Genomic DNA, 72089 nt, shown 5'->3' with positions numbered 1-72089 from the left:
GTATTTTAGCGACTTTTTTCACGTTTTTCATGTAGAGTGATTTTAGGTAAAAATGTTCCAATTTACTAATATTTTGGTACTACCTCATGTTGTCCCACTATATGTGATTAGGCCTACAAATCTCAGAATTTCACATAATATTGCGTTTTTAAGCAAGTTTTCTTGCATTGTGCCTTGTACATAAAATCATCGAATTTTGCAAAACTTTGAGGTTTTTCATCGTTGTTTCCTTTATGAAATTTCATCCAAATATCAACGATTTAGGCCATATTTGGTCGTTTTTCCACGTTTTCAAGCATTTTCGGTTTATTGTCATTAATTCATTAAATTTACGATAAATATGATGCAAACACGTAATGAATTGCAAATTACCCTTAAATATTTGATTTTCAATCAACTATTTGTACCTCGTTAAAATAGTGAGTAAGATATTGATTAGGAGAGATTTTCTCTTTTTATTGTATATTTCGACGTTTCAGCCGGATTAAAGCGGTTTTACGAGTACCTATTAAAACAGTAATATATACGGAAATTCAGGAACATTTTAGGTAATTCTAATGAAAACACATTGATTTTTATCATTTGAATTGGAAACAACGTTTTCATATGTCTTTTTAATGATTAAAATAATACGCAACCTCGTTTTTTGATTTGATGTAAAAATTTGGCTCCAAAATATACCTCAAGGGTCGAATTTGGGATGTTTGGGATATTTTGAAAACTGCAGGGAGGGTTTGGGCAAAATACGACCCGTCGCCGCTCTCTTTAAATTGGCATATTTTCAGTATAAAATGTCGTAATTTCAAACTGCGAATACTTGCAGAGATCGAGAATTTGGCTCCAAATTATGACTCAAGCGTCGAACTTGGGATGTTTTGGATATTTTGAAAATACAAGGAGGTTTTGGGCTAAATGTGATCCATCGCTGCATTCATTAATTGGCATATTTTCGGTATAAAAATCGTAATTTCATATTGCAAATACGTGCAGTGAGCCAGAATTTGGCACCTAAATATAGCTCCAGCCTCGAATTTGGGATGTTTGGGATATTTTGAACACTACAGGGAGGGTTTAGGCAAAATGTGATTCATCGCCGCTCTCAGTAATTGGCATATTTTCGGTATAAAATCGTAATTTCAAACTGTGAATACGTGCAGAGAGCCAGAATTTGGCTCCAAAATGAGGCTCAAAGGTCGAATTTGGGATGTTTAGGATATTTTGAGAACTGCAGGGGGGGCTTGGGCACAATGTGATCCATCGCCGCTTTCAGTAATTGGCATATTTTCGGTATAAAACGTCATAGTTTCAATCTGTGAATACATGCAGAGAGCCAGAATTTGGCTCCAAAATATGGCTCAAGGGTCAAATTTGGGATGTTTGGGATATTTTGAAAACCTTAGTGAGGGATTGGGCAAAATGTTGCCCATCGCCGTTCTCAGTAATTGGCGTATTTTCGGTATAAAAATTCGTAATTTCAAACTGCAAATACTAGCAGAGAGCTATAATTTGGCTCCAAAATATGTCTCAAGCGTCGAATTTGGGATGTTTGGGATATTTTAAAAACTGCAAGGGGGGTTTAGGCAAAATGTGACCCATCGCCGCTTTCAGTAATTGGCATATTTTTGGTATAAAAAATCGTAATATCAAACTGCGAATACCTGCAGAGAGCCAGAATTTGACTCCAAAATATGGCTCAAGGGTCGAATTTGGGATGTTTGGATATTTTGAAAGATACACAAGGGGTTTGGGCAAAATGTGACCCATCGCCGCTCTAAGTAATTGCTAGATTATAGGTATAAAAATCATAATTTCATACTGCGAATACGTGCAGAGAGCCAAAATTTGGCTCCAAAATATGGCTCAAGCGTCGAATTTGGGATGTTTGTGATATTTTGAACACTGCGGTTAGGGTTTGGGCAAAACGTGATCCATCGCTGTTCTCAGTAATTGGCATATTTTCGGTATAAAAAGTGGTAATTTCAAACTGCGAATACGGGCTGAAAGACAGAATTTAGCTTCAAAACATGGCTCAAGGGTCGAATTTGGGATGTTTGGGATAATTCGAAAACTGCAGGGAGGGTTTGGGAAAAATGTGACCCATCGCCGCTCCCAGTAATTGGCATATTTTCAGCATAAAAAGTCGTAATTTCAAACTGCGAATACGGGCAGAAAGCCAGAATTTAGCTTCAAAATATGGCTCAATGGTCGAATTTGGGATTTTTGGGATATTTTTAAAACTGCAAGGGGGGTTTGGGCAAAATGTTACTCATCTCTGCTCTTAGTGATTGGCATATTTTCAGTATAAAAAGTCGTTATTTAAAACTGTGAATACGACAAGAGAGCCAGAATTTGGCTCCAAAACATGGCTCAAGCGTCGAATTTGGGATGTTTCAGATATTTTTAAAACTGTAGGGAGGGTTTGGCCAAAATGTGACCCATCGCCGCTTACAGTAATTGGCATTATTTCGTTATAAAAAGTCGCAATTTCAAACTGCGAATACTTGCAGAAAGCAGAAATTTGGCTCCAAAATATGGCTCAAGGGTCGAGTTTGGGATGTTTGGGATATTTTGAAAACTGCAGGGAGGGTTTGGGCAAAATGTGATCTATCGCTGCTTACAGTAATTGGCACATTTTCAGTATATAAATTCGTAATTTCAAACTGCAAATACGTGCAGAGAGCCAGAGCCATAATGTGACCCATTGCCGCTCTCAGTAATTGGCATATTTTCGGTATAAAAAGTCGTAATTTGAAATTGCGAATACGTGCAGAGAGCCAGAATTTGCTCCAAAATATGGCTCAAGGGTCGAATTTGGGGTGTTTGGGAAATTTTGAAAACTGCAGAGGGGGTTTGGGCAAAATGTGACCCATCGCTGCTCTCAGTAATTAGCATATTTTCAGTATAAAAATCGTAATTTCAAACTGCGAATACAGGCAAAGAGCCAGAATTTGGCTCCAAAATATGGGTCAGGGATCGAATTTGGGATGTTTGGGATATTTTGAAAACTGCAGGGAGGGTTTGGGCAAAATGTGACCCATCGCTGTTCTTAGTAATTGGCGTATTTTCGGAATATTATGTCGTAATTTCAAACAGCGAGTACGTGCAGAGAGCCCGAATTTTGCTCCAAATTATGACTCAAGGGTCGAATTTGTGACTTTTGGGATATTTTGAAAGCTGCAGGGAGGGGTTGGGCAAAATGTGATTCATCGACGCTTTCAGTAGTTGGCATATTTTCGGAATAAAACTTCGAAATTTCAAACTGCGAATACGTGCAGCAAGTCAAAATATTAGCATATTTTCAGTATAAAAAGTAGTAATTTAAAACTGCGAATACGTGCAGAGAGCAAGAATTTGGCTACAAAATATGGCTCAAGGGTCGAATTTGGTATGTTTTGGATATTTTGAAAACTGCAGGGGGGGTTAGGGCAAAATGTGACCCATCGCCGTTGTCAGTAATTGGCGTATTTTGGTATAAAAATTCGTAATGTCAAACTGCGAATACGTGCTGAGCGCCAGAATTTGGCTCCCAAATTTGGCTCAAGCTTCGAATTTGGGATGTTTGGGATATTATGAAAACTGCAGGGAGGGTTTGGGCAAAATGTGATCCATCGCTGCTTACAGTAATTGGCATATTTCGGTATAAAAAGTAGTAATTTCAAACTGTGAATACGTGCAGAAAGCCAAATTTTGTCTCCAAAATATGGCTCAAGCGTCGAATTTGGGATGTTTAGGATATTTTGAAAACTGTGCGGGGGTTTGGGCAAATTGTGACCCATCGCCGCTCTCTGTAATTGGCATATTTTCTTTTTAAAAATCATAATTCCAAACTGCGAATACGTGCAGAGAGCAGAATTTGGCTCCAAAATATGGCTCAAGCGTCGAATTTGGGATGTTTGGGATATTATGAAAGCTGTGGGGAGGGTTTGGGCAAAATTTGATTCATCGACGCTTTCAGTAATTTGCATATTTTCGGTATAAAACGTCGTAATTTCAAAATTCGAATACGTGCAGAAAGCCAGAATTTGGCTCCAAAATATGGCTCAAGGGTCGAATTTGGGATGTTTGGGATATTTTGAAAACTGCAGGGAGGGTTTGGGCAAAATATAACCCATCGCCGCTCTCTTTAAATCGCATATTTTCAGTATAAAATATCGTAATTTCAAACTGCGAATTCTTGCAGAGAGCGAGAATTTGGCTCCAAAATATGATTCAAGCGTTGAATTTGGGATTTTTTGGATATTTTTAAAAATGCAAGGAGGGTTTGGGCTAAATGTGATCCATCGCTGCTTTCAGTAATTGGCATATTTTCGGTATAAAAATTCGTAATTTCCAACTGCGAATAAGTGCAAAAATCCAGAATTTGGCTCCTAAATATAGTTCAAGCGTCAGAATTGGGACGTTTGGGATATTTTGAAAACTGCAGAGGGGGTTCGGGCAAAATGTGACCCGTCGCTGCTCTTAGTAATTAGCATATTTTCAATATAAAACGTCGTAATTTCAAACTGCGAATACATGCAGAGAGCCAGAATTTGGCTCCAAAATAAGGGTCAAGGGTCGAATTTGGGATGTTTGAGATATTTAAAAACTGCAGGAGGGGTTTGAACAAAAGGTGACCTATCGCCGGTCTCAGTAATTGGCATATTTTCCGTATAAAAATTATAATTTCAAACTGCAAATTCGTGCAGATAGCCAAAATTTGGCTCCAAAATATGGCTCAAGGGTTGAATTTGGGATGTTTGAGATATTTTGAAAACTGCAGAGGGGGTTCGGGCAAAATGTGACCTATCACCGCTATCAGTAATTGACATGTTTTCGGTATAAAAAGTCGTAATTTCAAACAGCGGATATGTGCAGAGAGCTTGAATTTGGCCCCAAAATATGGCTCAAGCGTCCAATTTGGGATGTTTGGGATATTTTGAAAACTGCAAGGAGGGTTTAGGCAAAATATGATCCATCGCCGCTTTCAGTAATTGGCTTATTTCAGTATAAAAAGTCGTAATTTAAATCGGCGAATCCGTACAGAGAGCCAGAATTTGGCTCCAAACTATGACTCAAGCGTCGAGTTCGGATGTTTGGGATATTTTGAAAACTGCAGGGATGGTTTGGGCAAAATGTGATCTATCGCTGCTCTCAGTAATTGGCATATTTTCAAAAATTAATTGGAAAATATTGCCTAAATCGTTGATATTTGGTTTAAAATTCATAAAGGAAACAAGGATGAGAAACCACAAAAAATTGCTAAATTCGATGATATTAAGTACAAAGCACAATGCATAAAATCTTGTTTAAAAACGCAATATTATGCGAAATTCTGAGATTTGTAGGCTATATTACATATCGCGAGACAAGATGAAGTAGTATCAAAATATAAGTAAATTCGAACATTTTTACCTAAAATTACTCTACATGAAAAACGTGAAAAAGTCACTATAATACCAAATTCAACGATTTTTACATCAAATCAAAAAACGAGGTTGCGTATTATTTTGATCATTAAAAAGACATATGAAAACGTTGTTTCCAATTGAAATGATAAAAATCAATGTGTTTTCATTAGAATTACCTAAAATGTTCCTGAATTTCCGTATATATTACTGTAGGAAGAGGTACTCGTAAAGCCGCTTTAATCCGGCTGAAACGTAGAAATATGCAATAAAACAGAATTTCACTCCTAATCAATACCTAACTCACTATTTTAACGAGGTATAAATAGTTGATTGAAAATCTTGTATTTAAGGTTAATTTGCAACTATTTACGTGTTTGAATCATATATATCGTAAATTTATTGAATTAATGGCAAAAAAAAAGAAAATGATTGAAAACGCGGAAAAACGGCCAAATATTGTCAAAATCGTTGATATTTGGATGAAATCTTATAAAGGAAACAACGATGAAAAACCTCAAAGTATTGGTAAATTCGATGATTTTATATTCAAAGCACAATGCAAGAAAACTTGCTTAAAAACGCAATATTATGTGAAACTCTTATATTTGTAGTCCAAATCACAAATAGAGACAAAATAAAGTAGTATCAAACTATTAATAAATTCGAACATTTTGACCTATATTCACTCTACATGGAAACGTGAAAAAAGTCACTATAATACCAAATTTGAGGATTTTTACATCAAATCATAGAGCGAGGTTGCGAATTATTTTAATCATTAAAAAGGCATATGGAAACATTGTTTCCAATTCAAATGATAAAAATCAATGTGCTTTCTTTAGAATTACCTAAAATGTTCCTGAATTTCCGTTTATATTACCGAAAGAAGAGGTACTCGTAAAACCGCTTTAATCTGGCTGAAACGTCGAAATATACAATAAAAACAGAAAATCTCTCCTAATCAATATCATACTCACTATTTTAAAACACTTTGATGTAACCGGACCGTATATATATGGCCAACTCGGCCAACGGGTTCCGCGCCCGCGCCGTAAATAGCCGGCCGATCTAAAAAACAACATATAAAATCCAATTCTTATTCGATTGACTTGGGGTTAGTATGAAAATGTTTGCCAATAAATGTCCGTTTTCTCTAAAAGCACATGGGCCTGTTTGAGAAAACAGCATTGTATTGTAACTTAGAGGAGAGACTATTGAGTTGTTGACACAACGAGGGTAATCGCCCACTTCACACACTCTTGGTGTGGGGGGTTTGGGCAATTTGTGACTCTTCGCCGCTTTCAGTAATTGGCATATTTTCAGTATAAAATGACGTAATTTCAAACCGCGAATACGTGCAGAGAGCCCGAATTTGGCTCCAAAATATAGTGGGTCGAATTTGGGATGTTTGGGATATTGTGAAAACTGTAGGGAGGGGTTGGGCAAAATGTGATCCATCGCCGTTCACAGAAATTGGCGTATTTTCGGTATAAAAAGTCGTAATTTCACACTGCGATTACGTGCTGAGAGCCAGAATTTGCCTCCAAGATATGGCTCAAGGGTCGAATTGTGGAACAAAAACGTGGAAAAACGGCAAAATATTGTCTAATTCGATTATATTTTGTTTACATCACATAAAGGAAAAGGGGATGATAAAAGTCAAAACATTGCTAAATTCGATGTTTTTTAGTACGAAACAAAATGCAAGAAAACTTGCTTATAATGCGAAATTCTGATATTTGAAGGCCAAATCACGTATCGTGATACTACATGAAATAGTATCGAAATATTGGTAAAAACGAATATATTTACGTAAAATCACACTACATGGAAAACGTGAAAAAAGTCACTATATTTCCAAATTTGAGGATTTTAACTTCAAATCATAAAGCGAGGTTTCGTATTATTTAGATCCTAGAAAAGACATATGACAATGTTGTTTCCAATACAAATGATAAAAATCAATGTGTTTTCATAAAAACTAACTAAAATGTTCCTGATTTTCCGTTTATATTACCGATGGAAGATGTATTACCGATCGAATTTGTGATGTTTGGGATATTTTGAAAACTGCAGGGTGGGGGGGGGGGGTTTGGTCAAAATGTGACCCATCGCTGCTCTCAGTAATTGGCATATTATCGGTATAAATTTCGTAATTTCAAACTGCGAATTCGTACAGAGAGCCAGAATTTGGCTCCAAAATATGGCTCAAGCGTAAAATTTGGGATGTTTGGGATATTTTGAAAACTGCAGGGGTGTTTGGGCAAAATGTGACCCATCGCCGCTCTCAGTAATTGGCATATTTTCGGTATAAAAAGTCGTAATTTCAAACTGCGAATACGTGCAGAGAGCCAGAAATTGGCTCCAAAATATGGCTCAAGTGTCGAATTTGGGATGTTTGGAATATTTTGAAAACTGCAGGGAGGGGGTTTGGACAAAAAGTGACCCATCGCCGCTCTCTGTAATTGGCATATTTTCTATATAAAAAGTCGTAATTTCAAAATGCGAATACATGCAGAGAGCGAGAATTTGGTTCCAAAATATAGGCTCAAGCGTCGAATTTGGGATGTTAGGAATATTTTAAAAACTGCAGGGGGGTTTGGCCAAAATGTAACCCATCGCCGCTCTCAGTAATTGGCATATTTTCGGTATAAAATTTATAATTTCAAACTGCGAATATGTGCAAAGAGCCAGAATTTGGCTATAAAATATGTCTCAAGGGTCGAATTTGTGATGTTTGGGATATTTTGAAAACTGCAGGGGGTGTTTGATCAAAATGTGACCCATCGTTGCTCTCAGTAATTGGCATATTTTCGGTGTAAAAAGTTATAATTTCAAACTGCGAATACGTGCAGAGAGCCAGAATTTGGATCCAAAATCTGTCTCAAGCGTCGAATTTGGGATGTTTGGGATATTTTGAAAACTGCAGGGAGGGTTTGGGCAAAATGTGATTCTTCGACGCTTTCAGTAATTGGCATATTTTCGGTATAAAAATCTTAATTTCAAACTGCGAATAGGAGCAGAAGCCAGAATTTGGCTCCAAAATATGGCTCAAGCGTCGAATTTGGGATGTTTGGGATATTTTGAAAACTGCAAGGGGATTTGGTCAAAATGTGACTAATCTCCGCTCTCAGTAATTGGCGTATTTTCGGTATAAAAAGTCGTAATTTAAACCGGCGAATACGTGCAGAGAGCCAGAATTTGGCTCCACAATATGGCTCCAGCGTCGAATTTGGGAAGTTTGGGATATTTTGAAAACTGCAGAGAGGGGTTGGGTCAAAATGTGATCCATCGCCGCTCTCAGTAATTGGCATATTTTCGGTATAAAAATTCGTAATTTCAAACTGCGAATACGAGCAGAAAGCCAGAAATTGGCTCCAAAATGTCGCTTAAGGGTCGAATTTGGGATGTTTGGAATATTTTGAGAACTGCAGGGGGTTTGGGCAAAATGTGACCCATCGCCGCTTTTAGTAATTAGCATATTTTCCGTATAAAAAGTCGTAATTTCAAACTGCGAATACGTGCAGAGAACAAGAATTTGGCTACAAAATATGGCTCAAGGGTCGAATTTGGGATGTTTTGGATATTTCGAAAACTGCTGGAAGGGTTTGGGCAACATGTGATCCATCACCGCTCTAAGTAATTGGCATATTTTCGGTATAAAAATTCGAAATTTCAAACTGCGCATACGTGCAGAGAGCCAGAATTTGGTTCCAAAATATGGCTCAAGGGTCGAATTTGGGATGTTTAGGATATTTTGAAAACTGCAGGGGGGTTTGGGCAAAATGTGACCCATCGCCGCTCTCAATATACAATAAAAACAGAAAATCTCTCTTAATCAATATTTGACTCACTATTTTAACAAGGTACAAATAGTTGATAGAAAATAAAATATTTAAGGGTAATTTGCTATTCAATACGTGTTTGCATCATATTTATCGTAAATTTAATGAATTAATGGCAATAAACCGAAAAAGCTTGAAAACGTGGAAAAACGGCCAAATATTGCCTAAATCGTTTATATTTGGATGAAATCTCATAAAGGAAACAACGATGAAAAATCTCAAAATATTGCTAAATTCGATGATTTTATGTACAAATCACAATGCAAGAAAACTTGCTTAAAAACGCAATATTATGTGAAATTCTGAGATTTGCAGGCCAAATCACAAATAGTGAGACAACATGAAGTAGTATCAAAATATTAGAAAGTTCGAACATTTTTACCATAAATCACCTTACATGGAAAACGTGAAAAAAGTCACTATAATACCAAATTCGAGGATTTTTACTTAAAATCATAGAGCGAGGTTGCGTATTATTTTGATCATTAAAAAGGCATGTGAAAATGATGTTTTCAATTAAAATGATTAAAATCAATGCTTTTCTTTAGAATTACCTAAAATGTTCCTGAATTTTCATTTTTTTCTGAATTCGTAAAGCTGCTCTAATCTGGCTGAAACGTCGAAATATACAATAAAAACAGAACTTCTCTCCTAATCAATATCTTACACACCATTTTAACGAGGTACAAACAGTTGATTTAAAATGAAGTATTTAATTTTAATTTGCAATTAATTACGTGTTTGCATCATATTTATCGTAAATTTATTGAATTAATGGCAATACAACAGAAAAGGCTAGAAAACGGAGAAAAACGGCAAAATATTGCCTAAATCGTTGATATTTGGTTTAAATATCATACAGGAAACAAGGATGAAAAAGCTCAAAATATTGCTAAATTCGATGATATTAAGTACAAAGCACAATGCAAGAAAACTTGCTTAAAAACGCAATATCATATGAAATTCTGAAATTTGTAGGCTAAATCACAAATAGAGAGACAGAGAGAGTAGTATCAAAATATTAGAAAGTTCGAACATTTTTACCTAAAATCACCCTACATGAAAAACGTGAAAGAAATCACTATAATACCAAATTCGAGGATTTTTACTTCAAATCATAGAGCGAGGTTGCGAATTATTTTGATCAATAAAAAGGCATATGAAAACGATGTTTTCAATTCAAATGATAAAAATCAATGTGTTTACTTTAGAATTACCTAAAATGTTCCTGAATTTCCCTTTATTTCTGAATTCGTAAAACTGCTCTAATCTGGCTGAAACGTCGAAATATGCAATAAAAACAGAAATTCTCTCCTAATCAATATCTTACTCACTATTTTAACGAGGTAAAGACAGTTGATTTAAAATGAAGTATTTGATTTTAATTTGCAATTAATTTCGTGTTTGCATCATATTTAACGTAAATTTATTGAGTTAATGGCAATAAACCGAAAAAGCTTGAAAACGCGGAAAAAACAGCAAAATATTGCCTAAATCGTTGATATTTGGATGAAATTTTATAAAGGAAACAACGATGAAAAACCTCAAAGTTTTGCAAAATTCGATGATTTTATGTACAAGGCATAATGCAAGAAAACTTGCTTAAAAACGCAATATTATGTGAAATTCTGAGATTTGTAGGCCTAATCACATATAGTGGAACAACATGAGGTAGTACCAAAATATTAGTAAATTGGAACATTTTTACCTAAAATCACTCTACATGAAAAACGTGAAAAAAGTCACTAAAATACCAAATTCAAGGATTTTTACATAAATTCATAGAGGGAGGTTGCGTATTATTTTGATCATTAAAAAGGCATATGAAAACGTTGTTTCCAATTCATATGATAAAAATCAATGTGTTTTCTTTAGAATTACCTAAAATGTTCATGAATTTTCGTGTACTCGTAAAACCGCTTTAATTCGGCAGAAATGTCGAAATATGCAATAACAACAGAAAATCTCTCCTAATCAATATCATACTCACTATTTTAAAACACTTTGATGTAACCGGACCGTATATATATGGCCAACTCGGCCAACGGGTTCCGCGCCCGCGCCGTAAATAGCCGACCGAGCTAAAAAACAACATATAAAATCCAATTCTTATTCGATTGACTTGGGGTTAGTATGAAAATGTTTGCCAATAAATGTCCGTTTTCTCTAAAAGCACATGGGCCTGTTTGAGAAAACAGCATTGTATTGTAACTTAGAGGAGAGACTATTGAGTTGTTGACACAACGAGGGTAATCGCCCACTTCACACACTCTTGGTGTGGGGGGTTTGGGCAATTTGTGACTCTTCGCTGCTTTCAGTAATTGGCATATTTTCGGTATAAAATGACGTAATTTCAAACCGCGAATACGTGCAGAGAGCCCGAATTTGGCTCCAAAATATTGTGGGTCGAATTTGGGATGTTTGGGATATTGTGAAAACTGTAGGGAGGGGTTGGGCAAAATGTGATCCATCGCCGCTCTCAGTAATTGGCATATTTTCGGTATAAAAAGTCCTAATTTTAAACTGTGAATACGTGCAGAGAGCCATAATTTGGCTCCAAAATATGGCTCAAGCTTCGATTTTGGGATGTTTGGGATATTTTGAAAACTGCAGAGAGTGTTTGGGAAAAATATGATCCATCATTGCTTTCAGTAATTGGCATATTTTCGGTATAAAAAGTCGTAATTTCACACTGCGAATACGTGCAGAGAGCAAGAATTAGGCTCCAAAATATGGCTCTAGCGTCGAATTTGGGATTTTTGGGATATTTTGAAAACTGCAGTGGGGTTTAGGCAAAAATGTGAAACATCGCCGCTGTCAGTAATTGACATATATTCGGTATAAAAAGTCGTAATTTTAAACTGCGATTACGAGCTGAGAGCCAGAATTTGCCTCCAAGATATGGCTCAAGGGTCGAATTGTGGAACAAAAAAGTGGAAAAACGGCAAAATATTGTCTAATTCGATTATATTTTGTTTATATCACATAAAGGAAAAGGGGATGATAGAAGTCAAAATATTGCTAAATTCGATGTTTTTTAGTACGAAACAAAATGCAAGAAAACTTGCTTATAATGCAATATTATGCAAAATTCTGATATTTGAAGGCCAAATCACGTATCGTGATACTACATGAAATAGTATCGAAATATTGGTAAAAACGAATATATTTACGTAAAATCACACTACATGAAAAACGTGAAAAAAAGTCACTATATTTCCAAATTTGAGGATTTTAACTTCAAATCATAGAGCGAGGTTTCGTTTTATTTAGATCCAAGAAAAGACATATGTCAATGTTGTTTTCAATACAAATGCTAAAAATCAATGTGTTTTCATTAAAATAAACTAAAATGTTCCTGAGTTTCCGTTTATATTACCGATGGAAGATGTACACGTAAAACCGTTCTAATCCGACTGAAACGTCGATATATGCAATAAAAACAGAACTTTACCCCTTTTCAATATCTTACTCAGTATTTTAACGAGAAACAAATAGCTAATTGAAAATGAAGTATTTAATGTTAATTTCTAATCAATTATCTGTTCGCATCATTTTATCGTATATATAATGAATTAATAACAATAAACTGAAAATTCACAAAAACGTGGAAAAACGGCAAAATATTGCCTAATTCGATGATATTTTGTTTAAATCACATAAAGGAAAAGGGGTTGATAAATGTCAAAATATTGACGTTTAAATTGCATGATTTTTAGTACAAAACAAAAATGCAAGAAAACTTGCTTAAAAATGCAAAATTTGCGAAATTCTGTGATTTGAAGGCCAAATCACATATCGTGAGAAAACATGAAGTATTATCGAAATATTGGTATAAACGAATATATTTACGTAAAATCACACGACATGAAAAACGTGAAAAAAGTCGCTATTTTACCAAATTTTACGATTTTAACTTCAAATCATAAAGCGAGGTTTCGTATTATTTAGATCCTAGAAAAGACATATGACAATGTTGTTTCCAATACAAATGATAAAAATCAATGTGTTTTCATTAAAACTAACTAAAATGTTCCTGATTTTCCGTTTATATTACCGATGGAAGATGTATTACCGATCGAATTTGTGATGTTTGGGATATTTTGAAAACTGCAGGGTGGGGGGGGTGGGGGGGTTTGATCAAAATGTGACCCATCGCTGCTCTCAGTAATTGGCATATTATCGGTATAAATTTCGTAATTTCAAACTGCGAATTCGTACAGAGAGCCAGAATTTTGCTCCAAAATATGGCTCAAGCGTAAAATTTGGGATGTTTGGGATATTTTGAAAACTGCAGGGGGGTTTGGCCAAAATGTAACCCATCGCCGCTCTCAGTAATTGGCATATTTTCGGTATAAAATTTATAATTTCAAACTGCGAATATGTGCAGAGAGCCAGAATTTGGCTATAAAATATGGCTCAAGGGTCGAATTTGTGATGTTTGGGATATTTTGAAAACTGCGGGGGGTGTTTGATCAAAATGTGACCCATCGTTGCTCTCAGTAATTGGCATATTTTCGGTGTAAAAAGTTATAATTTCAAACTGCGAATACGTGCAGAGAGCCAGAATTTGGCTCCAAAAATTTGTCTCAAGTGTCGAATTTGGGATGTTTGGGATATTTTGAAAACTGCAGGGAGGGTTTGGGCAAAATGTGATTCTTCGACGCTTTCAGTAATTGGCATATTTTCGGTATAAAAATCTTAATTTCAAACTGCGAATAGGAGCAGAAGCCAGAATTTGGCTCCAAAATATGGCTCAAGCGTCGAATTTGGGATGTTTGGGATATTTTGAAAACTGCAAGGGGATTTGGTCAAAATGTGACTAATCTCCGCTCTCAGTAATTGGCGTATTTTCGGTATAAAAAGTCGTAATTTAAACCGGCGAATACGTGCAGAGAGCCAGAATTTTGCTCCACAATATGGCTCCAGCGTCGAATTTGGGAAGTTTGGGATATTTTGAAAACTGCAGGGAGGGGATGGGTCAAAATGTGATCCATCGCCGCTTTCAGTAATTGGCATATTTTCGGTATAAAAATTCGTAATTTCAAACTGCGAATACGAGCAGAAAGCCAGAAATTGGCTCCAAAATGTCGCTTAAGGGTCGAATTTGGGATGTTTGGAATATTTTGAAAACTGCAGGGAGGGTTTTGGGCAAAATGTGATCCATCGTTGATTTCAGTAATTGGCATATTTTCGGTATAAAAAGTCGTAATTTCAAACTGCGAATACGTGCAGAGAGAAAGAATTTGGCTCCAGAATATAGCTCAATGCTCGGATTTGGGATGTTTGGGATGTTTTGAAAACTGCTGGAAGGGTTTGGGCAACATGTGATCCATCGCCGCTCTAAGTAATTGGCATATTTTCGGTATAAAAATTCGAAATTTCAAACTGCGAATACGTGCAGAGAGCCAGAATTTGGTTCCAAAATATGGCTCAAGTGTCGAATTTGTGACGTTTGGGATATTTTGAAAACTGCAGGGAGGGTTTGGGCAACATGTGATCCATCGCCGCTATAAGTAATTGGCATATTTTCGGTATAAAAATTCGAAATTTCAAACTGCGAATACGTGCAGAGAGCCAGAATTTGGTTCCAAAATATGGCTCAAGGATCGAATTTGGAATGTTTGGGATATTTTGAAAACTGCAGTAAGGGTTTGGGCAAAATGTGATCCATCGTTACTTTCATTAATTGGCATATTTTCGGTACAAAAAGTCGTAATTTCAAACTGCGAATGCGTGCAGAAGGCCAGAATTTTCCTCCCAAATTTGGCTCAAGCGTTGAATTTGGGATGTTTGGGATATTTTGAAAACTGCAGGGAGGGTTTGGCAAAATGTAACCCATTGTATCTCTCAGTAATTGGCATATTTTCGGTATAAAAAGTCGTAATTTCAAACTGCGAATACGTGCAGAGAGCCTGAATTTGGCTCCAAAATATTGCTCAAGCGTCGAATTTGGGATGTTTGTGATGTTTTGAAAACTGCGGTGGGGGGGGGGGGGCAAAATTTGACCCATCGCCGCTCGCAGTAATTGGCATATTTTCGGTATAAAAAGTCTTAATTTATACAGCGAATACGTGCAGAGATCCAGAATTTGGCTCCAAAATAAGGCTCAAGCGTTGAATTTGGGATGGTTGGGATATTTTGAAAACTGCAGGGAGGGTTTAGGCAAAATGTGATCATTCGCCACTTTCAGTAATTGGCATATTTTCGGTATAAAAAGCAGTAATTTTAAACTCCAAATACGTGCAGAGAGCCAGAATGTGGCTCCAAAATATGGCTTAAGGGTTAAATTTGGAATGTTTAGGATATTTTGAAAACTGAAGGGGGGGGGGGGGGTTTGGGCAAAATGTGACTCATCGTCGCTCTCAGTAATTGTCATATTTTCGGTATAAAAAGTCGTAATTTCACACTACTAACTCGAATGCTTGTTCTGATATTTACCCTAAATGAGTGGAATATTAGGGAAGTCAAGATGGAAGCACCCTTGGGAATGAGTGATCACAGTGTATTGAACTTTGAGTACCTGGTAGAGCTCGGAATTATCCCCCCCCCCCCCCGAAAAAGAACTAGGAAACAAAAGGCTGGCATACCGAAAGGGAAATTATGAGGAGATGAGAAGCTTCCTAAGGGAAATACCTTGGGACACAGTCCTCAGAGCTAAGTCTGTACAAGATATGATGAACTATGTCACCCAAAAGTGTCAGGAGGCAGTAAGCAGATACATCCCGGCCCAAAAGGAAAATCCGAGAAACAAAAGAAGAATCCATGGTATAATAGGGCATGTATGGAAGCTAAAGAAACTGAACAAAAGGGCATGGAGGAACTTCCGGAATAACAGAACACCAGAGAGCAGAGAGAGATTCCAGAGAACCATCAATGAGTATGTCAGGGTGAGAAGAGAAGCAGAGAAAAGTTATGAAAATGATATAGCAAACAAAGCCAAGACCGAACCAAAGCTACTCCACAGTTACATCAGACGGAAAACAACAGTGAAAGAACAGGTAGTGAAATTTAGAACATGCGAGGACAGGTATACAGAGAATGACATAGAGGTGTGTGATGAACTCAACAAGAGGTTCCAAGAGGTCTTCACAACAGAACAAGGTGAGGTCACTGTGCTAGGGGAAAGGGACGTAAACCAGGCGGCCTTGGAAGAGTTTGAAATTACGAGAGAGGAGGTCAAGAGGCACCTGCTGGATCTGGATGTTAGAAAGGCTGTTGGTCCAGACGGGATCTCGCCATGGGTACTGAAAGAGTGTGCAGAGGCACTTTGCTTACCACTCTCCATAGTGTATAGTAGGTCACAGGAGACGGGAGACCTACCAGAAATATGGAAGATGGAGAATGTGGTCCCAACATACAAAAAGGGCGACAGGCAAGAGGCACTGAACTACAGGCCAGTATCCTTGACTTGTATACCATGCAAGGTGATGGAGAAGATCGTGAGAAAAATCCTGGTAACACATCTGGAGAGAATGGACTTCGTGACAAATCGCCAACATTGGTTCAGGGATGGTAAATCTTGCCTGACGCGTTTAATAGAATTCTATGACCAGGTGACACAGATTAAGCAAGAAAGAGAGGGCTGGGCGGACTGCATTTTCTTGGATTGTCGGAAAGCCTTTGACACAGTACCGCATAAGAGGCTGGTACATAAGCTGGAGAGACAGGCAGGTGTAGCTGGTAAGGTGCTCCAGTGGATAAGGGAGTACCTAAGCAATAGGAAGCAGAGAATTACGGTGAGGGGTGAGACCTCTGATTGGCGTGAAGTCACCAGTGGAGTCCCACAGAGCTCTGTACTCGGTCCTATCTTGTTTCTGATATATGTAAATGATCTCCCGGAGGGTATAGATTCATTTCTCTCAATGTTTGCGGACGATGCAAAAATTATGAGAAGGATTAAGACAGAAGAGGACTGTTTGAGGCTTCAAGAAGACCTAGACAAACTGAAGGAATGGTCGAACAAGTGGTTGTTAGAGTTCAACCCAACCAAATGTAATGTAATGAAGATAGGTGTAGGGAGCAGGAGGCCAAATACAAGGTATCATCTGGGAGAGGAAATCCTTCAGGAGTCAGAGAAAGAAAAAGACTTGGGAGTTGATATCACGCCAGACTTGTCTCCTGCAGCACATATCAAGAGGATAACATCAGCGTCATATGCCAGGCTGGCCAACATACGAACGGCCTTTAGAAACTTGTGTAAAGAATCATTCAGAACTTTGTATACCACATATGTCAGGCCAATTCTGGAGTATGCAGCCCCAGCATGGTGTCCATATCTAGTCAAGGATAAGAATAAACTGGAAAAGGTTCAAAGATTTGCCACCAGACTAGTACCCGAGCTGAGAGGTATGAGCTACGAGGAGAGACTGCGGGAATTGAACCTCACTTCGCTGGAAGACAGAAGAGTTAGTGGGGATATGATCACTACATTCAAGATTCTCAAGGTCATTGATAGGGTAGATAAAGACAGGCTATTTAACACAAGGGGCACACGCACAAGGGAACACAGGTGGAAACTGAGCGCCCAAATGAGCCACAGAGATATTAGAAAGAACTTTTTTAGTGTCAGAGTGGTAGACAAATGGAATGCATTAGGAAGTGATGTGGTGGAGGCTGACTCCATACACAGTTTCAAGTGTAGATATGATAGAGCCCAATAGGCTCAGTAATCTGTACACCTGTTGATTGACGGTTGAGAGGCGGGACCAAAGAGCCAGAGCTCAACCCCCGCAAACACAACTAGGTGAGCACAACTAGGTGAGTACACACACATACACACATGGAATGCATTAGGAAGTGAATGGAATGCATTAGAAAGTGATGTAGTGGAGGCTGACTCCATACACAGTTTCAAGTGTAGATATGATAGAGCCCAATAGGCTCAAGAATCTGTACATCTGTTGATTGACGGTTGAGAGGCGGGACCAAAGAGCCAGAGCTCAACCCCCGCAAACACATCTAGGTGAGTACAACTAGGTGAGTACACACACACACACACACACACACACACACACACACACACACACACACACACACACACACACACACACACACACACACACACACACACACACACACTCACACACACACACACACACACACACACACACACACACACACACACACACACACACACACACACACACACACACACACACACACACACACACACACACACACACACACACATTTTCGATTTCAAATAATTTCAAATAAATTTCAAATAAAATTTGAATAAAATTAAATTTCAATAAAATTGGATTTCAAATAAAACAAGTGAGCTTGGAGAATGGGCACTAGAAGAAAACCCAGACATAATAGCACTCACAGAAACAAAGCTAACAAACACCATAACAAACGCAGTGTTTCCACAGGGCTACTATGTAGTGAGGAAAGAGAGAGAAGGGAGAGGAGGAGGTGGTGTAGCTTTGCTACTAAGAGAAGGTTGGAGTTTCGAAGAGATGGTAATTAAGAACTGTGAAGGTTTCAGTGACTACATATCAGGCACCATAGCAACTGGGGGACAGAAAATTATAGTAGTAGTCATATATAACCCCCCACCGAATGTCAGAAGACCCAGACAGGAATATGATAGAAACAACTTGGCCACCATCAATATAATAGAGAGAACAGCTTCTGTGGCTAGCAGGAACGGATCCAGGCTACTAATCATGGGAGACTTCAACCATGGAAAGATAGATTGGGGGAACAGAGACCCACATGGAGGCCCAGACACATGGAGAGCTAAGCTGCTGGATGTGGCAACAAGAAACTTTCTAAGTCAACACGTCAAGGGACCGACAAGAACGAGAGGAGAGGATGAACCAGCCTTGCTTGATCTGATATTTACCCTAAATGAGTCGGATATAAGGGAAGTTAAGTTGGAAGCCCCTTGGGAATGAGTGATCATAGTGTATTGAGCTTTGAGTACCTGGTTGAGCTAGGAATTATCACCCCCAAAAAAGAACTGGGAAACAAAGGGCTGGCGTACCGAAAGGGAAACTACGAGGAGATGAATAAATTCCTATGGGATATACATTGGGACACAGAACTCGGAACCAAGTCTGTACAAGACATGATGGACTATGTCACCCAAAAATGTCAGGAGGCTGTAAGCAGGTTTGTCCCAGCCCAACAGGAAAAAACAGAGAAGCAAAGGAAGAATCCGAGGTTTAATAGGGAATGTATGAACGCAAAGGAGCTGAACAAAGGGCATGGAGGATCTTCCGTAATAACAGAACACCAGAAAGCAGAGAGAGATACCAGAGAACCAGGAACGAGTATGTTAGTGTGAGAAGAGCAGCTGAGAAAAGGTATGAAAATGATATAGCTAATAAAGCCAAGACCGAACCAAAGCTACTACACAGTCACATCAGGAGGAAGACAACAGTGAAGGAACAGGTGATGAAACTTAGGGTGGGCGAGGACAGGTACACAGAGAATGACAAAGAGGTGTGTGAAGAACTCAACAAAAGGTTCCAGGAGGTCTTTACAATAGAACAGGGAGAAGTCACGATGCTAGGAGAGGTGGCAGCAAACCAGGTGACCATGGCAAGGTTCGAAATTACAAGAGATGAGGTCAAGAAGCACCTATTGGAGCTGGATGTGAGAAAAGCTGTTGGGCCGGATGGAATCTCACCATGGGTATTCAAAGAGTGTGCAGGAGCATTTAGCTTGCCACTCTCCATAGTGTATAGTAGGTCACTGGAAACGGGAGACCTACCAGAAGTATGGAAGACTGCTAATGTAGTACCAATATTTAAAAAGGGTGACAGACAAGAGGCACTGAACTACAGGCCAGTGTCCTTAACTTGTATACCATGCAAGGTGATGGAGAAGATTGTGAGAAAAAACCTAGTAACACATCTGGAGAGAAGAGACTTCGTGACAACCCATCAACATGGGTTCAGGGAGGGTAAATCTTGCCTTACAGGCTTGATAGAATTCTATGATCAGGTGACAAAGATTAAGCAAGAAAGAGAAGGATGGGCGGACTGCATTTTTTTGGACTGTCGGAAAGCCTTTGACACAGTACCCCATAAAAGGTTGATGCATAAGCTAGAGAAACAGGCAGGAGTAACTGGTAGGGCGCTCCAGTGGATAAGGGAGTACCTAAGCAATAGAAAGCAGAGAGTTATAGTGAAGGGTGAGACCTCAGAATGGCGGGAAGTCACCAGTGGAGTCCCACAGGGCTCTGTGCTTGGACCTATCCTGTTTCTGATATACGTAAATGATCTCCCAGAGGGTATAGGCTCATTCCTCTCAATGTTTGCTGACGACGCCAAAATTATGAGAAGGATTAAGACAGAGGAGGACAGCTTGAGGCTTCAAGAAGACCTGGACAAGCTGCAGGAATGGTCGAACAATTGGATGTTAGAGTTTAACCCAAGCAAATGTAATGTAATGAAGATAGGAGTAGGAAGCAGGAGACCAGATACAAGGTATCACTTGGGAGATGAAATACTTCAAGAGTCAGAGAGAGAGAAAGACCTGGGGGTTGATATCACGCCAGACCTGTCCCCTGAAGCTCATATCAAGAGGATAACATCAGCAGCATATGCCAGGTTGGCTAACATAAGAACGGCCTTTAGAAACTTGTGTAAGGAATCTTTCAGAACATTATATACCACATATGTCAGACCAATCGTGGAGTATGCGGCTCCAGCATGGAGTCCATATCTAGTCAATCATAAGACTAAACTGGAAAAGGTTCAAAGGTTTGCCACCAGACTAGTACCCGAGCTGAGAGGTATTGTCGGAAAATCCGACACCATTTAATATATCATACAGATAATAGCTGTGTTGTATAAGCAAGTTAACCCATAGAAAACGTAACTTGTAGTGGAATTACCATCTAAAGAAAACGGGATATCATCACCACATACTATTATAATTCACCAGCTATTCTGCTGGGAATTATTCTTAAATACATTAGTCTTTGGACTTTACCATCATAAAAACATCTTATATAAATTAACTTAATTATCAATATTAAAGTAGAGTAAATGTGACCCTTCTATCACTTTCTGACATGTGGACAATGTAAGCCAGGCGTCAGAGTGAGGAAGGAGGGCAGCCATTGTTTATATTGAGACCAGAGGCTCACACGGGAGCAAATTCGGCTCCTGTTAAATTTACTTGGACGTAGTGTTATGGAAACCAAAGGTGTACCATTTTTCAACACGCTGTCTACATATCAAGTTAAGTGTTCTTTCCGAAACCCATTATCTATCATTAGTGGCCATTAATGTCATTGGGTAGGGTTAGCCGGTTAGAACGCGAAATCGCCTCATACTAAAGGTAATTAAGCCAGGTCTTTATTGTTCCATGTACTGTATAGTGTTTTCTCTGATATAGCTTGTCATATATAGGATTCTGGCTTCTCAGCTAGCGCACTTTTGACAGGTCAAGACGAGGAAGATTTTGTGCACCAGTTACTGGGTGATGGAAGCTACCTCAAAGAGGATAATTTGGTGTCTACACCCTAGTTATACCTGGTGGACTAACCTGCTGTACTATAAGATAAGGAACCTTTTCAATGTATGTAGTCTATTCCTGTAGTTTGATTGGCTGCATATATATAAATTTAATAAACCCCCCTAATGTGTAGAGGATCGATTTGTGAGATTATGAGATTATTGCAGAAATACAGTCCACTTATCATTATACAAATTGCTATCGAAGTATATAAATTAACGTAAATATAAATTCATATAAATTAAATAAATATAAATCTCACAGGTCGGTTCCCACATTATTTGGTCCTTCGAACCGGATGACGGATTATTTGATCCTTTGAACCCACATTTGGTCATCTTAGTACCGGATGAACCAGTTAACCAGTGGATTCATTAAATATACTAGTGCAGTGTTATTTAAACAAAGCCAGCAGTCAAGACGGCAGCGTAGCCTCGAGGGAGCTCAGGAGCCTCCCTCAGCCGAGTTCAGCCTTAGTCAGCGGTTTCATGCACACCCACAGAAATTTGGTGGCGTGTTATTTCGTGAAATGACAGCGCTAATATTGAAGCCAGCCAAATTAGTGGCTGTGTCCTCGCAAGATTGTTCACGGATTTCGTGGTGTTACATTTCGCGAGAGATTATCCACGAATTTTGTGGACTTTATTTCGCGAGGTCACTAATAATATTTAATACTTCTTGATAATATTAGAAGTTTCATAGAGGCTATTATCAATAATTGTGTATATTATTTCTCCAAATAGAGAATTATTTAATATATATTGCACTAGTGATCACAGTATAATATTTACTAATTGCCAACCCACAACAGGGTAGGAAATTAACATTGACTAGTTGAACTATTATCGTTCATCCTAGTCCCATTATTACCATAGTCAGTTGTACTATATTGAATAACCTAACACCATTAATGAATGGTGCAGACCCTATTTTGGGTGTAATTTTTATCAACTCGAATTGAGTTGTATATATAATAATTTACTTATGATCATTACACCTTTGAGTGATTAATTAGTGTCTCTACCATCCTAGGGTGATATAGAAGAGCTAACCTAAAGGTACTTCCAGTGACACTGGTTTATCACTCAAATCATTAGTGTGTATGATTGTATATATATAATGTGTATTAATTTTAAGTGCTAACCTCTAGTAGAGGTAGGATTATTGCCTAGTGAGTGCAGAATTGACCCTAGGCTACCATCAGTGTTTGTTCAGTATTATGAGCAGCCCAAGTACAAGCCCCACAAGGCTTTACCAACTAGCCAGTATGGATAATGCAGGGAGAATGAAAAGAACCCTTGCAGGTCTTAAAGGCCACTTAACAAGACAGATCAAGAAATGTGAAGATTTGTCACAACAATCAACAGTTGATTATGCTGACCTGGAAAGCTATTATCAAGCAGCTGCAGGTAAATTTGAGCAAATCAAATGTCAAATAGCAACATATGTGGCTGAACTTGCCAACACCAATTTATCAGAAACAGAAATAGACGACATTATGGTTGATCTAGCGAGTTATGAAGATCACACTCAGGCCACATTACAGCCTTACGTCAAATTAATTGCCCAGAACAAGGCAGCAACAACAACAACAGTTGCATCTAATACGAGTCAAGCAGAAGCTCGACTCCCTCCAATTAATTTACCCACTTTCTCAGGAAAAGATGAGGAAGATTGGGACGAATTTTGGAACAAATTCGTTGACCTTGTAGACTCAAAACAATCTTTACCAAAGAGTAGTAAATTCTCTTATTTGCAAGGCCAATTATCAGGTGAGGCTAAAACAGTAGTATCCCATCTGAGATTAACTAATGACGGCTATGATCTGGCAGTAAAACTCCTCAAGGATAATTATGCTGATCCAGAAGTAAGAACATCACATTTAGTTCATGAGCTGTTGCATTTACCCCCACCGGAGGCTTCAGCTGATTCACTCCAAGTCTTCAAGCTGGAGGTAGAATCATTGATCAATGCCCTCAGCCTGACAGCAGATACAAACGGGGCTGAGTGGGTCTTGAAAATAATTGTCCAGGAAAAAATACCTAGGGACATATTGAGACAAATGAGTGCTCATTACAATAAAAGCATCTTATCCATGAATGAAATATCTGAAGGTTTAAAGTCAGTAGTTCATCAATTACGAACACATGACAAATTAAAACCACCAAGTAAACCCTCAGAAACCAATAATAGTAAACCACAGAGTACCAAAGGTACTCCAAATCAATCTAGACAATATAATTCAACACCAAAGTGGAACAGTGGCAGTGTTGGCGTATATGCAGTGGGACCCTCCAAGCCTATAGTTACTGTGTCACCCAAGAACGTGACACCAAAGGGTACAGGAAGCTATGGAACATGTTTGTTCTGCAATGAGAAACATTCAATGTACCACTGCTCTAATTTTCCTGATAGTGACGCCCGTGTTGAGCGACTCAAAGATTTGCAACATTGCACGAGGTGCCTCAGGAAACATAACATCAAGGACTGTGATACCCAATTACACACCTGTAATAGGTGTAACAAAGGTCAGCACCATGCAGCATTGTGCAGAGACACCAAAACAACGTCTCCAAACCCCAAGGTGGAAGATAGCATTCCCACCACAGTACAGTACTGCAAGGTGCAACAAACAAAGAGTGTCCAATCGGCAAAGTCTAAAGGTAATACGACTTTGCCTACTGCCCAAATTACCATCCTGAATAAGAGGGCCAAGGTCCATACCCGTGGGTTGTTTGACCAAGGATCCCAAAGAACATACATCACTAAAAGGTTGGCAGATGAATTACAATTAAGGCCTGTAGCCCAGATGTCATTCAACATCTCAGGGTTTGTAACAGATGCAGGACCTCAAGTCTACCAGGTGGTACAACCATCAGTACGCTTAGGCAGGTACGTCTGTCGAGTACAAGCCATTGTGGTGGACAAAATACCAGTAGACCTACAAGTTCAAGGTCTGCGAGCAACAGCCAAATTCCTGAGAAATAGAGGAATAAAATTGGCAGATAATATTAAGTCTGATCACCTCAACGACTTCGGTCTCCTTGTAGGGACAGACTATTGCCATCGATTCATTGGTAGCCCTACTAAATATCAGGTATAACCATGTTAAACTCTGCAGGAGGTAAATTACTCTCAGGCCCAGTATCAAGCCTGAGGAGACCTATGCCTGCAGATAAACAATACCAGTAGAAATCTAAATTTGTCAGCTGATTATATTTCTCCAGTAGCATTATACTAAGGAGATTACAGCTGACTATACCAACAGAGGTTGATGTTAGTATCATCATTTAAAGCTGAAGATGAGTTCATGAGGCCTCAGTGGCAAATCAGTGAACAGTAGCCTAAAACAGCTACAAGTCACTGCGACCAATGTCACTGAACCCACTGCAGTCTCAGAACCATACTTTACTTTAATGATGAGCTATTCAATCTTCTGAATCAATTAACTAAATTAAACCCCAATAAATCTGATGACTGATTTGATACATTTATTATTTAATCAAGATGTATTCCATGGGCCTCAGTGTTTATATATCAGTGACCAGTTACCTGAACAAACTTCAAGTTATATCTAATGTCACTGATCTCACTGCAGTCCCTGAATCATACTTGACTGTAGTATTTGATCACATCCAGTCTTCTGGGTTAAATAATATGTAATTAGGCTTGTATATTAGCCTTTCAAGAGTTGACAGGGAAATGAAATCGCATTAGACTTCTAACCCCTACAACTCTAGTACGGGACATCCGTCCTGTACGAACAGACACACAAATGTGTGATTACTAACTACTAACATCAAATTAATCTAATAATCCGAAGGAGGAGTATCGGTGTTCGTCTGTTCTAAATAGGACTTCGACCCGTGAGCAGCCCCCTGGGGAATTATATCGGAAAATCCGACACCATTTAATATATCATACAGATAATAGCTGTGTTGTATAAGCAAGTTAACCCATAGAAAACGTAACTTGTAGTGGAATTACCATCTAAAGAAAACGGGATATCATCACCACATACTATTATAATTCACCAGCTATTCTGCTGGGAATTATTCTTAAATACATTAGTCTTTGGACTTTACCATCATAAAAACATCTTATATAAATTAACTTAATTATCAATATTAAAGTAGAGTAAATGTGACCCTTCTATCACTTTCTGACATGTGGACAATGTAAGCCAGGCGTCAGAGTGAGGAAGGAGGGCAGCCATTGTTTATATTGAGACCAGAGGCTCACACGGGAGCAAATTCGGCTCCTGTTAAATTTACTTGGACGTAGTGTTATGGAAACCAAAGGTGTACCATTTTTCAACACGCTGTCTACATATCAAGTTAAGTGTTCTTTCCGAAACCCATTATCTATCATTAGTGGCCATTAATGTCATTGGGTAGGGTTAGCCGGTTAGAACGCGAAATCGCCTCATACTAAAGGTAATTAAGCCAGGTCTTTATTGTTCCATGTACTGTATAGTGTTTTCTCTGATATAGCTTGTCATATATAGGATTCTGGCTTCTCAGCTAGCGCACTTTTGACAGGTCAAGACGAGGAAGATTTTGTGCACCAGTTACTGGGTGATGGAAGCTACCTCAAAGAGGATAATTTGGTGTCTACACCCTAGTTATACCTGGTGGACTAACCTGCTGTACTATAAGATAAGGAACCTTTTCAATGTATGTAGTCTATTCCTGTAGTTTGATTGGCTGCATATATATAAATTTAATAAACCCCCCTAATGTGTAGAGGATCGATTTGTGAGATTATGAGATTATTGCAGAAATACAGTCCACTTATCATTATACAAATTGCTATCGAAGTATATAAATTAACGTAAATATAAATTCATATAAATTAAATAAATATAAATCTCACAGGTCGGTTCCCACAGGTATGAGCTACGAGGAGAGACTACGGGAATTGAACCTCACTTCGTTGGAAGACAGAAGAGTTAGGGGGGACATGATCACCACATTCAAGATTCTCAAGGGAATCGACAGGGTTGATAAAGATAGGCTATTTAACACAAGGGGCACACGCACTAGGGGACACGGGTGGAAACTGAGTGCCCAAATGAGCCACAGAGATATTAGAAAGAACTTTTTTAGTGTGAGAGTGGTTGTCAAATGGAATGCATTAGGAAGCAATGTGGTGGAGGCTGACTCCATACACAGTTTCAAGTGTAGATATGATAGAGCCCAATAGGCTCAGGAACCTGTACACCTGTTGAATGACGGTTGAGAGGCGGGACCAAAGAGCCAGAGCTCAACCCCCGCAAGCACAACTAGGTGATTACACACACACACACACACACACACACACACACACACACACACACACACACACACACACACACACACACACACACACACACACACACACTCGCCATCCCCTCCCTCTCTCCCACCTCCTCCCCCCTTCAATACACACCTACCTCCCTCCCCCCCTCCCCCTCTCTCTGTCTTCCCCCCCCCTCTCTCTCTCTCTCTCTCTCTCTCTCTCTCTCTCTCTCTCTCTCTCTCTCTCTCTCTCTCTCTCTCTCTCTCTCTCTCTCTCTCTCTCTCTCTCTCTCTCTCTCTCTCTCCCTCTCTCTCTCTCTCTCTCTCTCTCTCTCTCTCTCTCTCTCTCTCTCTCTCTCTCTCTCTCTCTCTCTCTCTCTCTCTCTCTCTCTCTCTCTCTCTCTCCCTCTCTCTCTCTCTCTCTCTCTCTCTCTCTCTCTCTCTCTCTCTCTCTCTCTCTCTCTCTCTCTCTCTCTCTCTCTCTCTCTCTCTCTCTCTCTCTCTCCTCTCTCGGGCAAAACGTGGAAGGGACACGAACTCGGGCTTACGTACGCAGGATGTCAATCGCGGCTGGAACAAATTCAGAGGAAGGGGTGGAACAGGAAGCCGGGATGAAGGGAGTATTCCAGCAAATGTGGGATGAATTCAGTGAAGGACTGAGGGTAATGAGGGAGACAGTAGCCAACCTGCTGGATGAACTAAGGGCAGCAAAGGAGGAGATAAGAAGTCTGAAGGAGACTTCTCCACAATACCAGACATAAACCGTGCCTCAGGGAGACAGGAATGCTACGGTGGAGGGGACCTCTACACCTCAGCTCTCATTTGCTGAAATACTTAAAACGAGCCCTGAAGCTAGGTCTGCAGTTAAGGAAGTTGCCATGGAAGTGGCTTCCTCTCAGGAAGCGGCTAGATGTACTAGCCGGCTGATAGAGAGAAATAGAGCAGTAGTAGTAGCAGGCATTAAAGAGCAAACAGGGGCCAGACCAAAGGAGCGGAGAGACAAGGACATGATTAAAGAGATCCTTAAAGAGGTAAGGATGGAGGGAGCTGAGCAAAATGTTGAAAAGGTTTTCAGGCTTGGAAAGTACAACAATGACAGAGACCGAATGATAAAGGTGGTTTTCATGAGCGAAATCGCGAAAGAGGAACTATTAGAAAGGAAGTGCTGTCTAGTAGGTGTAGAGAAGTTCAAAAGAGTATTCTTGCAGAGGGATATGACAAGGGAAGAGAGAATGCAGGCAGCAGACGCGAGGAAGGAGCGCAGGGAGAGAGAAAGGAATCAGGGAGCCACACCCACGATCCTTACAATCCCAGAGGGGAATGGGGAACCCTCCTCAAACAGTGCATTAGCCACAGGGAGTGTGGCACCACCCCCACATTCCACCCAACAGACACCCTACCTGCCCCAACCCCTGTCAGCCCCCCACTAAGTACCCACCTAAGGCACCCTCCCCCCACCCACCCCTCTCCTCCCACTCACCCCCCCCTCCTCACACTCCCCCCTCCCCCCAGGACCTCCCTTCTCCCCCATCCCACAAGCCTGCCATTCTCCCCCACCCCCTAAGCTCCCCACTCTCCCCCACCCCACCTAAGCCTTCCCCTCTCCACCACTCCCCAAAACCCTCCCCTCTTCCTCAACCACCTCAGCCTTCCCTTTCCCCCCACGCCCCCCAAGCCCTCCCCACTTTATTGCCCCCCAAACCCCCCCCTTTCTCCCCCATCCCCCCACCCCCCCAACCCTCCCCCTCTCACCCACCCCCCAACCCTCTCCCCCTCACCCACTCCCCCTACCCTCCCCCCCTCACCCACTCCCCCTATCCTCCCCCTCCCCCCTACCCCCCCAAGCCCTTCCTCCTCCACCAGTCTCCCCATACCAGATCCTCCCCGCTCCCGCTCACCCCAGACCCCACAGGTCCCCCCCCCCCCAGAGGAGAAGCAGAAGAGAGTTAGTTTCAGGGCAATGTACTCGAACATAGATGAGATCACAAGCAAGGCAAGTGAACTAAGAGAAAGAGCACAAGAAGTGAACCCAGATGTAATTGGACTCACTGAAACAAAACTCTCTGGAATCATAACGAATGCCGTGTTTCCCCAGGAGTACACAATAATAAGGAAAGAGAGGGAAGGTAGGGGAGGAGGAGGAGTGGCCCTACTCATGAGTAAGGAATGGAATTTTAAGGAGATGGCTATCCCGGACTGTGAGGGTTTCAGAGACTACATAGCAGGCACCATGACAATGGGAGGACCAAGGATAGTAGTAGCAGTAATATACAACCCTCCACCAAATGACAGAAGACCCAGTCAAGAGTACGAAAGCAACAACATGGCAGTTAACACTATAATTGAGAGGGCAGCCTCTTCTGCCTGTAGAAATAGATCCCACCTGCTCATCATGGGCGACTTCAATCACGGCAGGATTGATTGGGAGAACAAGGAACCGCATGGAGGCGAGGATACGTGGAGAGCCAAACTACTGGAGGTGGCGACTAGAAACTTCTTAACCCAGCATGTCAGTGAACCCACAAGGATGAGAGGAAATGACGAACCAGCGAGACTCGACCTGGTTTTCACCCTGAACGACTCTGACATAAGAGAAATCAGTTTTGAGGACCCAGTAGGAATGAGCGACCACAGTGTATTGGTGTTTGAGTACCTGATTGAAGAAGGGTTATTAAACTCGAGGAGGGATACCGAAACCAAAAGGTTAGCATACCGAAAGGGAAACTATGAGGAGATAAGAAAATGCCTAGCAGACATAGCATGGGAAACAGAGCTCAGGGAAAAGACGGCCCAAGATATGATGGAATACATCACGCAAAAATGCAAGGACGCAGCAAACAAGTTTGTCCCAGTCCAAAAGGAAAACAGTGAAATGAAGATGAGAAACCCATGGTTTAATCAGAGATGTAGGCTAGCTAAGCAGCAAAGTAAAAGGGCATGGAGAAACTATAGGAATAACAGGACACTGGAGAGCAGAGAAAGATACCAGAATGCCAGGAATGAATATGTTAGGATGAGAAGAGAGGCAGAAAGACAATACGAAAATGACATCGCAAGCAAGGCAAAGACTCAGCCTAAATTGCTGCATAGCCACATTAGGAGAAAAACAACAGTAAAGGAACAGGTTATGAGATTAAGGATAGGGGCAGAAGGATTCACTACAAACGACAAGGAAGTGTGTGAGGAACTGAATAAGAAATTCCAAGAGGTTTTCACCTTAGAGCAAGGAGAAATCCCAGAGATAAGAGAGGGAATAGCTAACCAGGAACCACTGGAAGAGTTTGAGATTACCAGCGGGGAAGTAAGGAAGTGTTTACTAGAATTGGATGTGACAAAGGCTATAGGCCCAGATGGAATCTCCCCTTGGATACTAAAGAAAGGAGCAGAAGAACTGTGCCTCCCGCTCTCCATGCTGTATAACAAATCACTGGCAAGAGGGGAACTGCCAGAAATTTGGAAAGCAGCTAACGTATTCCCGATATACAAGAAAGGGGATAGACAGGAGGCACTGAATTACAGACCAGTGTCCCTAACCTGCATACCATGCAAGATGATGGAGAAGATTGTGCGAAGAAAGCTAGTGGAGCACCTGGAGCGAAAGAACTTTGTAACACAGCATCAACATGGATTCAGGGATGGCAGGTCCTGCCTCACAGGGTTACTTGAATTCTACGACCAGGCAACAAAAATAAGGCAAGAAAGAGAAGGGTGGGCAGACTGCATATTTTTGGATTGTCAGAAAGCCTTTGACACAGTGCCACACAAGAGGCTAGTGAAAAAACTGAGATGCAGGCTGGAGTGAAAGGGAAGGTACTCCGTTGGATACAGGAGTACCTAAGTAACAGGAGACAACGAGTCAGTGTGAGGGGTGAGGTCTCAGATTGGCGAGACGTTACGAGTGGAGTACCGCAGGGGTCAGTCCTTGGACCTATACTGTTTCTGATATATGTAAATGATCTTCCAGAGGGTATAGAATCGTTTCTCTCTATGTTTGCCGATGATGCAAAAATTATGAGGAGGATTACCCCTCACACAGACTCGTTGTCTCCTGTTGCTTAGGTACTACTCTATCCACCGGAGTACCTTCCCTCTCACTCCAGCCTGCATCTCCAACTTTCGCACTAGCCTCTTGTGTGGCACTGTATCAAAGGCTTTCTGACAATCCAAAAATATGCAGTCAGCCCACCCTTCTCTTTCTTGCCTTATTTTTGTTGCCTGGTCGTAGAATTCAAGTAACCCTGTGAGGCAGGACCTGCCATCCCTGAACCCATGTTGATGCTGTGTTACAAAGTTCCTTCTCTCCAGATGCTCCACTCCACACAGTGTGTGTGTGTGTGTGTGTGTGTGTGTGTGTGTGTGTGTGTGTGTGTGTGTGTGTGTGTGTGTGTGTGTGTGTGTGTGTGTGTGTGTACTCACCTAGTTGTGTTTGCGGGGGTTGAGCTCTGGCTGTATGGTCCCACCTCTCAACCGTCAATCAACAGGTGTACAGATTCCTGAGCCTATTGGGCTCTATCATATCTACACTTGAAACTGTGTATGGAGTCAGCCTCCACCACATCACAGTCATTTTTGGACCATTCACTCAGTCTGTCTAGGTCATCTTGTAGCCTCCTACTATCGTCCTCAGTTTCAATCCTCCTCATAATTTTTGCATCATCGGCAAACATAGAGAGAAACGATTCTATACCCTCTGGAAGATCATTTACATATATCAGAAACATTGATTGAAACAGAGGATGAAACATTGATTGGACGATTGAAACAGAGGATGATAGTAGGAGGCTACAAGATGACCTGGATGGACTGAGTGAATGGTCCAGCAAATGGCTGTTGAAGTTCAACCCGAGTAAATGCAAAGTAATGAAACTAGGCAGTGGAAACAGGAGGCCAGGCACAGGATACAGAATAGGAGATGAAGTACTTAATGAAACAAGAGCCAGAGTTCAACCCCCGCAAGCACAATTAGGTGAGTACAATTAGGTGAGTACACACACACACACACACACACACACACACACACACACACACACACACACACACACACGCACATGGAATGCATTAGGAAGTGAATGGAATGCATTAGAAAGTGATGTGGTGGAGGGTGACTCCATACACAGTTTCAAGTGTAGATATGATAGAGCCCAATAGGCTCAAGAATCTGTACATCTGTTGATTGACGGTTGAGAGGCGGGAACAAAGAGCCAGAGCTCAACCCCCGCAAACACAACTAGGTGAGTACAACTAGGTGAGCACACACACACACACACACACACACACACACACACACACACACACACACACACACACACACACACACATATACACACATATACACACACACCTCCCCCCTCTCTCCCTCACCCGTTCTCTCCCTCACCCGCTCTCTCCCTCTCCATCTATCTCCCTCTCCTCTCTCTCCCTCTCTCCCTCCCGCCTCTCTCTCCATATCCTCCCCCCCTCCCCTTCTACTTTCTTCTCACTTCAGTGGAAGGGTCGGATCCTCTCCACCCACCCATTTATCTCTCCCTTTATCACTCCCTTCTCTCTCTCTCTCTTTCTCTCTCTCTTCCTCTCTCTCTCTCCCTCCCCCATCCCGCTCTGCCCTCCTGACAAATCCCTTCATGGCACAAGTATAGGAACAGGGTCAAGCATGGCAGCCAGAGGTGCCAGGGGAACAGGGAAGAGCCAAGGTGACGAATGAAGGGAATGTTCGCCCAGTTTCTGGAGGACATCAAGAGTGAGATGCAAGAAATGATGCAGGAAATGAAGAAAGAAATAAGCAACCTGAAAAGAGAGCTGACAGCAGCAAAGGAGGAGATTAGAGCCCTCAAAGAGAATGGTATCGAAGCTGAGAATCAGAAAACCATCCAGGGAGAAGGTGGTAATAGTTTTTTGGATGAGAATGCCACAATAAAAGCAACATTTGCGGAAATACTAAAAAAAATAACTCTGAAGTAATGACTGCAGTGATGGAGGTGGCCATGAAAGCAGCCACCTCACAGGAGGCGGCACGCTCCACTAGCCAACTGCTGGAAAGGAACAGATCAGTGGTTGCGGTGGGTATTAAAGAGCAGGAAGGCTCTAATAGGACAGAGTGGAATGACAAGGACAAAGCAGCAGTGAATGAAGTACTAAAGGCACTTGACATGGAAGGGGATGAGCATAGCATTGAGAAGGTTTTCAGGCTAGGCTGGTACAACAAAGACCGAGACCGAATGATAAAGATAGTGTTTGCAAACGAGAGCACAAAGGAGAAGATCCTATCAAGGAAGAGCTCCCTGAAAAACGTGGGAAAATTAAAAAATGTATTCCTCCAGAGAGACATGACAAGGGAGGAGAGAGCCGTGGCGGCAGAAGCAAGGAAGAGGCGCAGGGCGAGAGGGGAAAACCAGGAAGTCACAGCTCCCAACACAACACCCCCAGAAGCGAGGGGGGAACCCACAACCAGCTACCCAGTAACACCAGAAGGGAGGACAACCCTGCCTCCCTCCTCTGCATAGAAAACCCCCTTACCCCAAACCCTCCCTGCCCCCACTCAAATGTTCAGCCAAATCTCCCTCCCCCCACACCCAATCCCCACCCTTCTACCCCTCCCCTCCTCCCGAGTCCTCCCTCCCCCCCCTTTCCTTCCCGTCCTCCCTCCCCTTTCACCCCATACCCTCCCTGTCCCTCCCCCTTCAGTGGATCCCCCGCCCCTCATCCCAGTATCCTCTGAGACCCTGTTATCCACCTCACAGGTCCTCACACCCATGGACCAGCCTCCCCCACCAGCAGAACATTCACCAGGGAGGCGATTTGAGAAGGGACAGAAGAAAGTGAGCCTCAAAGCGATGTACACTAACATAGATGGAATTACAAATAAATCAAATGAGCTTGGAGAACGGGTACTAGAGGAAAACCCAGACATAATAGCCCTCACAGAAACAAAGATCACGAAAACGATAACAAACGCAGTGTTCCCACAGGACTATTATGTTATGAGGAAAGAGAGGGAAGGAAGAGGTGGGGGTGGTGTAGCTCTGCTGGTAAGAAAAGGCTGGGATTTTGAGGAGATGGTTATTCAGGGCTGTGAAGGTTTCAGTGACTACATAGCAGGTACCGTAACAAATGGAGGGAAAAAATTATAGTCGTAGTCATATATAATCCACCACCAAATGACAGAAGACCTAGACAGGAATATGATAGAAATAACATGGCCACCATTAACATAATAGAAAGAGCAGCTTCTGTTGCTAGCAGGAATGGATCTGGACTACTAATTATGGGAGACTTCAACCATGGGAAGATAGATTGGAAGATCAGAGACTCGCATGGAGGACCAGAAACATGGAGGGCTAAGCTGCTGGACGTGGCAACAAGAAACTTTCTAAGCCAGCACATCACAGAACCAACAAGAATGAGAGGAGAAGATGAACCAGCAATGCTTGATTTGATATTTACCCTAAATGAGTGGGATATAAGAGAAGTTAAGATGGAAGTGCCCTTGGGAATGAGTGACCACAGTGTATTGAACTTTGAGTACCTGGTAGAGCTAGAACTTCTCTCCCCCAAAAAAGAACTAGGAATCAAAAGGCTGGCATACCGAAAGGGAAATTATGAACAGATGAGAAGTTTCCTAAGTGAAATACCTTGGGACACAGACCTCAGAGATAAGTCTGTACAGGGTATGATGGACTATGTTACCCAAAAGTGTCAGGAGGCAGTAAACAGGTTCATCCCGGCCCAACGGGAAAAATCCGAGAAGCAACAGAAGAATCCATGGTATAATAGGGCATGTATGGAAGCGAAGAAACTGAACAAAAGGGCGTGGAGGAACTTCCGGAATAACAGAACACCAGAAAGCAGAGAGAGATACCAGAGAACCAGGAATGAGTACGTCAGGGTGAGAAGAGAAGCAGAGAAAAGTTTTGAAAATGATATAGCAAACAAAGCCAAGCCCGAACCAAAGCTACTCCACAGTCACATCAGAAGGAAAACAACAGTGAAAGAACAGGTATTGAAACTTCGAACAGGCGAGGACAGGTATACAGAGAATGACAGAGAGGTGTGTGAAGAACTCAACAAGAGGTTCCAGGAGGTCTTCACAATAGAACAAGGTGAGGTCACTGTGCTAGGAGAAAGGGAGGTAAACCAGGCGGCCATGGAAGAGTTCGAAATTACGAGAGAGGAGGTCAAGAGACACCTGCTAGATCTGGATGTTAGAAAGGCTGTTGGTCCAGATGGGATCTCACCATGGATACTGAAAGAGTGTGCAGAGGCACTTTGCTTGCCACTCTCCATAGTGTATAGTAAGTCACTAGAGACGGGAGACCTACCAGAAATATGGAAGACGGCGAATGTGGTCCCAATATACAAAAAGGGCTACAGGCAATAGGCACTTAACTACAGGCCAGTGTCCTTGACTTGTATACCATGCAAGGTGATGGAGAAGATCGTGAGAAAAAACCTGGTAACACATCTGGAGAGAAGGGACTTCGTGACAAATCGCCAACATGGGTTCAGGGAGGGTAAATCTTGCCTTACAGGCTTGATAGAATTCTACGATCAGGTGACAAAGATTAGGCAAGAAAGAGAGGGCTGGGCGGACTGCATTTTCTTGGATTGTCGGAAAGCCTTTGACACAGTACCGCATAAGAGGCTGGTACATAAGCTGGAGAGACAGGCAGGTGTAGCTGGTAAGGTGCTCCAGTGGATAAGGGAGTATCTAAGCAATAGGAAGCAGAGAGTTACGGTGAGGGGTGAGACCTCCGATTGGCGTGAAGTCACCAGTGGAGTCCCACAGGGCTCTGTACTCGGTCCTATCTTGTTTCTGATATATGTAAATGATCTCACATAGGGTATCGATTCATTTCTCTCAATGTTTGCAGACGATGCTAAAATTATGAGAAGGATTAAAACAGAAGAGGACTGTTTGAGGCTTCAAGAAGACCTAGACAAGCTGAAGGAATGGTCGAACAAATGGTTGTTAGAGTTTAACCCAACCAAATGTAATGTAATGAAGATAGGTGTAGGGAGCAGGAGGCCAGATACAAGGTATCATCTAAGAGAGGAAATTCTTCAGGAGTCAGAGAAGGAAAAAGACTTGGGGGTTGACATCACGCCAGACCTGTCTCCTGCAGCACATATCAAGCGGATAACATGAGCGGCATATGCCAGGCTGGCCAACATACGAACGGCATTCAGGAACTTGTGAAAAGAATCATTCAGAACTTTGTATACCACATATATCAGGCCAATCCTGGAGTATGCAGCCCCAGCATGGAGTCCATATCTAGTCAAGGATAAGACTAAACTGGAAAAGGTTCAAAGGTTTGCCAAAAGACTAGTACCTGAGCTGAGAGGTATGAGCTACGAGGAGAGACTACGGGAATTAAACCTCACTTCGCTGGAAGACAGAAGAGTTAGGGGGGGACATGATCACCACATTCAAGATTCTGAAGGGAATTGATAGGGTAGATAAAGACAGTCTATTTAACACAAGGGGAACACGCACAAGGGGACACAGGTGGAAACTGAGTGCCCAAATGAGCCACAGAGATATTAGAAAGAACTTTTTTAGTGTCAGAGTGGTTGACAAATGGAATGCATTAGGAAGTGATGTGGTGGAGGCTGACTCCATACACAGTTTCAAGTGTAGATATGATAGAGCCCAATAGGCTCAGGAACCTGTACACCTGTTGATTGACGGTTGAGAGGCGGGACCAAAGAGCCAGAGCTCAACCCCCGCAAACACAACTAGGTGAGTACAACTAGGTGAGTACACACACACACACACATACACACACACACACACACACACACACACACACACACACACACACACACACACACACACACACACACACACACACACACACACACACACACACACACACACACACACACACACACACACACACACACACAAGGTGAAGGTGAAGCTGGAGGAGGCAGAAGTCACACTGCAGCAAGCTCCTGGAAATATCGAATTACCTAAGTATTGGGAACAGGTTGAGGGCTACAGTGGTGTCCCAGGTTACATAAAGGTTCAGGGAAGAGTAAAAGCAAATAAAATACAATAAACAAGTAAAACTGAGTGAAAATAGTCGAGTGGAAAAGTTTGTTTTGGTCTAGAACAAAATCAAAGATGGCCGCCGCCACCACCCCCACTGAGAAGGTAGACACACCCTCAGATGATGGTTTCAAAGGATTCTCAACACAAGATATAAGGAAAGGAGGTGTTCTTGGCAGGTTAGAGATAATTGAGGACATGCAAATGAAGTATGAAGAAAAAGTGCTTAAATTAGAAGAGGACAATGGAGCTCTTTGGAGTGAGCTTTGCACTCTAAAAGGGAGTATGCTGCAACAAGGTAAGATTATTACTGCATTAACAGACAAGGTAACAAATCAGGAGGAGCAAATCAAGGAACTAGTGAAAGAAAATGAGGCATGGAAAGTGAAGTGTGGTGACTTTGAAGAAATAAACAAGAAAATAGACTCATATGGTGAACAACTCCAAGCAAGCCTAAGGGCTAACATAGAGTTAGGTAAGGATCTCCAACTGGAAACTTCACTGACAACTCACATAGAGGAGGTGAATAAAGAACTAGAAAAGTATAAAGAAGAAATAAAAGCGACATATGCTCAAGTTGTAAAAGAGAAAGAGACTATCAAAGAAGTGTGTTCGGAAGTCAAAACCAGAAATGACCAACAAGAAGCAGAAATTAGGAAAGCAATTAGGAAAGAACTGGTTACCAACAGTAAACTGGTACAAAACACTGCAGATAGAACTAAGTCCATAATCATTTTTGGATGTTTAGAGAAGGAAATTTCATCTAGGGTGGACCGAGCGGCAGAAGAGATGAAAATCATAGAGAAAATAGTAGGTTTAGGAGAAGGCTCAAAGGAAAATGTCAGTGATTTTAGAAGAATAGGAAAATATGAGAAAGAAAAGAACCGCCCCTTAAGGGTGACCTTTAATGGAGTGAAAAACATGATGGAAGTGCTAAGAAATGCCAGGAAACTGCAGAGTGATGAGGTTGGCAAATCTTGGTCAATAAGACAAGACCTCTCCAAGGAAGACAGAGAAAAGCTGAAAATGAACTTAATTGAGGCAAAACGGCTAAATGGGGATAGAAATGAAGAAGACAGAAATTCTTTTTTTTACAAAGTGACAGGGACTGGAAAGCTTGTGAAATGGTACATAAAAACAAAGCAACAAGATCAGTAGTGGAAGGGGGAGTAAAGAGCAAAGGAAAAGGGAACATGTTCCTGAAAATTGTATATACCAACATAGATGGAGTGAGGTCAAAAACTTTGGAGTTACAAGATATAATCCAGCTTAGGGTCCCAGATATTGTTGCATTATCAGAAACGAAACTTGAAGGAAATATAATAAATGAAGTCATATTCCCAAGAGGCTACTCAGTTTGGAGACGTGACAGGAAAACTAGGAAGGGAGGAGGAGTGGCTGTACTGGTGAAAAAACACCTGAAGGTAAAAGAGTTAATATTTGAAAACCCTCGAGATATTGACATAATGGCATTGCAGGTCTGGAATCAGGATGATAACCTGATAATTGTAAATACCTACAGCCCACCAGCAAGCAACACGTGGACAAAGGAAGAACTGGATGACAAACGAGAGGGCCTCATAATGGTCATGAGAGATATTATTGTACAAGCAGATAAAGATAAATCACGACTGTTGATACTGGGGGACTTCAACTTTAGAGCAATAGACTGGGAGGCCTATGAAGCAAGAACGGAGGACTTTTGGACATGCAGATTTGTGAACCTCATTCTGGAGACATTCTTGTATCAACACATAAAGCAAGCCACAAGAATGAGGGAAGGAGATATACCGTCAGTACTGGATCTAGTATTCACCAGGAAAGAAGAAGAGATTTTTGACATCCAGTACCTTCCTCCCTTGGGAAAGAGTGATCACGTCCTGTTAGACATTAAATATGCTTTAAGATATCATCTAGAAGAAAATGGGGACATTGAAACAGTTGATAAACTCGATTTAAAGAGAGGCAACTATGGGGAACTTCGAAATTTTTTTAATGAGTGTAATTGGACAGAATTGTTGCTAGGCAGGGAAGTAAATGAAATGTATGCCAAATTTTTAAAACTATACGAGGAAGGCACACAAACATTCATACCAAAACAGAGATGCAGGACCAGAAAACAGGATTGGTTCGACAGAAATTGTGAGAGGGCAAGAGACCAAAAGACACAAAAATGGAATCAGTATAGGAAGAGGCCAAACCCCCAAACATACCAGCGATACAAAGATGCGAGAAACAATTATACAGCAGTAAGGAGAGAGGCAGAAAGAAATTTTGAAAAAGGGATAGCAGATAAATGAAAAACAGAACCGGGCCTATTCTACAAATTCATAAACAACAAATTGCAGGTAAAGGATAATATCCAGAGGTTGAAAATGGGAAACAGATTCACGGAAAATGAAAGGGAAATGTGTGAAACATTAAATGAAAAGTTCCAAAGTGTGTTTGTACAAAATGAAATCTTCAGAGAACCAGACACAATAAGAATTCCAGAGAACAACATAGAGCGGATAGAGGTGTCTAGAGATGAAGTGGAAAATATGCTAAAGGAGCTCGGGAGGAACAAAGCAGCTGGCCCAGATGGCGTTTCACCATGGGTTCTGAGAGAATGTGCATCTGAGCTCAGCATTCCACTTCACCTGATCTTTCAGGCATCCCTGTGTACAGGAATCGTAGCAGACGTGTGGAAACAGGCTAACATAGTTCCAATCTACAAAAGTGGCAGCAGGGAAGACCCCCTCAATTATAGACCTGTATCATTGACAAGTGTAATAGTGAAAGTATTGGAAAAGCTAATCAAAACTAAATGGGTAGAACACCTGGAGAGAAATGATATAATATCAGACAGACAGTATGGTTTTCGATCAGGAAGATCCTGTGTATCGAATTTACTCAGTTTCTATGATCGGGCCACAGAGATATTACAGGAAAGAGATGGCTGGGTTGACTGCATCTATCTGGACCTAAAAAAGGCTTTCGACAGAGTTCCACATAAGAGGTTGTTCTGGAAACTGGAAAATATTGGAGGGGTGACAGGTAAGCTTCTATCATGGATGAAAAATTTTCTGACTGATAGAAAAATGAGGGCAGTAATCAGAGGCAATGTATCGGAATGGAGAAATGTCACAAGTGGAGTACCACAGGGTTCAGTTCTTGCACCAGCGATGTTTATTGTGTACATAAATGATCTACCAGTTGGTATACAGAATTATATGAACATGTTTGCTGATGATGCTAAGATAATAGGAAGGATAAGAAATTTAGATGATTGTCATGCCCTTCAAGAAGACCTGGACAAAATAAGTATATGGAGCACCACTTGGCAAATGGAATTTAATGTTAATAAATGTCATGTTATGGAATGTGGAATAGGAGAACATAGATCCCACACAACCTATATATTATGTGAGAAATCTTTAAAGAATTCTGATAAAGAAAGAGATCTAGGAGTGGTTCTAGATAGAAAACTATCACCTGAGGACCACATTAAGAATATTGTGCAAGGAGCCTATGCAATGCTTTCTAACTTCAGAATTGCATTTAAATACATGGATGGCGATATACTAAAGAAATTGTTCATGACTTTTGTTAGGCCAAAGCTAGAATATGCAGCTGTTGTGTGGTGCCCATATCTTAAGAAGCACATCAACAAACTGGAAAAGGTGCAAAGACATGCTACTAAGTGGCTCCCAGAACTGAAGGGCAAGAGCTACGAGGAGAGGTTAGAAGCATTAAATATGCCAAAACTAGAAGACAGAAGAAAAAGAGGTGATATGATCACTACGTACAAAATAGTAACAGGAATTGATAAAATCGACAGGGAAGACTTCCTGAGACCTGGAACTTCAAGAACAAGAGGCCATAGATTTAAACTAGCTAAACACAGATGCCGAAGAAATATAAGAAAATTCACCTTCGCAAATAGAGTGGTAGACGGTTGGAACAAGTTAAGTGAGAAGGTGGTGGAGGCCAAGACCGTCAGTAGTTTCAAAGCGTTATATGACAAAGAGTGCTGGGAAGACGGGACACCACGAGCGTAGCTCTCATCCTGTAACTACACTTAGGTAATTACACTTAGGTAATTACACACACACACACAAACACACACACAGGGTATGGGGTGAATGGGGCGGGAGGACAGGAAGGAAAGGGGGGTTTTCTCCTCTGCATAGAAATCCCCCCCTTTCCTTCCTGTCCTCCCGCCCCGTTCACCCCATACTCTCCCTGTCCTTCCCCCTTCACTTGACCCCCCACCCCTCATCCCAGTATCCTCTGCAACCCTGGCATCCACCTCACAAATCCTCACACCCATGGCACAGCTTCCTCCACCAGCAGAACATTCACCAAGAAGGAGATTTGAGAAGGGACGGAGAAAGTGAGCCTCAAGGCAATGTACACTAACATAGATGGTATTACAAATAAGGCAAATGAACTTGGAGAATGGGTACTAGAGGAAAACCCAGACATAATAGCTCTCACAGAAACAAAGCTGCCGAAAACAATAACAAATGCAGTGTTCCCACAGGACTATTATGTTATGAGGAAAGAGAGAGAAGGAAGAGGTGGGGGTGGTGTAGCTCTGCTGGTAAGAAAAGGCTGGGATTTTGAGGAGATGGTGGTTCAGGGATGTGAAGGTTTCATTGACTACATTATAAGAACAATAACAACTTGAAGGCAAAAAATTATAGTCATAGTCATATATAATCCACCACCAAATGACAGAAGACCCAGACAGGAATATGATAGAAACAATATGGCCACCATTAACATAATAGAGAGAGCAGCTTCTGTTGCTAGCAGGAATGGATCTGGACTACTAATCATGGGAGACTTCAACCATGGGAAGATAGATTGGGAGAACAGAGACCTGCATGGAGGACCAAAAACATGGAGAGCTAAGCTGCTGTACGTGGCAACAAGAAACTTTCTAAGCTAGCACATCAAGGATTCAACAATAATGAGAGGAGATGATGAACCAGCAATGCTTGATCTGATATTTACCCTAAATGAGTGGGATATTAGAGAAGTCAAGATGGAAGCACCCTTGGGAATGAGTGATCACAGTGTATTGAACTTTGAGTACCTGGTAGAGCTCGGAATTATCCCCCCCGAAAAAGAACTAGGAAATAAAAGGCTGGCATACCGAAAGGGAAATTATGAGGAGATGAGAAGCTTCCTAAGGGAAATACCTTGGGACACAGTCCTCAGAGCTAAGTCTGTACAAGATATGATGAACTATGTCACCCAAAAGTGTCAGGAGGCAGTAAGCAGATACATCCCGGCCCAAAAGGAAAATCCGAGAAACAAAAGAAGAATCCATGGTATAATAGGGCATGTATGGAAGCTAAGAAACTGAACAAAAGGGCATGGAGGAACTTCCGGAATAACAGAACACCAGAAAGCAGAGAGAGATACCAGAGAACCTGGAATGAGTATGTCAGGGTGAGAAGAGAAGCAGAGAAAAGTTATGAAAATGATATAGCAAACAAAGCCAAGACCGAACCAAAGCTACTCCACAGTTACATCAGACGGAAAACAACAGTGAAAGAACAGGTAGTAAAACTTAGAACAGGCGAGGACAGGTATACAGAGAATGACAAAGAGGTGTGTGATGAACTCAACAAGAGGTTCCAAGAGGTCTTCACAACAGAACAAGGTGAGGTCACTGTGCTAGGAGAAAGGGACGTAAACCAGGCGGCCTTGGAAGAGTTTGAAATTACGAGAGAGGAGGTCAAGAGACACCTGCTGGATCTGGATGTTAGAAAGGCTGTTGGTCCAGACGGGATCTCGCCATGGGTACTGAAAGACTGTGCAGAGGCACTTTGCTTGCCACTCTCCATAGTGTATAGTAGGTCACTGGAGACGGGAGACCTCCAAGAAATATGGAAGATGGCGAATGTGGTCCCAACATACAAAAAGGGCGACAGGCAAGAGGCACTGAACTACAGGCCAGTATCCTTGACTTGTATACCATGCAAGGTGATGGAGAAGATCGTGAGAAAAAACCTGGTAGCACATCTGGAGAGAAGGGACTTCGTGACAAATCGCCAACATTGGTTCAGGGAGGGTAAATCTTGCCTGACTGGCTTAATAGAATTCTATGACCAGGTGACACAGATTAAGCAAGAAAGAGAGGGCTGGGCGGACTGCATTTTCTTGGATTGTCGGAAAGCCTTTGACACAGTACCGCATAAGAGGCTGGTACATAAGCTGGAGAGACAGGCAGGTGTAGCTGGTAAGGTGCTCCAGTGGATAAGGGAGTACCTAAGCAATAGGAAGCAGAGAGTTACGGTGAGGGGTGAGACCTCTGATTGGCGTGAAGTCACCAGTGGAGTCCCACAGAGCTCTGTACTCGGTCCTATCTTGTTTCTGATATATGTAAATGATCTCCCAGAGGGTATAGATTCATTTCTCTCAATGTTTGCGGACGATGCCAAAATTATGAGAAGGATTAATACAGAAGAGGACTGTTTGAGGCTTCAAGAAGACCTAGACAAACTGAAGATATGGTCGAACAAGTGGTTGTTAGAGTTCAACCCAACCAAATGTAATGTAATGAAGATAGGTGTAGGGAGCAGGAGGCCAAATACAAGGTATCATCTGGGAGAGGAAATCCTTCAAGAGTCAGAGAAAGAAAAAGACTTGGGAGTTGATATCACGCCAGACTTGTCTACTGCAGCACATATCAAGAGGATAACATCAGCGTCATATGCCAGGCTGGCCAACATACGAACGGCATTCAGAAATTTGTGTAAAGAATCATTCAGAACTGTGTATACCACATATGTCAGGTCAATTCTGGAGTATGCAGCCCCTGCATGGTGTCCATATCTAGTCAAGGATAAGACTAAACTGGAAAAGGTTCAAAGATTTGCCACCAGACTAGTACCCGAGCTGAGAGGTATGAGCTACGAGGAGAGACTACGGGAATTGAACCTCACTTCGTTGGAAGACAGAAGAGTTAGGGGGGACATGATCACCACATTCAAGATTCTCAAAGGAATCGACAGGGTTGATAAAGACAGGCTATTTAACACAAGAGGCACACGCACTAGGGGACACAGGTGGAAACTGAGTGCCCAAATGAGCCAGAGAGATATTAGAAAGAACTTTTTTAGTGTCAGAGTGGTTGACAAATGGAATGCATTAGGAAGTGATGTGGTGGAGGCTGACTCCATACACAGTTTCAAGTGCAGATATGATAGAGCCCAATAGGCTCAGGAATCTGTACATCTCTTGATTGATGGTTGAGAGGCGGGACCAAAGAGCCAGAGCTCAACCCTCGCAAACACAACTAGGTGAGTACAACTAGGTGAGTACACACACACACACACACACAAACACACACACATACACACAGGGGCCTCGTAGCCTGGTAGATAGCGCGCAGGACTCGTAATTCTGTGGCGCGGGTTCGATTCCCGCATGAGGCAGAAACAAATGGGCAAAGTTTCTTTCAACCTAAGTGTCCCTGTTACCTAGCAGTAAATAGGTACCTGGGAGTTAGTCAGCTGTCACGGGCTGCTTCCTGGGGTGTGTGTGTGTGGTGTGAAAAAAAAAAAAAAAAAAAGTAGTTAGTAAACAGTTGATTGACAGTTGAGAGGCGGGCCGAAAGAGCAAAGCTCAACCCCCGCAAAAACACAACTAGTAAACACAATTAGTAAACACACACACACACACACATGGAATGCATTAGGAAGTGAATGGAATGCATTAGAAAGTGATGTAGTGGAGGCTGACTCCATACACAATTTCAAGTGTAGATATGATAGAGCCCAATAGGCTCAAGAATCTGTACATCTGTTGATTGACGGTTGAGAGGCGGGAACAAAGAGCCAGAGCTCAACCCCCGCAAACACAACTAGGTGAGTACAACTAGGTGAGTACACACACACACACACACACACACACACACACACACACACACACACACACACACACACACACACACACACACACACACACACATACACACACACACACACACACACACACACACACACACACACACACACACACACACACACACACACACACACACACACACACACACACACACACACACACACACACAAAACACACACACACACACACACACACACACACACACACACACACACACACACATACACACACACACACACACACACACACACACACACACACACACACACACACACACACACACACACACACACACACACACACACACACACACACACACACACACACACACACACACACACACACACACACACACACACACACACACACACACACACACACACACAACACACACACACACACACAGACACACACACACACACACACACACACACACACACAACACACACACACACACACACACACACACACACACACACACACACACACACACACACACACACACACACACACACACACACACACACACACATTGACCCACGAAGACTGCCCAAATATGAATACCATCATCCGCACCAGTTGGTGTTCCCAGGCAGGTCACTCATCCAAGTACTAACCAAAGTCAACGTTTCTTAACTTGGCTGATGTGGTGAGAAGCAGTGTTCTCAAGGTGCAAAAATGTAAAAAAAAAAAAGTCAAAGTAAGGCTGTTGCTATTATATACAAATAGTAGCCAATCACATGTCAGTGAGTTAGGGAATGAGTGGGTCAAGATAATGGTAACTGTGGCGGAGGATACTCACACATACCAGCTAATTCTCTATTAATGATAGTGCTTATAGCAACTATTTAGTCAACATGTAACCAACAACAAATGGACTGTTGCTCCAAAATGGAAATGTTGGCATGCTATTGATTTCGCACAAATTGCATACAAATGCCACCCACTTACCGGTAATTAAACAACCTAATCAAAACTCTTCAAAGAATAAATGACTAATCTTAGGCTCTCCTAATCTCACAATAAAGATATGCTCTCTTAGGCTTCATTTAGTTAATAAATGTAACATCATTGACTCGGGGGACAGGCAGATTATATATACACATGTTAGGCTTATAACACCTACCCCCACAAGGTCCACCTAGTGACTAACCCTCGCTAACTCACCAGGATGCAAGTAGCTCACTAACTCCTGGATACCTATTTACTGCTAAGTGAATAGATGCATTAAGTGAAAGAAAACGCTACCAACATTAACAACCCTGTCCGACCGGGATTCGAACCCTTGAATCCCCGATTGTCAGTAGTGAAGGAACAAGTCATTCATTTATGTGTACTCACCTATTTGTGCCAGCAGGATCGAGCATTAATCTTGGAGTGAGTCCTTTTAGCCGTCGGTTGTTTAAAGCAGTGACTCCTGGCTTATTTCCCAACCTAATGATTTGATTGTTGCCGCCGAAGGCGGCTAGTTTATTGTGCACCCCATACTCATCCTGTGAGCGGTAGCGCAAAAGCATTACAGAGGGCACAAAAGGTCTTTATCAGACCTCATCTTAGATTATTACATAAACAATTTCTTCAATCCTTATAGGTATTCACCTTATAGATACAATGTCAGCTAGTTACAGAGAAAGGGCTTTTACAAGAGCTACATATTTACAGTAAGTCATCATACATTAATGGTAGGTCTTGTCGTTAATACATAATAGTTTGGCCAATGGGGATATTACAGAGTCATAGGGGGAGCTTCTGTTTATTATTAGTCCTCACAATACACTACTTGTTTCTGAGTCTCATATGTCGTTCATCTACTGCAAGCAAAATGTGGTACAGTGCAAGGATTTCAGGTAATTTATCCATGGTAATAAGATAGGTTGCCATATCATACAGAGTGAGCCCAGATTTATCTCCAAAAGGCTCAATTTTACAACAATCCAAGATATAGTGTTCGAGTGTGGAACCTAACCTAAACCTAATCCTAACCTATAAACTAACCTAAAACCTAAGCTAACCTCTAACTTAAACTAACCTAAAACCTAACCTAACCTAACTGCCTAATGGAGTTTATATTCTTAATATTTATAACCTATAGTTATCAAAGGTTATTATAAATAAAGGTTATTTAAGGAACAAGTTTATCTCTTATTTAATATAATATATTTTATATTTTATAATAATATTTTATAATAATATTTTAAAAAATATAAAAAAATAAATAATAAAAAAAAACAAGCAAAGTTAGTCCGTTGCTACATATACATATACAAGTAATATTTAATCCATTTAAGTAATAAATAAACTCCATTTAAATTTAGACTCTAAATCTAAAAATCTAAGTCTAAAAGTCTTGTTAAATTGGAGTTAAATTAATTTAAAATGATTTATTTTTATCAAGAAAATAAAATTGTAAAAAAATAAGAAAAAAAATTGTAATTTAATTATACCCTCCCTCCTCCCTCCTTCATCCCTACCTCCCTTCCTCTCTCCCTCCCTTCCGTCCCTCTGTTACCTGTGACACGAAGTTATCCGCGTATCTTAGGGATTTCCGTGTATCTTAGGGATTTAGGGTTATCAATGGGGTTTTGGGTCCAGGAAGCCATTTGTGTCCCCTCAAATTGCCTCCCTTATCCCCACCCACCTAGTTTCGAATCCCGTATCACACGGATTCACCAATCACACGGAAATGTATCCGTGTGATCAATCCGTGTGACTCTCTGTGATTGTCTGTGATACACGGACATGTTTCCATGGATACACGGACATGTGTATCCATGGGGTTCTGGGTCCAGGAAGCCATTTGTGTCGACCCAAATTGCCTCCCTTCTCCCCACCTGAAATCCAGGTGGATTGAAAGACCTGACCGAGGTCAGTGGATCCAGGTGGGCCCCCGGATTTCAACCCTTCCCCACATTCCAAGGGGCAGTCAATCAATTTCGGCTATCCAGAGAAACTATCGAAACTGATGCTTCTACAGGAGAGGACATCACAGAAATCTATCTGTGCCCTGTAGTTGCAACCGTTGCGACAGGCTCGAACGCAGGTCTATCCGGATTAAGAACATGTTCTATCCGACTAGGCCACGCTGGAGTTGCCTTCTGAATCAAATTTGGCACCTGTATTTATACCTCGGAGCAAGCGGGGAGAGGTAGTGTCTATTTATAAACAATTGCAATGACTGACATGAAGTTGTGAGTTTGTATTGACAGTTAAAAATAAATGGCAGCGTTATTCGATGAGGTTGCTGTCCAGTGAAGCAGTGTCATGAATGAAAGAATATAGGAGAATTTAGGCTAACTGACAGACATGTGTATGTTTAAAAGTGTGTATTAATTAATATTTAGTGTTGTGTGTCCAAAAGAGGCGAACGGTTTGCTGGGAAAATATAGCCTTATCGCCGCCTTTTTCTCTGTTTGACGGGAATTGAGGGGGGGGGGGGATAACAGTGGGGGTGGGAAGGGAGTAGGGATATGGCGGCCACCGTTGGGGGAAGGTTGGTGGTAGGGGGGTTCAGGGGAGCTATCGTGGGTAGCTCCCCTGTCCTGTGGGTAGTCATGGGTAGGGGGGGTGAGGGGGGGGGATGGAAGAGATGGCAGTTAGGTATTTAAACTTACTTTTTTGAGATTATATATGGTAAGGTGTTTAGGACGGAATAAGAAAAGTGTTTGGGGCTGAGTTGAGTATATTAGTTATTGTGATTCATGTTAGAAAGAATGTAGGTGCTTGAAATGTTTAAAGGTCTGTTAATGATTCATTTGTTTAATACTGTATGAATTAACGGTAAGTGAACACTGGAGATTGATATTCAACAGCATATTGAGTGGACAAGTTTAAGCAGACAGGCAGGCATGGCAGTAATTGTACTGTACTATTCAGTAATTGGCATATTTTCGGTATAAAAAGACGTAATTTCAAGCTGCAAATACGTGCAGAGAGCCAAAATTTGGCTCCAAAATATGGCTCAAGGGTCGAATATGGGATGTTTGGGATATTTTGAAAACTGCAGGGGGGGTTTGGGCAAAATGTGACCCATCGCCGCTCTCAGTAATTGGCATATTTTCGGTATAAAAAGTCGTAATTTCATACTACTAACACGCGCAGAGAGCCAGAATTTGGCTCCAAATTATTGCTTGAGGGTCGAATTTGGGATATTTGGGATATTTTGAAAACTGCAGGGGGGTTTAGGCAAAATGTGACCCATCGTCCTCTCTCAGTAATTGGCATATTTTCGGTATAAAAATTCGTAATTTAAACAACGAACACGTGCAGAGAGCCAGAATTTGGCTCCAAAATATGGCTCAAGCGTTGAATTTGGGATGTTTGGGATATTTTAAAAACTGCAGGGAGGGTTTAGGCAAAATGTGATCAATCGTCACTTTCAGTAACTGGCATATTTTCGGTATAAAAAGTCGTAATTTCAAACTGCGAATAAGTGCAGAGAGCCTGAATTTGGCTCCAAAATATGGCTCAAGCGTTGAATTTGGGATGTTTGCGATATTTTGAAAACTGCAGGGAGGGGTTGGGGCAAAATGTGATCCATCGCCGCTTTCAGTAATTAACACATTTTCGGTATAAAAAGTCGTAATTTCAAACTGCGAATACGTGCAGAAAGCCAAAATGTGGCTGCAAAATACAGCTCAAGGGTCTAATTTGGGATGTTTATAATATTTTGAAAACTTCAAAGGGTTTGGGCAAAATGTGACCCATCGCCGCTCTCAGTAATTGGCATATTTTCGGTGTAAAAAGTCGTAATTTCAAACTGCGAATACGTCCAGAAAACCAGAATTTGGCTTCAAAATATGGGTTAAGCGTCGAATTTGGGATGTTTGGGATATTTTGAAAACTGCAGGGAGGGGTTGGGTCAAAATGTGATCCATCGCCGCTCTCAGTAATTGGCATATTTTCGGTATAAAAAATCGTAATTTCAAACTGCGAATACAAGCAGATAGCCAGGATTTGGCTCCAAAATATAGCTCAAGGGACGAATTTGGGATGTTTGTGATATTTTGAAAACTGCAATGGGGTTTCGGAAAAAATGTGACCCATCGCCGCTCTCAGTAACTGGCATATTTTCGGTATAAAAATTCGTAATTTCAAACTGCGAATACGTCCAGAAAGCCAGAATTTGCCTCCAAAATATAGTTCAAGCGTTGAATTTGGGATGTTTGGGATATTTTGAAAACTGCAGGGGGGGTTTGGGCAAAATGTGACCCATCGCGGCTCTCTGTAATTCGCATATTTTCGGTGTAAAAAGTCGTAACTTCAAACTGCGAATACGTGCAGAGAGCCAGAATTTGGCTCCAAAATATTGTTCAAGGGTCGAATTTGGGATGTTTCGGATATTTGGAAACTGCAGGGGGGTATGGACAAAATGTAACCCATTCTGGCTCTCAGTAATTGGCATATTTTCGGTATAAAAAGTCGTAATTTCAAACTGCAAATACGTACAGAGAGCCAGAATTTGGCTCCAAAATATGGCTCAAGCGTCGAATTTTGGATGTTTGGGATATTTTGAAAACTGCAGGGAGGGGATGGGGCAAAATGTGATCCAACGCCGCTTTCAGTAATTAGCATATTTTCGGTGTAAAAAGTCGTAATTTCAAACTGCGAATACGTCCAGAAAGCAAGAATTTGGCTCCAAAATATGGCTCAAGCGTTGAATTTGGGATGTTTGGGATATTTTGAAAACTTCAAAGGTGTTTGGGCAAAATGTGACCCGTCGCAGCGCTCAGTAATTGTCATATTTTCGGTGTAAAAAGTCGTAATTTCAAACTGCGAATACGTCCAGAAAGCAAGAATTTAACTCCAAAATATGGATCAAGCGTTGAATTTGGGATGTTTGGGATATTTTGAAAACTGGAGGGGGGGGTTTCGGCAAAATGTGACCAATCGCCGCTCTCAGTAATTTGTGTATTTTCGGTGTAAAAATTCGTAACTTCAAACTGCGAATACGTGCAGAGAGCCATAATTTGGCTCCAAAATATTGTTGAATGGTCGAATTTGGGATGTTTGGGATATTTTGAAAACTGCAGGAAGGGTTTGGGCAAAATATGATCCAACGCCGCTTTCAGTAATTGGCATATTTTCGGTATAAAAAAGTCGTAATTTCTAACTGCGAATACGTGCAGAAAGCCAGAATTTGGCTCCAAAATATGGCTCAAGGGTCGAATTTGGGATGTTTGGGATATTTTAAAATCTGCAGGGGGGTTTTGGGCAAATGTGACCCATCGCCGCTCACAGTAATTGGCATATTTTCGGTATAAAAAATCGTAATTTCAAACTGCGAATACGTGCAGAGAGATAGAATTTGGCTTCAAAATATGGGTTAAGTGTCGAATTTGGGATGTTTGGGATATTTTGAAAATTGCAGGGAGGGGTTGGGTTAAAATGTGATCCATCGCCGCTCTCCGTAATTGGCATATTTTCGGTATAAAAATTCGAAATTTCAAACTGCGAATACGTCCAGAAAGCAAGAATTTGGCTCCAAAATATGGCTCAAGGGTCGATTTTGGGAAGTTTGGGATATTTTGAAAACTGCTGGGAGGGTTTGGCTAAAATGTGACCCATCGCCGCTCTCAGTAATTGGCATATTTTCGGTATAAAAAAGTCGTAATTTCAAACTGCGAATACGTGCAGAGAGCCAGAATTTGGCTCAAAAATATGGCTCAAAGGTCGAATTTTGGATGTTTTGGATATTTTCAAAACTGCAGTGAGGGTTTGGGCAAAATGTGATCCATCGCCACTTTCATTAATTGGCATATTTTCGGTAAAAAAAGTCGTAATTTAAAACTGCGAATACGTGCAGAGAGTCAGAATTTGGAGCCAGAATTTTGAATTTGGAGCCTGAATTTGACTGTGTATGGAGTCAGCCTCCACCACATCACTGCCTAATGCATTCCATCCGTTAACTACTCTGACACTGAAAAAGTTCCTTCTAACGTCTCTGTACGTTTTGTGGGTTCTCAGTTTCCACCTGTGTCCCCTTGATCGTGTCCCACCAGTGTTGAATAGTTTATCCTCGTTTACCCGGTAGAGTCCTCTGAGGATTTTTTAGGTTGTGATCATGTCTTCCCTTACTCTTCTGTCTTCCACTGTCGTAGTGAACACCACGCCAAATGTAGTGAACATTACGCCAAGGGTAGTGAACACCACGCCAAGGGTAGTGAGCGCCACACCAAGGGTCGTGAAAACCATGTCAAGGGTAGTGAACACCACGCCAAGTTCAGTGAACACCACGCCACGTTCAGTGAATACCACGCCAAGGGTAGTGAATCCTAGGGTAGTGAACACCATGCGAATGGTAGTGAACACCAAGCATAAGGTAGTGAACACCACGCCAAGGGTGGTGAACACCACGCCAAGGGTAGTGAACATCAAGCCAATGGTAGTGAACACCAAGCTAAAGGTAGTGAATACCACGCCAAGGGTAGTGAACATAACGTCAAGGGTAGTGAACACCACGCCAAGGGTAGTGAACATGACGCCATGGGTAGTGAACACAACGCAAAGGGTAGTGAAGACCACGCCAAGGGTAGTGACCATCACGCCAAGGGTAGTGAACATCAAGCCAATGGTAGTGAACACCAAGCTAAAGGTAGTGAATACCACGCCAAGGGTAGTGAACATAACGTCAAGGGTAGTGAACACCACGCCAAGGGTAGTGAACATGACGCCATGGGTAGTGAACACCAAGCCATGGGTAGTGAACACCACGCCAAGGGCAGTGAACACCACGTCAAGGTAAGTGAAAACCATGCTAAGGGCAGTGAACACCATGCCAAGGGAAGTGAACACTATGCCAAGGGTAGTGAACACTATGCCAAGGGTAGTGAACACCTCGATGGGGGTAGTGAACACCACGCAAAGGGTAGTGAATACCAAATGAAGGGTAGTGAACATCAGGTCCAAGGGTAGTGAACACCACGCCAAGGTTAGTAAATACCAAGCCAAGGGATATGAACACCATGCAGAGGGAAGTGAACACCATACCAAGGGTAGTGAACACCAATCTAAGGGTAATGAACCCCACGCCAAGGGTAGTGAACAACATGCCAAGGGTAGTGAACAACATGCCAAGGGTAGTGAACAAAACGCCATAGGTAGTGAACACCACGCTAAGGGTAGTGAACACCACACGAAAGTTACTGAACATAACACCAAGGGTAGTGAACACCAGGTCAAGGGTAGTGAACACCATGCAAAGGGTAGTGAACACCACGCTAAGGGTAATGAACACCACACCAAGGGTTGTGAACACCACGTCAAGGATAGTGAACACCACACCAAGGGTAGTGAACACCACACAAAGGGTAGTGAACACCACGGCAAGGGTAGTGAACAACACGACAAGGTTAGTGAACACCTCGCCAGGGGTAGTGAACACCATGCGAAGGGTAGTGAACACCTCGCCAGGGGTAGTGAACACCATGCCAAGGGTAGTGAACACCACGTCAAGGGTAGTGAACACCACGCCAAGGGTAGTGAACACCAAATGAGAGGTAGTGAACACCATGCAAAGGGTAGTAAACACCACGCCAATTTTAGTAAGCACCACGCCAAGGGTAGTGAACACCATGCAGAGGGTAGTGAACACCACGCTAGGAGTAGTGAACACCACGTCATGGGTAGTGAACACCACGCTAAGAGTAGTGAACACCACGTCATGGGCAGTGAACACCACGCTAGGAGTAGTGAACACCACGTCATGGGTAGTAAACACCACACCAAGGGAAGTGAACACCACGCCAAGAGTAGTGAACATTACGCCAAGGGTAGTGAACACCACGCAAAGGGTAGTGATCACCACACCAAGGAAAGTGAAAACCATGTCAAGGGTAGTTAACACCACGCCAAGTTCAGTGAACACCACGCCACGTTCAGTGAATACCACGCCAAGGGTAGTGAACACCACGCTAAGGGTAGTGAACACCACGCCCAGGGTAGTGAAGACCACGCCAAGGGTAGTGAACATTACGCCAAGGGTAGTGAACATCAAGCCAATGGTTGTGAACACCAAGCCAAAGGTAGTGAACACCACGCAAAGGGTAGTGAACATAACGCCAAGGGTAGTGAACACCACGCCAAAGGTAGTGAACACGACGCCATGGGTAGTGAACACCATGCCATGGGTAGTGAACACCATGCCATGGGTAGTGAACACCAAATGAAGGGTAGTGAACACCATGCCAAGGGTAGTGAACACCACGACAAGGTTAGTAAATACCAAGCCAAGGATAGTGAACACCATGCAAAAGGAAGTGAACACCATGCCAAGGGTAGTGAACACCACGCCAAGGGTAATGAACCCCACGCCAAGGGTAGTGAACACCACGTAAAGGGTAGTGAACACTATGCCAAGGGTAGTGAACACTATGCCAAGGGTAGTGAACACCTCGCCAGGGGTAGTGAACACCACGCCAAGGGTAGCGAACACCAAATGAAGGGTAGTGAATACCACGCCAAGAGTAGTGAACACCACGCCAAGGTTAGGGAACACCACGCTATGGGTAGTGAACACGATGCCAAGGGTAGTGAACACCACGCCAAAAGTAGTGAAAACCACGCCAAGGGTAGTGAACACCACGCCAAGGTTAGTGAACCCCACGCCAAGGGTAGTGAAAACCACGCCAAGGGTAGTGAACGTGACGTCAAGGGTAGTGAACACCACGCCAAGGGTAGTGAACATAACGTCAAGGGTAGTGAACACCACGCCAAGGGTAGTGAACATGACGCCATGGGTAGTGAACACCAAGCCATTGATAGTGAACACCACGCCAAGGGTAGTGAACACCACGTCAAGGTTAGTGAAAACCATGCTAAGGGCAGTGAACACCATGCCAAGGGAAGTGAACACTATGCCAAGGGTAGTGAACACTATGCCAAGGGTAGTGAACACCTCGTCGGGGGAAGTGAACACCACGCAAAGGGTAGTGAATACCAAATGAAGGGTAGTGAACATCAGGTCCAAGGGTAGTGAACACCACGCCAAGGTTAGTAAATACCAAGTCAAGGGATGTGAACACCATGCAGAGGGAAGTGAACACCATGCCAAGGGTAGTGAACACCAATCTATGGGTAATGAAACCCACGCCAAGGGTAGTGAACAACATTCCAAGGGTAATGAACAAAACGCCATAGGTAGTGAACACCACGCTAAGGGTAGTGAACACCACACGATGGTTACTGAACATAACACCAAGGGTAGTGAACACCAGGTCAAGGGTAGTGAACACCATGCAAAGGGTAGTGAACACCACGCTAAGGGTAATGAACACCACACCAAGGGTTGTGAACACCACGTCAAGGATAGTGAACACCACACCGAGGGTAGTGAGCACCACACAAAGGGTAGTGAACACCACGGCAAGGGTAGTGAACAACACGTCAAGGTTAGTGAAAACCATGCTAAGGGTAGTGAACATCATGCCAAGGGAAGTGAACACAATGCCAAGGGTAGTGAACACCATGCCAAGGGTAATGAACACCTCGCCAGGGGTAGTGAACACCACGCCAAGGGTAGTGAACACCACGCCAAGGGTAGTGAACACCATGCCAAGGGTAGTGAACACCTCGCCAGGGGTAGTGAACACCATGCCAAGGGTAGTGAACACCACGTCAAGGGTAGTGAACACCACGCCAAGGGTAGTGAACACCAAATGAAAGGTAGTGAACACCATGCCAAGGGTAGTGAACACCACGCCAAGGTTAGTAAACACCACGCCAAGGGTAGTGAACACCATGCAAAGGGTAGTGAACACCACGCTAAGAGTAGTGAACACCACGTCATGGGTAGTGAACACTACGCTAAGAGTAGTGAACACCACGTCATGGGTAGTGAACACCACGCTAAGAGTAGTGAACACCACGTCATGGGTAGTAAACACCACACCAAGGGAAGTGAACACCACGCGAAGGATAGTGATCACCACACCAAGGAAAGTGAAAACCATGTCAAGGGTAGTTAACACCACGCCAAGTTCAGTGAACACCACGCCACGTTCAGTGAATACCACGCCAAGGGTAGTGAACACCACGCTAAGGGTAGTGAACACCACGCCCAGGGTAGTGAAGACCACGCCAAGGGTAGTGAACATCACGCCAAGGGTAGTGAACACCACGCCAATGGTTGTGAACACCAAGCCAAAGGTAGTGAAGACCACGCCAAGGGTAGTGAACATAACGCCAAGGGTAGTGAACATCAAGCCAATGGTTGTGAACACCAAGCCAAAGGTAGTGAACACCACGCCAAGGGTAGTGAACATCACGCCAAGGGTAGTGAACATCAAGCCAATGGTTGTGAACACCAAGCCAAAGGTAGTGAACACCACGCCAAGGGTAGTGAACATAACGCCAAGGGTAGTGAACACCACGCCAAAGGTAGTGAACACGACGCCATGGGTAGTGAACACCATGCCATGGGTAGTGAGCACCATGCCATGGGTAGTGAACACCAAATGAAGGGTAGTGAACACCATGCCAAGGTTAGTGAACACCACGACAAGGTTAGTAAATACCAAGCCAAGGATAGTGAACACCATGCAAAAGGAAGTGAACACCATGCAAAAGGAAGTGAACACCATGCCAGGGGTAGTGAATACCACGCCAAGAGTAGTGAACACCACGCCAAGGTTAGTGAACACCACGCTATGGGTAGTGAACACGATGCCAAGGGTAGTGAACACCACGCCAAAAGTAGTGAAAACCACGTCAAGGGTAGTGAACACCATGTTAAGGGTAGTGAACCCAACGCAAAGGGTAGTGAATACCACACGAAGGGTAGTGAACACCCCGCTAAGAGTAGTGAACACCACGTCATGGGTAGTGAACACTACGCCAAGGGAAGTGAACACCACGCCAGGAGTAGTGAACATTACGCCAAGGGTAGTGAACACCACGCCCAGGGTAGTGAACACCACGTCAAGGGTAGTGAACACCACGCCAGGGGTCGTGAACACCACGCCAAGGGTAGTGAACACCATGCCAAGGGTAGTGAACACCTTGCCAATGATAGTGAAGACCACGCCAAGGGTAGTGAAGACCACGCCAAGGGTAGTGAACACTACGCCAAGGGTAGTGAACACCACGCCAAGGTTAGTGAACCCCACGCCAAGGGTAGTGAAAACCACGCCAAGGGTAGTGAACGTGACGTCAAGGGTAGTGAACACCACGTTAAGGGTAGTGTCGTGACGCTGAACCCCGGTTCATTCCGAACACAGCGATTACACAACACATAACACCTTGCCTCAGCAACCGTTACTACCACCGTGTACTCCTACACACACCAGACCCTTGAGGCGTACCACTAGGTTTGTACTGGAACACAATGAATGAACATATCGAAGGTATTTAAAGGCCGTCGGGTTTTGTCATTTAATTACAAAGAATAGACTCTGACAAATAATACTATATTAATTAACATACTCTATTAGGTCAATACACTTCCAATACCTATAGACCACTTGACCTCCGCGATCACCACCCACACTCGTAACTTCCGCCTAAGTCCCTAATACGGAATGATTACTACAACGCTCCACACCCGGTTAGTCTTACATTCAATACTCACATACTGCAGACTTAACTTGGTCACTAAGATCACAACAGGCTCTCGCATAGCTGTCTGCTACACTTCGCTGCTGCCACAAACGAAGACCTCGGAGGACTTGCTAGTTCAACTTCCACAACCAGACTGACTCCAGTCAGCCATGGCCTCAATCATTTCACCACGCCTCTTGAGGAAGGTATAATCCGATTAACCTTATCCCTAGAGCGGTAACCTTGTTCCTAGAAGCCTGACGAAGAATAATTCCTCTTTCCAGGAATTATTAATTTGGCTAAACAGCTTCGGTCTTAATCCATTGACCTTTCTTAGATATGTGATCCATAGTCTGTCTACTTACATGTACTTTCAATCATCATTCGTTAAGTGTTGTAGTAATGATCCTCTAGCTAATAATTCCTACTAACTTGTGGATTACAACACCACTCCCCTCCTTAAACACGCATATGTCCCCATATGCATCATTGCAATGGTTCCATTAGTGCAAGGACCTGGAGGATGCACCCACCATATGTGTACAACTAAAAAATCATCCAATAAGTTCATCATACACACAATGAAATAAATTAAAATTTTCCCCGACATGACTCACAACACTTCTCCAACATATACATTATATTCACATCATAGCACAGGTAAAATAGTCTGTAATAATTTTTCCCATCTCCAACAATGCACATATACCTAAACTGCTGACATATAATTACATACAAACATAACCATAAAATTACATGGACCAGAATGCTGGCACTTAAACAGAAATGACACTAGTCATTAATATATACACAACACATATATATCTAAGGTTCTTCATCCTTAGTAATTATAATTTAACATCTTGCCCTGTACTGTTGACATAAGGGCTTACAATGATCACACAATGTTTCACTGGCCTCCTCCACAATTGGCAGCATCACTTCTCTTGTCTTCGTGTCCCATGGTTGCTAGGTCATAGATCCTCCATGACCCAGACAAAACCCAGGCTGTCCAGCCTGGTGAATGTTGTTAATGTCCCATCGTTGCTCTGAGGTAACGTGATCCTGGCCTCCAGAGCAACGGAGATTCCTACCCCAGGGTCATGTCCCCTTGGGTCTGTGCTGACGTCTCGTTCCAGGGCACCAATCCCAGAACGCTGTAGATCCCTCACAGCTCTCTGGTCTAGGCCCATCCGCCCAGAGTGTGTCCACCTGTATTCACACCTTCCCGACCGCTGTACTGTACCTGCAAAATATTCCCTCGGAGCCCCCTGGCTCGATCCCATTATTACATAACCCCCTCGGCTCCTTACTCTCTCCCCGTATATAGCCTGAGCGCAGCTGCAAAACCATTGCAGCTGGCCCTTATCCCTGCTTTGATGTCAGGGGGCGAATTTCGCCTATAACGTCACGTTGGCTTCACTTCCACCCCCTTTTTTTTCTAGAATAACTGAGTGTAGCCTCATAGCTTCCCTTCTACTCTACCTGAAGCTCTGTGACATGATCCCGGGGGACCTTCTCATGCCTAACACTCAGTAATGGTGCCGATGAGGTAATATACAGTATATACATACACATACATTATCACAATAAATACCTCATTAAAATAATTTCACAACTAATGTCACTAAGGCATCATACTGCCACTGGCTCGCTTCTAGCGAGATTCCTGTAACAACTTAATTAATGAGAAATTAGTATATCTACTTGGCTCGCTCACTGCAACCACCAACACCTGAAATTTTGAAATTCTACATTATAATCTTATCCATAATACTTACCCACTCCGACACACCATCACCTCTGGTCAACCCAACCACTGATGACCTCATTATAACACCACGTCTCTCAACAGCCAGGCTCTGCGTCCTGACGCACCTGACCTCATTACACCGATACTCACCGTACCCATCACCACCTGGCCTGCTGTGCCGCTATGTACTCCACAACACCACACTCCATACCAGGCGTCCAAACGCCCCAACACTACACCACCCACTACACATGCTACTCTACACAACACTCAACACACTACCCCTCACTCTACAAAAACTACCATGCCCATGCACCACTCAACACCACACTCTACACACTACCCCACACTCTACACACTACCCCACACTCTACAAAAACTACCATGGCCATGCACTACTCTACAGTACATACTATGCTCCTTCTGTGTTCATGACCCCACGAGAGCGGGTCGGATAGCGATGTGTCACCGTCGCCTGTGGACCTTGTCCTCGGTCCTGCGAAGGCTGCTCTGTGTTATCTACCCTTGATTGCCAACTCCTCGTACCCCTACCTATGTTCTCAGCCGCTGGTGTGCTCTCCCCTGGCACACTCCCCGTAGGGTATGGCTCCTCACTTGCCTGACCGGTCAGTGTATAGACGCGGTCTGGGTGACAGGAGAACACATGCCCTGTGTTTAGCACCTTAACCTTCACTTCTGCATTCTTTTTGCTAATTACCCGACATGGCCCCACAAACTTGGGTGCCAACTTACCTTCTGCCTGAGCGTGCATCTGCTTCACGAATACCCTATCACCTTCATTGATCACCTTTGCTTGGACCTTGTTCCGCGCATTATAATATGCCTCTGCTACCTCTGTCGACTTTCTTAAATGTAGTTTCACCAAGTCAAATGCCTTGGTTGCTCGCCTACAGACAACACTTTTGAAGTCTAACGCATAGCATGGCGGTTGCTTGCTTGTGAACGTCGTGAACGGAAGTCGGGGATCGAACCCATGCAACAAAAAATGCGGGGTTTCTCCCACCGACCTATTGAACGCCGTGTTGAGCGCCGACTCCACCATCGACAAACTCTGATCCCATGCAAGCACATCATCAGCAGCCAAATGCCGCAGAATACTGATTACTTCAGCATTGTGTCTTTCAACCAAACCATTCGCCGATGGTCGATATGCCAGCACTGGAGTATGTTTGAATTGATACACACTCGCGATGCTTTGAAATACTTGATTGATAAACTCTGACCCTTGGTCTGACACAACTTGTTGAGGAGCCCCAAACCTGGTTAACACACTTTCCACCATGGCCTGGGTCACATCCTCTGCCGACTTAGAACGGAGTGCACTCACCACAGTGAACCGTGTGAGTGCATCCACTGCTACAAATATGTACCTCGCCCCTGAATGAGCTTGTGGTAGCGGCCCAATGAGATCTATGTGTACTCTCTCGAAGGGAGTACTCACCTCCGGCCACCTACGCAAAGGTTCCGCCCCCAACCTATGTGCCTTGTACCTCAGACAACTGTCACAAGAGGCTACATAGACCTTGATATCTTTACCCATGGATGGCCAATAGAACCTTTGACGTGCCCTCTGCAACGTCTTGGACTCCCCTCCATGGCCTGCTGCTGGGATGTTATGACACAGATACATTGCAGTCCTCTGGAACTCCGGTGTCAAGACTGCCTGGTATACTGGTTCAGACCGTATACCCGAAACCCTACCAAGATGATACAACACCTCATCTTCAACCACAAACTCATCCACTGGGGCTGGAAGTGACTTCCTCAACTCCGCACGCTGACCCCTCAAAAACTTCCTTACCTCCCCCCACAGGGGGTGACCTTCCTGACTCCGTATCAACTCCCTCACATTCCACGACACATCTTCCTCCCCCCTTTCACTCACCACTGCTACATTGTGACACCTTGACAACGCGTCAGCGACCACATTGCTTTTCCCTGGTACATGTTCAAAGTTTGTAATGTTAAACTCTGAGAGCGAGGTAACCCACCGTGCCAGCCGCTGACAAGGCTCCTTGGACTCGAACACATACTTAAGGGGTTTGTGATCGCTTCTGAGCCAAATTTCATGTCCAAGCAAGATGTACCGGTTCCGTTGTAATATGAATGTGATCGCTAGCGCTTCCCTCTCAATCGTACTATAGTTCCTCTCTGCAGGACATAGTACTCGTGAACAAAATGCAATGGGACGCTCCCGTCCTCGCTCATCCACCTGAGCTACCACACCACCTATCGCTGCTCCAGAAGCATCCGCATACACCAGAAACGGTTTGCTAAAATCTGGGTGCGCCAAGATACTGCGAGAGCTGACAGCAGCCCTCAGTACCTGGAACGCCTGCTGTTGTTCCTTCCCCCACACGAACTCTGCAAGTCCACTGATCTGATGTAATGGTCTTGCAATTTTTGAAAAATCTTTAATAAATCGCCGATAATAGCTAACCAACCCCAGGAAAGATTTGCACTCTTTCTTGTTCTGTGGAACTGGGAACTCTTGAATATCCCTGGTTTTATCTGGCAATGGACTGATACCCATCCGGCCCACTGTATGACCCAGGAATGTTACCGATTCTCCAAAAAAACTGCATTTTTCGAAATTCACTTTGAGGTTGTGTGACCTCAACCTTAGCAAGAGTTTCCTCAAATTATGCATGTGCTCCTCTAATGACTTTCCCAGCACGATTACGTCATCGAGGTACAGCAACGCTGTGGGACCTATCAACCCCGATAACACACTCATCATTAGCCTACTGAACACAGCAGGTGCTGACTTCAACCCGAAAGGAAGTCGTTTATATTGCCAGAGCTCGTTGCACGCACTAAACGCTGTGATTTCCCTCGACTCTTCCTCCAGCGGTATCTGGTGATACCCACTGAGCAGGTCTAATGTGGTAAAATATTGTGTACCCTTCAAGTGTGTCAATGTGTCCTGTATGTTAGGTAATGGGTATGCTTCGTCTTTCGTCAGCTTGTTTATTCTGCGGAAATCTACGCATAACCTCACTCCCCAATTCTTTTTCCTGACTACTACGAGAGGGCTGTGCCACGGTGAACTGGATGGTTCAATGATATCATGCTCCCTTAGCTGGCTTATCTCCTCTTTCACCTCTCTCTGGTGTGCCACTGGTATGCTATATGCTCTCGTATATACTGGATGTGCGCCCTCTACGTCAATTCTATGTGCTCCTTGAGTAATGCACCCTGGGGGTTCCCCTCTCAACGCAAAAACATCCGGGAACTCCCTGACTAAGCCCCTTAAGGCTTCCTTAACCTCCCTTTCCATGGACATCCTATCCACTATTCCCATTAATTTATCCATTCTATCCTCGTCGCCCTCACTCTGACTTACTGACATGGCTGCAATAATCTCCTCCACAGGGTGCGCCCACGCTACCTGTGCATGCTTACTCAAGGTGACTGGCCACCGAGAGGGATTAAAAACCCTCAACCGAATTACTCCTTCATTTATGTCTTCAATAGTCTCCATTATCACCAACCCTGCTGGATTATCCAATGGCTCAATTTGCACAACGTCTACTCCCTTGGCTTTACATGCCATTTTAATCACTAAGGATGCTTCTCCCGGAATGGTGACATCCTTGGGTACCGTGACTGCCCACTGTATATTCTGGTCCCCAGCCGAGTTACCACAGTTACCCCTCACTACTGCTACTCCTTCTCTACTCCTCACCTTGTTAACGTCTACCGCTTGACCCCCACATACCAATTTATTCCCCCTTGCGCTGAACGCTATGGTACATGAGTATTTTTCGAGGAAATCAATTCCCAAGATAATGTTGGTATGTTTCAGCCCTATATCCTGTATTACTACAAAACTATGTTTAAACCATCTATCTTCTAGCTGGAAATCCACAGTTGTCTCACCCAACACCCGCAACGCATTATCCCCCACCGCCGTTAATCTCCTGTTGTTAGGTATCAGCCTGACGTCTGATCCTAACACGCTACGACTCATGATGGACACGGAAGCACCGGTGTCCACCAAGGCTGTATAGATAGTGCCCTTTAACCGTAAATGCACCTTTATGGGATGACCCGACCCGACGGTACACAACCACTGTCCGCCACCCCCTACTGTACACACTGGGTAATTAGGCGGAACAAAAAGCTTACACTGCCAGGCCAAGTGACCACCGTCACCACACAGCTTACACACTTTTGTCTGCTTAGGTCGTTCTGGCTCGTGTTTACCTGCAGTGTACCCCGTTCCCCGGGGATACCCTCTACCGGTACCCTGGTTCTGGTGGTACATTCCTGTTGCTCCCTGAGCAGGCGTGTATCGTGGTGGAGCAGGAGTGAACCTGCCTCCACGTGCCCCTTGATTATAGCCTCCTCGCTGCCCACGAGTACCCTGATGGGGTCCCCACGACACCCCACTCGTATTGTGTCCCTGGAACACCCTTGGCTCCCAGCCCTTATTATTGTTACGTCGAGGAGCACCTCGCCCCTTGCCCTTGGAATGTGTGACCCCCGCCGCGGGTCCATCCTCCACTGGCTGAGCTACTGGGGCCCAGAGCTGAGCCTGTCTCTCTTGCGTGTCTGCTAGATTTGCCTGTTCCTTAGGGGATACTTCCTTGAAAATGTCATCCTCTGTCAGTTTATGTGTCGGGCTATTCTCCGCCCAAAACACTGCATGTTTCACCGCTTCCTTAAAAGACTTAGCTTCCCTGCAGTGTAACGCACTTTCCCGCGGTAATGCACCGAAAAAACACTCCGTTGCATAGAATCTCTTACTACCCCCGTGAACTGCGTTTCCGTCCGCTCAATCACATCACCCAAGAGTCTTATTCTATGGCCAAACGCCCTTAATTGTTCCACTGGTTCTCGTTTAAGTGCAGCTAACTGAGCCTTTAGTTCTACTGCATCGTGCTGCACATCGTAATGATCTATCAGTTCCTGCTTAAACTCGCTATAACTATTTATTTCTCTAATTTCCGCCGAGTTGAGCAGGGTCTTTGCTTCCCCTTTCACCTTGGAATATGCCAATGCAATCTTTGCCTGATCCGACCATGACCCCACACTAGTCGCCTTCTCTAGAGCAAAGAAAATTGTTCTAATATCCGTCAGTAACTGACCTTTCGAATCCCGTTTGGCGCCCCAAAACGTGGGTATGTCTCCATATACCTTAGGTCCTGCATTAGTCGTCTCATGCGTGCTCAACACATTTTTCAACCACTGTGCAACCTGCCCAATTGTCTCTGACGCTGCCGCCTGCGCCGTAAGCAACACCGCCGTGTTATCACCACTCTCACCCTGACCGACATTACTCGTGGCCTGGCCACTGGCGCCCCTATTACTACCCGTACCCGTCATGGCTACTCGCCCCTTATGTGCTCGTGTATGAACCAGCTTGACGCTTTGCCGTACAGTAACCTTACTTGGCCTTATTCCCTTAATCTCACTAGAATCACTTATAATTTTAAGCCACCATTAACAACGTCACTTATCAGTTATCCACACTACTGTTTCCACCCCTTAGGGGACCTTTCCCTGCCGCACAACGTGGCCACTCCACTTGGCCACACACCTTCCCTTCCTCTCTCCAATATCCACCGTCCTGAACACAACCCGACGTCTACCAATTCCCGAACATTCCCTCACCAACTAAACCAGTAACACACTTCCTTCATCTCTCAAAGTGTTCCAAACCTGTTTGCGCTGCCACCAAATATGTCGTGACGCTGAACCCCGGTTCATTCCGAACACAGCGATTACACAACACATAACACCTTGCCTCAGCAACCGTTACTACCACCGTGTACTCCTACACACACCAGACCCTTGAGGCGTACCACTAGGTTTGTACTGGAACACAATGAATGAACATATCGAAGGTATTTAAAGGCCGTCGGGTTTTGTCATTTAATTACAAAGAATAGACTCTGACAAATAATACTATATTAATTAACATACTCTATTAGGTCAATACACTTCCAATACCTATAGACCACTTGACCTCCGCGATCACCACCCACACTCGTAACTTCCGCCTAAGTCCCTAATACGGAATGATTACTACAACGCTCCACACCCGGTTAGTCTTACATTCAATACTCACATACTGCAGACTTAACTTGGTCACTAAGATCACAACAGGCTCTCGCATAGCTGTCTGCTACACTTCGCTGCTGCCACAAACGAAGACCTCGGAGGACTTGCTAGTTTCAACTTCCACAACCAGACTGACTCCAGTCAGCCATGGCCTCAATCATTTCACCACGCCTCTTGAGGAAGGTATAATCCGATTAACCTTATCCCTAGAGCGGTAACCTTGTTCCTAGAAGCCTGACGAAGAATAATTCCTCTTTCCAGGAATTATTAATTTGGCTAAACAGCTTCGGTCTTAATCCATTGACCTTTCTTAGATATGTGATCCGTAGTCTGTCTACTTACATGTACTTTCAATCATCATTCGTTAAGTGTTGTAGTAATGATCCTCTAGCTAATAATTCCTACTAACTTGTGGATTACAACAGTAGTGATCACCACGCCAAGTGTAGTGAACCCCACGCCAAATGTAGTGAACACCACGCTAAGGGTAGTGAACACCACGCTAAGGGTAGTGAACACCACGCTAAGGGTAGTGAACACCACGCTAAGGGTAGTGAACACCACGCCAAGGGGAGTAAACACCTCACAAAGGGTAGTGAACACCACTTCAAGGGTAGTGAACACCATGTCAAGGGTAGTGAACACCACGCAAAGGGTAGTGAACACCACGCCAAGGGTAGCGAACACCACGCAAAGAGTAGTGAACACCACGTCAAGAGTAGGGAACACCACGCCAAGGGTAGTGAACACCACGCTATGGGTAGTGAACACCATGCTAAGGGTAGGGAACACCACGCCAAGGGTAGTGAACAACATGCCATGTGTAGTGAACCCCACGCATTGGGTAGTGAACACCACGTCAAGGGTAGTGAGCACCACGCCAAGGGTGGTGAACACCACACAAAGGGTAATGAACACCACGCCAAGGGTAGTGAACACCACATCAAGGTTAGTGAAAACCATGTTAAGGGTAGTGAGCACTATGCCAAGGGCAGTGAACACCATGCCAAGGGTGGTGAACACCACGCCAGGGGTAGTGAACACCACGTCAAGGGTAATCAACACCACGCCAAGGGTAGTGAACACCACGTCAAGGGTAGTGAACACCATGCCAAGAGTAGTGAACACCACGCTAAGGGTAATGAACACCATGCGAAGGGTAGTGAACACCATGCAAAGGGTAGTGAACACCACGCCAAGGGTAGTGAACACCACGCCAGGGGTCGTGAACACCACGCCAAGGGTAGTGAACACAATGCCAAGGGTAGTGAACACCTTGCCAATGATAGTGAAGACCACGCCAAGGGTAGTGAAGACCACGCCAAGGGTAGTGAACAAAACGCCAAGGGTAGTAAACACCACGCTAAGGGTAGTGAACACCATGCTAAGGGTAGTGAACACCATGCCAATGGTAGTGAACACCAAGCCAAGGGTATTAAACACCAAGGCAAGGGTAGTGAACACCACGCCAAGGGAAGTGAACACCACGCCATGGGTAGTGAACACCATGCCATGGGAAGTGAACACCAAGCCAAGGGTAGTGAACACCACGCCAAGGGTGGTGAACACCACGCCAAGGTTAGTGAAAACCACGCCAAGGGTAGTGAACGTGACGTCAAGGGTAGTGAACACCACGTTAAGGGTAGTGAACCCCACGCCAAGGGTAATGAACACCACGCTAAGGGTAGTGAACACCACGCCAAGGGGAGTGAACACCACACAAAGGGTAGTGAACACCACTTCAAGGGTAGTGAACACCATGTCAAGGGTAGTGAACACCACGCCAAGGGTAGTGAACACCACGCCAATGGTAGCGAACACCAAGCAAAGAGTAGTGAACACCAGCTCTCAGTAATTGGCATATTTTCGGTGTAAAAAATCGTTATTTCAAAATGCGAGTAAGTACAGAGAGCCAGAAATTGGCTCCAAAATATTGTTCATTAGTCGAATTTGGGATGTTTGAGATATTTTGAAAACTGCAGGGAGGGTTTGGGCAAAATATGACCCATCGCCGCTTTAAGTAATATGCATATTTTCGGTATAAAAAGTTGTAATTTCAAACTGCGAATACGTGCAGGAAACTAGAATTTGGCTCCAAAATATGGCTCAAGGGTCGAATTTGGGATGGTTGAGATATTTTAAAAACTGCAGGGGTGTTTTAGGCAAAATGTGACCCATCGCCGCACTCAGCAATTGGCATATTTTCGGTATATAAAATCGTAATTTCAAACTGCGAATACATGCTGAGAGCCAGAATTTACCACTAAAATATGGCTCAGGCATTGAATTTAGAATGTTTGGGATTTTTTGAAAACTACAGTGAGGGTTTGGCGAAAATGTGATCCATCATTGCTCTCAGTAATTGGCATATTTTCGGTATAAAAAGTCGTAATTTCAAACTGCGAATACGTGTAGAAAGCCAGATTTTGGCTCCAAAATATAGTTCAAGGGTCTGATTTGAGATGTTTGGGATATTTTGAAAACTTCAGAGGAGTTTCGGCAAAATGTGACCCATCGATGCTCTCGGTGAAAATAGTCGTAATTTCAAACTGCGAATACGTGCAGAAAGCCAGAATTTGGCTCCAAAATATAGCTCAAGTGTTGAATTTGGGATGTTTGGGATATTTTGAAAACTGCAGAGGGGGGTTTGGGCAAAATGTGACCCATCGCCGCTCTCAGTAATTGGCATATTTTTCGGTGTAAAAAGTCGTTATTTCAAACTGAGAATATGTGCTGAGAGCCAGAATTTGGCTCCAAAATATTGTTCAAGGGTCGAATTTGGGATGTTTTAGATATTTTGAAAACTGCAGGGAGGGTTTGGGCAAAATATGATCCATCGCTGCTTTCAGTAATTGACATATTTTCGGTATAAAAAGTTGTAATTTCAAACTGCGAATACGTGCAGCAAACTAGAATTTGGCTCCAAAATATGGCTCAAGGCTCGAATCTGGGATGGTTGGGAAATTTGAAAACTGCAGGGGGGTTTTGTCCAAAATGTGACCCATCGCAGCTCTCAGTAATTGGCATATTTTCGGTAAAAAAAGTCATAATTTCAAAAAGCGAATACGTGCAGAGAGCGAGAATTTGGCTCCAAAATATGGCTCAAGGGTGTAATTTGGGATGTTTGGGATATTTTGAAACCTGCAGGGAGGGTTTGGGCAAAATGTGACCCATCGCCGCTCATAGTAATTGGCATATTTTCGGTATAAAAATTCGTAATTTCAAACAGCGAATACGCGCAGAGAGCCAGAATTTGGCTCCAAAATATGGCTCAAGGGTGTAATTTGGGGTGTATGGAATATTTTGAAAACTGCAGGGGGGGTTTGGGCAAAATGTGATCCATCGCTGCTTTCAGTAATTGGCATATTTTCGGTTTAAAAAGTCGTAATTTCAAACGGCGAATACGTGCAGAGAGCCAGAAATTGGCTCTAAAATATGGCTCAAGGGTCAAATTTGGGATGTTTGGGATATTTTGAAAACTGCAGGAGGGTTTGGGCAAAATGTGACCATTTACGGCTCTCAGTAATTAGCATATTTTCGGTATAAAAAGTCTTAATTTCAAACTGCAAATACGTGCAAAACGCCAGATTTTGGCTTTAAATATGGCTCAAGCGCTTTATTTGGGATGTTTGGGATATTTTGAAAACTGTAGAGAGGGTTTGCGCAAAATGTGATCCATTGCCTATCTAAGTAATTGGCATATTTTCGGTATAAAAATTCGTAATTTCAAACGGCGAATACGTGCAGAAAGCCAGAATTTGGCTCCAATATATGGCTTAAGGATCGAATTTGGGATGTTTTGGATATTTTGAAAACGGCCGGGGTCTGTTTGGGCAAAATGTGACCCATCGCTGCTGTCAGTAATTGGCATTTTTTTCGCTATAAAATTCGAAAGTTCAAACTGCGAATACGTGCAGAGAGCGAGAATTTGGCTCCAAAATATAGCTCAAGGGTCAAATTTGAGATATTTGGGATATTTTGAAAGCTACATGGAGGGTTTGGACAAAATGTGACCCATCGCTTCTCTCAGTAATTGGCATATTATCGGTATAAAAAGTCTTAATTTCAAACTGCGAATATGTGCAGAGAGCCTGAATTTGGCTCTTAAATATGGCTCAAGCGTCGAATTTGGAATGTTTGGGATATTTTGAAAAGTAGAGGGGCTGTTTGGGCAAAATGTGACCCATCGCTGCTCTCAGAAATTTGCATTTTTTCGGTACAAAAAGTCGAAATTTCAAACGGCGAATACGTTCAGAGAGCCAGAACTTGGCTCCAAAATATGGCTCAAGCGTCGAATTTGGAATATTTTGGATATTTTGAAAATTGCAGGGAAGGTTTGGGCAAAATGTGATCCATCGCTGCTTTCAGTTATTGGCATATTTTCGGTATAAAAAGTCATAATTTAAAACTGTGATTACGTGCAGAGAACCAGAATTTGACTCCAAAATATATCTCAAGCGTCGAATTTGAGATGTTTGGGATATTTTGAAAAATTGCAGGGAGGGATTGGGCAAAATGTGATCCATCGCCGATTTCAGCAATTGGCATATTTTCGGTATAAAAATTCGTAATTTCAAACTGCGAATACGTGCAGAGAACCAGAATTTGGCTCCAAAATATGGCTTGAGGGTCGAATTTGCGATGTTTGGGATATTTTGAAAACTGCAGAGAGGGTTTGGGCAAAACGTGATCCATCGCCGATTTCGGTAATTGGCATATTTTCGGTATAAAATGTCGTAATTATAATCTGCGAATACGTTCAGAAAGCCAAAATTTGGCTCCAAAATATGGCTGAAGGGTCGAATTTGGGATGTTTGGAATATTTTGAAAACTGCAGGGGCTGTTTGGGCAAAATTTGACCCATCGCTGCTGTCAGAAATTTGCATTTTCTCGGTAAAACAAAGTCGTAATTTCAAACTGCGAATACGTGCAGAGAGCCAGAATTTGGCTCCAAAATATAGCTCAAGGATCGAATTTTGGATGTTTGGGATACGTGCTCTCTGCAGTTCGCAGTTTGAAACTTTCGACTTTTATAGAGAAAAACTGCCAATTACTGTGAGTTGCGATGGGTCACATTTTGCCCAAACCCTCCCTGCAGTTTTCAAAATATCCCAAACATCCAAAATTCGACCCTTAAGCAATATTTTGGAGCCAAATTTTGGCTCTCTGCACGTATTCGCAGTTTGAAATTACGACTTTTATACCGAAAATATGACAATTACTGAAAGCGGCGATGGATTACATTTTGCCCAAACCCTCCCTGCAGTTTTCAAAATATGCCAAACATCTTAAATTCGACTGTTGAGCCATATTTTGCAGCCAAATTCTGGCTCTCTGCACGTATTCGCTGTTTGAAATATCGACTTTTTATACCGAAAATATGCAAATTTCTGAGAGCAGCGATGGATCACACTTTGCCCAAACCCCCCCTTGCAGTTTTTAAAATTTTCCAAACATCCCAAATTCGACGCTTGAGCCATTTTTTTTAGCCAAATTCTGGCTCTCTGCACGTATTCGCAGTTTGAAATTACGACTTTTTAAACCAAAAATATCCAATTACTTAAAGCGGCGATGGATCACATTTCGCCCAAACCCTCCCTGCAATTTTCAAAATATCCCAAACATCCCAAATTCGACGCAAGAGCCATATTTTGGAGCCAAATTCTGGCTCTCTGTAAGTATTTGCAGTTTGAAATTACGAATTTTTATACCGAAAATATGCCAATTACTGAGAGCAGCGATAGGTCACATTTTACCCAAACCGCACTTTAGTTTTCTAAATATCCCAAACATCCAAATTCGACCCTTGATCCATATTTTGGAGCCAAATTCTGGCTCTCTGCACGTATTCGCAGGTTGAAATTTCGAATTTTATACCGAAAATATGCCAATTACTGAGAGCGGCGATGGATCACATTTTGTCCAAACCCTCCCTGCAGTTTTCAAAATATCCAAACATCCCAAATTCGACGCTTGACCAATATTTTGGAGCCAATTTTCTGGCTCTCTGCACGTCTTCGCAGTTTGAAATTACGACTTTTTATACCGAAAATATGCCAATTACTGAGAGCAGCGATGGGTCATATTTTGCCCAAACCCCCCCCCTTAGAGTTTTCATATTATCCCAAACATCCCAAATTTGACCTTGAAGCCATATTTTGGAGCCAAATTCTTGCTCTCTGCATAGCCCCCCCCCCCCTGCAGCTTGGAAAGCTGCAGGGGGGGAGGGGGCAAAATGTGACCGCTCTCAGTACTTGGCGTATTTTCGATATAAAAAGTCGTATTTTCGAACTGCGAATACGTGCTGAGAGCCAGAATTTGGCTTCAAAATATGGCCCAAGCGTCGAATTTGGGATGTTTGGGATATATTGAAAACTGCAGGGTGGTGGGGGGGGCAAAATGTGACCCATAGCCGCTCTCAGTAATTGGCTTATTTTTTGAAAAAAAAATCGTTATTTCAAACTGTGAATACATGCAGAGAGCCAGAATTTGGCTCCAAAATATGGCACAAGCGTCGAATTTTGGATGTTTGTAATATTTTGAAAACTGCAGGGAGGGTTTGGGCAAAATGTGATCCATTGCCGCTTTCAGTATTTGGCATATTTTCAGTATAAATGTCGTAATTTCAAACTAGAAATACGTACAGAGAGCCAGAATTTAGCTCTAAAATATGGCTATTGCGTCGAATTTGAGATGTTTGGGATATTTTGAAAACTGCAAGGGGGTGGGGGGGTTTGGGCAAAATGTGACCCATAACCGCTCACAGTA

Source organism: Procambarus clarkii, chromosome 44, assembly GCF_040958095.1.
Source record: "Procambarus clarkii isolate CNS0578487 chromosome 44, FALCON_Pclarkii_2.0, whole genome shotgun sequence".
Lineage (NCBI taxonomy): Eukaryota > Metazoa > Arthropoda > Malacostraca > Decapoda > Cambaridae > Procambarus > Procambarus clarkii.
This window is presented reverse-complemented; position numbering follows the sequence as displayed.